The 67,395-nt window shown below is 54.2% G+C and overlaps 5 protein-coding genes across 12 annotated transcripts; 3 read left to right on the forward strand and 2 right to left on the reverse strand.

Annotated features, from left to right (window-relative positions):
- Positions 1–2,314: 2,314 nt before the first annotated feature.
- Positions 2,315–23,633, reverse strand: NDST1 (N-deacetylase and N-sulfotransferase 1). Of its 2 annotated transcripts, none has more exons than XM_017827934.1 (15): positions 23,594–23,633; positions 11,174–12,073; positions 10,165–10,647; positions 9,850–9,937; positions 9,465–9,619; positions 8,176–8,361; positions 7,737–7,865; positions 7,392–7,574; positions 6,942–7,038; positions 6,665–6,788; positions 6,338–6,512; positions 5,967–6,137; positions 4,992–5,101; positions 4,103–4,205; positions 2,315–3,993 (listed from the first exon to the last, which is right to left on the reverse strand). In XM_017827934.1, the coding sequence occupies exons 2-15, from the start codon at positions 11,681–11,683 to the stop codon at positions 3,874–3,876; spliced, it is 2,634 nt and encodes an 877-aa protein (XP_017683423.1). In that variant the 5' UTR covers positions 11,684–12,073; positions 23,594–23,633; the 3' UTR covers positions 2,315–3,873. The 2 variants fall into 2 exon arrangements, with proteins under 2 accessions (XP_017683423.1, XP_017683424.1); XM_017827935.1 differs by lacking the exon at positions 23,594–23,633 and adding an exon at positions 23,061–23,156.
- On the forward strand, positions 21,322–23,779 carry LOC108503668 (basic proline-rich protein-like). Its single transcript, XM_017827840.1, has 2 exons — positions 21,322–21,330; positions 23,174–23,779. Exons 1-2 carry the CDS (start codon positions 21,322–21,324, stop codon positions 23,777–23,779), a joined length of 615 nt encoding a protein of 204 aa, XP_017683329.1.
- Positions 23,780–28,152: 4,373 nt separating this feature from the next.
- On the forward strand, positions 28,153–31,078 carry RPS14 (ribosomal protein S14). The gene is made up of 5 exons (XM_017827936.1): positions 28,153–28,278; positions 29,412–29,562; positions 29,869–30,030; positions 30,206–30,282; positions 30,967–31,078. The coding sequence occupies exons 2-5, from the start codon at positions 29,414–29,416 to the stop codon at positions 31,032–31,034; spliced, it is 456 nt and encodes a 151-aa protein (XP_017683425.1). The 5' UTR covers positions 28,153–28,278; positions 29,412–29,413; the 3' UTR covers positions 31,035–31,078.
- A 3,878-nt stretch (positions 31,079–34,956) lies between these two features.
- Positions 34,957–39,252, forward strand: CD74 (CD74 molecule). Of its 5 annotated transcripts, none has more exons than XM_017827957.1 (9): positions 34,957–35,088; positions 36,331–36,506; positions 36,624–36,715; positions 36,804–36,857; positions 37,030–37,125; positions 37,363–37,453; positions 37,834–38,022; positions 38,360–38,452; positions 38,597–39,252. In XM_017827957.1, the coding sequence occupies exons 1-9, from the start codon at positions 35,018–35,020 to the stop codon at positions 38,602–38,604; spliced, it is 870 nt and encodes a 289-aa protein (XP_017683446.1). In that variant the 5' UTR covers positions 34,957–35,017; the 3' UTR covers positions 38,605–39,252. The 5 variants fall into 5 exon arrangements, with proteins under 5 accessions (XP_017683446.1, XP_017683447.1, XP_017683449.1 ...); XM_017827958.1 differs by having other exon boundaries at positions 38,600–39,252; XM_017827959.1 differs by lacking the exon at positions 34,957–35,088 and adding an exon at positions 35,820–36,027.
- A 259-nt stretch (positions 39,253–39,511) lies between these two features.
- On the reverse strand, positions 39,512–59,570 carry TCOF1 (treacle ribosome biogenesis factor 1). 3 transcript variants are annotated; one of them, XM_017827955.1, is made up of 18 exons: positions 59,461–59,570; positions 58,907–58,962; positions 56,123–56,265; positions 55,290–55,396; positions 54,676–55,027; positions 53,745–53,845; positions 53,087–53,311; positions 52,184–52,453; positions 48,115–48,289; positions 47,808–47,950; positions 45,792–45,965; positions 45,306–45,555; positions 44,986–45,074; positions 44,036–44,264; positions 42,395–42,961; positions 41,255–41,355; positions 40,722–40,758; positions 39,512–40,257 (listed from the first exon to the last, which is right to left on the reverse strand). In XM_017827955.1, exons 1-17 carry the CDS (start codon positions 59,563–59,565, stop codon positions 40,726–40,728), a joined length of 3,120 nt encoding a protein of 1,039 aa, XP_017683444.1. In that variant the 5' UTR covers positions 59,566–59,570; the 3' UTR covers positions 39,512–40,257; positions 40,722–40,725. The 3 variants fall into 3 exon arrangements, with proteins under 3 accessions (XP_017683444.1, XP_017683445.1, XP_017683443.1); XM_017827956.1 differs by having other exon boundaries at positions 39,517–40,758; positions 44,986–45,071; XM_017827954.1 differs by having other exon boundaries at positions 39,517–40,758.
- Between the last annotated feature and the right edge of the window lie 7,825 nt (positions 59,571–67,395).

Raw genomic sequence — 67,395 nt, forward strand, 5'->3', positions numbered from 1 at the left:
CTTATATATAAATGTCTTCGCATGTATAGGAGATATTCTATACATTTGTATCTTCGAAACAAGAGCTATAAATCTTTACAGGAAAATGTAGATCTCCTACAAAAACATTTCTATCAGCTTTGTAGGGTAGATGAACACTTAACAGAAATACACTGACCTTTTACAGACACCAGGAGTTAGCATTATTTTATCACAAAGTGTAAATATGTCACTTCAAGATCATGAGAGGCATTAGAAGAAATATGTTTTATGGCTCTTATTCAAGGACTTGCTGACTTGCACTGTCCAGGGGGGTGACAGTGCATCATCCCCCTCCAGAGACAAGTCCCACGACAAGGCTGCAGCAGTGTCAGGGCAGCAGAGCCAAGGGCATGTCCCAGCTGCTGTAGGGGTGATGCAAAGGGACAGGGCCCTCTGGCAGGGGCACAGCCGTGTTCACCTCCCAGCACACAGTACTGTTGGTGACACCGCATGCGGTCTCAGGAGGCCTTTGAATGCCCCAAATCTGACCTTCCACGAGGGTCCCATCATCCCAGCACAAGCCTGACCGCAGCCAGAGCCCCACCAGCAGCACCTGTGCCACTTCCCCATCCACAGGGGTCCCTGTGTGTCAACAGCCCCCCCCATGACAACATCCCCCAGGAGGAAGGCCCCATCTTGGAGCAAAGGGCTGTGGAGGAAGGCAAAGCCATCTCTGCATTCACGGTCCTGTCCTGGCATGAAATATTTGTGACATCTGGTCACATCCCTTCTGCCAGCCCAGCATTGCCTGACCCCATGCAAAGAGCAGCCCAGGCACTTCTGGGGTCCACATCCCTCCTGCAGCCATTTCCAGGAGGGATTCACCAGCACATCCCCAACAGCCAGGAGGATGCAGGACGTGTTGGAGCATGGATTTGGGATGTGTCTGGATGAGGATACAGGACATGTCAGGGCATGCTGCAGGATGAATCAAGGTGCAGAAAGCTGCCGTTGGGGATGGACCCAACGCTGCAGCAGCTCATGGGCTGGATAGTCAGCCGTCACCATAGCCACCATGGTCCTGTCTGCAGGCTGGGGCTGAGAGGGCTTGGAGCAGCCTTGGCTCAGCCCTGTGCCCTCCGGGACCCCAGGAGGCTGCTGACTCCCACCCACTGCCCCATATAGCCCCCGGGGGCTCAGAGCTGGGCAGGGGCTGCTGTGGGGCCTCCAGTCAGAGGCTGAAGGAAAAGGCTGTAGCGGGGAGAGCCCCCAGCAGCCCCTGGCCACAGTGGGGAGCAGTGCAGGGGCACAGAGGGTTTGAGCCTCTGTGGGCCCCTGCCCCTGGGGCCCTGCTGGCCACAGCTGCCCAGCCCCTGGCCCTTGCCCAGCCCAGCCCAGATTTTACCAACTTTGCACATTTTTGGCAGAAGCTAGAAAACATTACTGGTGCCAAGGCGGGCGACAGGCAAGGGGGATGGATCCTCCCCCATGGCTTTCCTGTAGCTGTGGGAGGGCAGAGACCTCATCATCCTATCAGGCACCCCACGACCATGGAATAGGGCTGAGCTGTGCTCCTGGCCCTGTTAATTAACAAGCAATTAACTCAGGGCTAAGCTGGGCAGCAGCTGGGCCCACCTGGGGCAGCCCAGGGACAAGATGGGGGTTTCCTTGCACATCAGCCGAGCTGGACAGGGACGATGGTGCTGGGGGCCAGCCCCAGGCACAGCCCCACTGCTCCCTCCTGGGCTTGGGGACACCAGGAAGGGAACCGAGGTGGGTGCGTGGCCTGGCCTTACTCCAGCATGGCCAGGAATTAACAGCCTCCTGGTCCGGGCAGGCAGCTCCACGGAGCCGGCAGCCCCCGGCTCTCCCCCTGCAGCCCCCTCCTCCATCCGGCGGCTCCGCACATCGTTTGTCACTCCGACAGGTTCAAACAAACCCGGCTGGGATTAATTAGGCTCTGTCTTCGTTTCCTCCAGCACTTCGCAGGGGCCGGGCAGCGGAAGGCGGTGGGGAGGGAGCAGACGGGCGGGCAGGCTCAGGCAGGCAGGGACTGGATAATGGGGCAGGGGGAAGAAGGTAAGCAGGGCTCCCCCAGCCCCCCAAACTCCTTCCCCAGTGCTAACGCAGTCGGAGCTGGATGCTGTCCCGGGAACAGGAGGCCGTGGGCGCTGTGCAGCATGGATGGATCCAGGACTAGACAGCTGCTGCCACCTCGTGCATGGAGGGCTGCTCCCACACACCCCCTTCTCAAAGTCCCCCAAAGATGGGCCCAAAGGCAGCCAGGACCCCCAGGGACAGGACTGGATCATGCCACTGAGGAGAGACACAGGCAACAACCAGCAAGTAAAACCAGAGCCCCCCCCTTTATTAGCAGTTGGTTCAACAGGACTTTACACCAGTGCCTGGGAGCCTCTCCCAGCGCAGCCCCACAGAGAGGCAGCAGGAGGTGCAGCCCCCCCACAGCCCCCTAAGGCTACAGGGGCTCCTGCTGAAACAACTGGCTGGGAACTCCACTGCCAGCGGGGCCCCTCTGTCACCCATGGTGCCCTGGCCCCGCTCAGGAGGCAAGGGCAGCATCCTGGGCACTGCACGCCCCTCTGTCAGGAACCGCTGCCATCCTGCATCCTGTGAAGCAGCTCCATCCAAGGGGAAATCTGGGCCCTTATCCCGGTAAACCCGTGATGGCTCAGTCTCGCCTGCCAGCGAATCCCAAGGCGTGGGAGAGCAGAGCGAGGCTGTAGCTCTGTACGGCACCACTGGTATAAAGACGTGTCTCCCACTGGGAGACTGTCCCGTTTCCCCACTGACCTTTGTCCATGTCACGTGTAACAACCAAAGAGACCACGTGAAACCCTCGGGGTTTAGGTACAAATTCTGGCACTGAAGAAAAACAACACCCCCCCTGCAAAACGGGAACCAAACGAACCCTTCCCCCCGCCCCCCTAAGCCCCAACATTATTAAAATACTTTTGTTTTTTAATATTCAAGAGGTTTGAAGTTCTCAGAATCCTTCTGATTGCTGTTATCCCGATGTTCTGTCCCCGGGCTCTCCTCCATGCTGGGGGATGCCGGGCACCACTCGGCTTTACCACAGGAAACACCACGTGTGTACAAGATTGCAGGGTGGGCTTGGGGGTCAGGAGCATACTGGGACCAGTATGCCCAGAGCAGCACACTGGACCCTTCTCCTGCTAGGCTGCACTCCCACCATGCTGCCCATGAAGGGGGAGCCAGAGGCTGAGGAGCTTGAAAATGAATAGAGATGACAAAAGAAATCGTGCCTGAGTCTTTGAAATAAAAATCCACTTGGTTTGCAGCATTTCCAAGTAGGTGTTGGGGGAATCCTGCAAACTCTTCTGTTTCCTGCCGTGGGGCTGACGGCAGGAGCAGGTCTGGGTTCCTCTCTGATTTGGGTCTCCACCAGCTCCATCGCTCTGCTCCAGCTCAGCAAAGTCACCACCAGTGCACCCAGAATGGCTGCTCTGCCCTCAAACCAAGAGGTGAGGGACAGTTCTGCTGCTGCCCTCAGGCTCAGAGCAGTTGGAGCCTGTTTTGGGCAGAGAAAAGGGGGAATTTGTGCCACTTCTTTATGTCAGAACAGGGCAGCAAGGGGCCAGAAATTAAAAAGGAAAAATAAAATGAAAGAAAACACAGGTGTGGGTCAGGCGGAGAGGTGACAGCACAGGGACTGCAGAGTCGGACTGCTGCTTGGGCAGATGTAGCCTCCTGGGGGTCTCCTCCAAGCTTCTGGTGCAGCCATACACTCCTGGGGGTCCCCTCCAAGCCTCTGGAGATGCTGTACACTCCTGGAGGTCCCCTCCAAGGCCACGGCTGGGTATTGCTGAGAAGGTCACGCCGGAGCAGGGGTCAGCCCTGCTCAGGTATTGCTGGGGGGGCAGCAGGCAGCAGCTACCTGGTGCTCTGCAGCTCCTCCCGCAGCCAGGTGGGCAATGTCTGCCCCATTTTGTACAGGAGCTTGGAGAGCTCTATGTTATGGTCCCTGTAATAGTCCCGCAGGAAGGCGCGCGACTGCAATGGGAGAACAAAGAGGAGGGTCAGGGGGACCAGCCCCAAGGCAACTTGCCTGGCCACAGCCCCCAGCCCCCAGCCTGGCTCAGGACACTTTCTGCATACTCACATCCGAATCCATCTCGGGGTACTTCCTCCCTTTGCTCTTTCCCAAGCATTTTGTTTTTCCTCCATCCAGAAGCTGACACCAGAATCCTTTCTTTGGGTCAAACCTGCAAAGTCAGAGCTCTGCCTCAGCCCTCTTGCTCTCCCCCCCCACACCTTCAGCAGGCAACCACCCTGCCCAGCAAGCCCTGCTGCTGCCCAGCCCTGCACAGGGCACTTCTCCACCTCTGGAATCCACAGCACAGCTGACATCACCCCCCCAGCACAACAGGTTCCCTCTGCAGCTATGCAATAAGCAGCCCACTAAGGCTCATTCACCACCACACCACCCTGCTGAGGGGGCATGGGGTCTACCTGGGTTTAATTACTATTTTCTGTGGCACCTTTGTCCTTGGATGCCCTCAAGTGCCCCATGGCACCTGGGTGAAGATTCAGAGTGGCCTCATAACTAAGTCCTGGCAGAGGTACACTATTATTTTCAGAGGTAAATTATTATTTTTCTAGGAGCTCTGGAGGCTCCTGCTTCCCACGGTAGGGTTTAACACCTGGAAGGCTCAGAGCAAGGTGACACTTGTGGAGTTGCCACATGGCCAGCAGCAAGAGCTGCTCTCATGCCTTCACAAGGAGGTGGGGTGCCAGGGCTCAACACCATCACCTGTGCCACAAATGCACTCCAGAAGCCCAGAGCTGCTCTTGGGCTGTCTAGAGTGACTCCACTGTGGTGTCTGTCTGAGCCTCAGGGGAAAGCCTGGCCTCATCAAAACCAGCAGCAGCTCTATGGAGAGCCCCAGGACTGGGGGCTGCTTTGGGACACTGCTGGGTGTCCCCAGGGTAACCCGCTGCATGGGAGCAATGTCAGGGTGGAGGAAGGAGAAGTTCGGGGAAGGACTCACGCAAGGGTCTTGTGGTAATCGATGAAGTTGGTCACGCCGAGGAATTTCTGGACCGTCTCCATCACTTTGGCGGGTTCTGTTCGGAGCAGCTTGCCATCCAGCACCAGGATCTGGAAGGAGCAAGGAAGGATAGTGAGGTGCCACTGGCTCCCAGCCTTGCTTTCCTAGGGCACCATACCCTCAGCCATCTCGGAGTCAAATCTGCCACCAGCCTGCACAGGGGCCCCTGCTGAATGCCAGCGTGCCCTGCTGTTCCCTTACACTGGATGGTGGAAAATGAAATGCAACTAAAAGTCAGGGCTAGGACCCATCCAGGACAACATTAGAGCTTTGGCTCAAGGCTGCCCAACCCACAGCCAGACAGGATTGCAACACAGCAATTATGCCAGCAGCAGGCAACTAACAGACTTTATAAGGTTAATCGACAGTGGAAAAATCATTCAGGGATTGATCCTGTACACCCCAGCAGGACTGCACTGTGCGGGTCACAGCAGGGTTGGCATCCAGCTCCTATTTTGCCTGCAGGCAGCTCAAACCATGGGCAGCTTCACCTGCTATTTTTGTCCTGTTCGATGCTGTGGTGACACCAGACAGGGCAGCCCTGGGAGAGTCTGTGGACAAGCGTGCAGGCAAGTGTTGGGTGACCCTGCAGAGCCACCCACAGCCCTCCAAGCTCCCTTTTAACCCTGCTGTGACAGGACATCTTTCAACCCTGCACAAGGACATCTTTGTGCGTTGTCCATCACCAGCCTCACACTGCAAGGGCTCCCTTTTGCACAGTATCTCCCCACTGCCCCTCCTTCCAAGTACTTTCACTCTTCCCTCCAAGGTTTTCAGGGTATAAGAAAAGCAGCTCCCATGGAAGCACCCCCACAGCGGGCCTTGGATCCAATCTCTTTTGCCCCCACATCCTTGCTTGGGTAAGGGGTCTCCCCAGGTGCTGCCACTGTAGGATTGGGGTGCTCCCATCCCTACCTGGTTGGCATGGTAGCTGTTCAGCCAGCGCTCGATGTGGGTGGCGTACCAGCCCGGCACCAGGCAGCGGTTCTGCAGGGTCCGGAGCTTCGGAGCAGCCTCGGGCCCAGCTGTGATCACCTCGTGGAAGGTGTATTTCAGGGCAATCGGGTCGTCGTGAGCTCGCTGGTGCTGTCAGGCAGGAGCAAGGTAGGTTTGTTCCTGGGGTAGCCCCAGTCCTGGGCTCCCCGTGAGGTGCAGTGGCTCCCAGACCCCCAGGACATGTCCTCATGCATCACATTCAGCCAACAGTGTGGCATCAACTGTCACCTCACATCCCTTGCCCACTGCCCCACGGGACTGCTCAATCCAGAGGAGAGGCAGAGGCTCACCTGATACCAGGAGTAGGCTCGATCTGCAGGGTTGATAAGGATGGTGATAACTTTGGCCTTGGACAGCAGGGCTGCAGCTCGCCGAGGAGCCACTTCAGAGTCAAAGTAGTTGGCACTTTTCTCAAAGTAAAAGTCAGAAGTGGTGTTGGAGGGGATGGGGAAGAACTCCATGTACCTGGGGGAGGCACAGTGTGAGGTAGGCACATGGTCACGAGATGTGCCCAGCACCCCCCTCACAGGTGACATCTCAGACAATCAGATGGGAAACCCCACACCACCACTGCTCCCATTCCTGCCCCACTCAGTCCCCACAGCACAGAGACCCACCAGTCAATGCCCTTGTGATAGTTGTGTCCATTGAAGAACTGTATCTCCTCAAAGGTCTCTGAGCTGGGATAGTTGCTGCTCAGGTCCGGGTGCATTCCCAGGAAGAGATAAAGGGCGGTTGTTCCTTCAGACAGACAGAAAGCAGGAGCTGACTTGGGCCAAACCTCCCTCCAAGCTCTGCTTCAGGGCAGGAGGGCAGAGAGAAGCTATTTGGGGGTGTGGGGAGTTCTGTCAAGCCTCTCGGAATGCTCATGGTACCAAAGGTGAAGGGAAGCACCTGTTTTTTGAGGCCCGATGATGAGAAGCTTTGGGAATCGGTCACAGGTCTTCTCTTTGGACCAAATGTCTTTGTGCCGTTTGTCTTCACAGGGATCCTGCAACACGGGGGGAAGGATCAGAGAGAGGGCAGCCTGGATGGGACTGCACACCTCTGCTCAGCCCCTCCAGCCTGAGCAGACACATGGGGAGGCCACACTGCTCAACAGGCAGGACAAAGACCAGGCTCATCTCCAGGTCTACAGGGCAAACTCCTTCCTGGCACTGCCCACAGAACCAAAGAGAGGGGAAAATCCACTGCTTACCCAGGGAATCAGAGGGAAATCCAGGTTGGAAACTACCTGAGGCAGTCATTTAGTCCAAGCTCCTGCTCAGAGTGCGGGTATATCACACTTCCCTCGCCCAGCACAACAAACAGGGCCACTCCACCTACTCAAGGCATAGGGGATACCTGCCACAGCGGGTCCTTCTCTTCAGAAAAGATCTGGAAGTATTTCTGTGCCAGCTGCACAGGTGGCAACGTCTGCAGCTTCAGGTTGGTCCAGGAGTTGAGGAAGCGGACCAGGTGCTTGAAGGTGTACAAACCAAGGCGGTCGTTGCCGTAGTTGGACAGATGGGTCATGAAGATGCTGATCTGAAGCAGAGAGGACAGAGCAGGGGTCTAGCAGAGCCTCACCCAGCAGCCATCCCACGCAAACAGTTCTGACCCTGGCTGAGGACACCGGGGACTTCTCCCATAGCAGCGCTGGGATAGCTCTGCAAGACACCTGTCCCTCTGTCCCCGGGCAGTACTCACAGGGTTGAGGAGCACAGTCAGGAACAGTTCACCCCCGTTGATGATTTTGTCCAGCTCACTGGAGCCACCAGGGTATTCATTGTAGAAGATCGTGTGTGTGAAGAGGCCGCAGGTTTGCCGGGGGAGTACCTGGGGCAGGAAAAACATATGGATGGCTTCCAGAGCTGGGTCCCTTTCTCTTCCCAACAAAATGGGAGTCCTTAATCCCTTGGAGGTCAGGACCAATTCCATTGCCCCTCACCAGCCTCAACTTGAACCCACACAACAGAAGGGAGATTGTGGACAAAGGGAAAAGCCAAAAAATGTCCTCACACGAGCCTCTCCCATGCAGGATGAGCAGAGGGCACAGCCCCCTCGAATTGAACCACCTGCTGAGGTTCTGGGTCTTGCTGGGGGGACAAGAAGAGAGAAGCACCAGAGACAAAGCCTGGCCACTCACCATGATGCCGTTGTGGATGAAGCCGCGGCGGTAGCGAGCAGGTTTCAGGTGTGGATACTCCTCCGTGCTCGTCACTTTGATTGACCAAACCTGCTTCCACGCTTCGTACAGCTGCACATGCACGGGGTACACCCCCGAGTGGTGCGGGGCCACGGCGTACCCCATGTCAGTGGGGATGCCATGCTCCTGCAGAGAAGGGAGTGGGGACTGCGTGACTGTGGACACCCCAAAATCACAACATCCCAAACTAATCTCTCTGCAAGGGACTGCCCATTCCCAGCTAGAAATTGTCTAAGTTGTGCTTCTGGAGAGCAACCAGGGAAGGGGTGTGCATCCTCTCCTAAGCCTGGCTGTCTCCATGAAAGGGAGCCCAGGAGCAGACATTCTGGGTGGACACCCACTCCTGCCTTCACTCAGATCCTCCTCATCCCTGTCTTCTGCTGTCACCCACAGAACAGCAGCAGCAAAGCTTTTCTGTGAAGAACAAGGAGATACAGCTATACAGGACTGTAAATTGGTTTATATCAGGAAATTTAAAACAGCCTGGAAATTCTGAGCTGGACAATTGCCTGTCCCAAGTAGGGGTGATCTGGTGTCTCTCTAAGCACATCTAATTATCAGGCAACGAATTCAAATTAGTCTGAAGATCCCTCTCTTAGGCCATAGGATGCAATCATTATTACTGAGTCTGGCTTTACTCGCTTGGATTCAAGACAGCTGTGGGTCAGTCACAGCACAATCTGGTGTCAGTGCTGGTTTCTGCAGGGCCACACAAAGGACAGCTGAAGAGGACAAACAACCCCTGAGCAAGCTGAAGGGCAGAGGCTGCCTTTCTAAACCAAACATGTCCCCAACAGCTCGGCCTGCAGAGGGAGTTTCCATCAGCTGAAGCCTCCCGGAACAGCCACCGCCCCAGGATCCTACATTATCACTCAGCACAACATCACATGGTGCCAGGCTGAGCATCCCCCTGAACTGGACCTCTGTACCCCCACGGTGCTGGGCCATGCGGGCACAGTTGCAATGCAGAGACAGGGTCTTCCCTTGAACAGGCACTGGGGCAGCTCACTGCCAAAGCAGCAAGTTGGCTGGTGCAGATAAATCCTTTTGCTCCAGGTACTATTGTGTAATTGGATTTACCCACCCAGCTGCAATGTGGGGGACATGACTTAATGTCACCAGGTCCCTTTATTCCAGTAAGCAGAGATCATCCCCTGGGAATCCTCTCTGCTCCCCTTCTCCTCTCCTCCCCCCACCACAAACATCCCCACCAGTGGCATCTTACTCACGACAGCGAATTTCTTGTTTAAGGTCATCTGCTCGGCGAGAACTGACTGGTTGTGGAAGAGGTGAGGCTGCATGTGGCTCCACATGTGGGGGAACCACCAGAACTCCTTCACATAGGACAGCAACAGGTCATCACCTTCATCCTCGGCATCAGTACCTGTGGACACGACACCTGCTGTCACCACGGAGCATGGAGAGCATGTGAGCAGCCAGGGCTGAGGAGGGGGAGGCTCTCTCAGTGACTTTTGGTGCAGGTGGTGGGAGAACAGGGTCAGATGCCTGAGGACCCTCCTGCAGCCCCAGCATCAGCCTCTTTGAGCACCAACCGGTGCCTCAACACCAGTGGTGCAGCGACCACAGGCAAAGTGATGCCCTCGCCCTCCTCACCTGTGTGGAAGAATTTCCCTGAGTATCCCAGGTTGAAGGTGAAGTTTGGGATGTGGGTGCGCAGCTCATTCTGTGTGTCAAACAGCGCCTGGGAGAAGGGGAGGGAAAGCAAGGTGTCCTCAGCATGTGGCCTCAGGGATGGCTCCCACACCAGGACGAGGACCCGTGTCCATGAGAGCTTTGCAGAGGGGCTCCCAGGAGAACGGGGGGATGCTCTGGGGACAGGAAAGCTCATCTCTGGCACATCCCTGAGCAAGCACAAGTGTCCAGCCCCATACACCCCTTGCCCACCCAGCCAGGACAGCACAGCCGCACCTTGACATCTTCCACTTTCATGCGCGTGCCCTCCTTGCCCACAAAGATGTCGTCGATGTCCACCAGGATGTAGCGGTCGAGGGGGAGGGAAAGCCTCTTGCCCGTCAGGAAGGAGACGGAGTCCACAAAGACCAACTTGTGCAGCCAGAAGTTGAGGTTGTTGCCAAACAGCACCCTCTGGATGCCGTCGTGGAGGCCCAGGTCCTGCATCACGGTGGTGTGCAGCGCGGCGTCCACGCTCATGTGCGGGATGGACTCGGCCGACTTGGTCTTGGCCAGGAGGACTGGCTCGTAGGTGGAGTGGTTGGACTGGAAGACGGTCCAGTCCTCCCCAGGGAGCACACCCTTCTCCACCTCGCTGGGGCGCGTGATGTAGAGCAGCGGCGACTTGGGGTTGATGCTGCAGTCCTTCAGTGCCAGGTTGGAGTGGAGGAAGAGGGGGAAGCCCTTCAGCTGGGCACTGAGCAGGCTGTTCTCGTTGGCCTGCATGAGGAAAATGGGGGCTAGAGGAAATGGGACGCTGGACACAAGGCAGGGGCTCACTGGGGACACCAACAGCCATAGCAACAGAGGAAGCGGCTCATCACCCCTGGACATCCAGGTGCTAGGTCCCCCTTTCCTCTCTGGAGCATGGGGTGCCCTTGTCCCTTTCACACACTCAATCCTGCTGCTGAGTGAAATATCTGCTCATGCTTTTGGCAGACCCCAGCAAGGGTCACTCCTGGGAAACAGGGATGCTAAAAGCAACTGGACTGATCCCAGAAGTGTGTTTTTACCCCCAAAACACCCAAAGGCCACACATCCCCTCCACAGAGAGAGGGCTAAGATAGTGCCACCTGCTAGAAGCCTATGCCCCACGCCAGGTTGCAGCCCAGCTCCACACCAACTCAGGCTGCCTAAAGAAAGCACAGAGAGGGCAAAGTCCCTGTGGGGCAGCAGGATCCCAGAGCCTCCCTGCTCACATCTGACCTGGCACTGGGGTCTTAGTTCACCCCCTGTACCCCCTTACCTTGAAGAAGCCGATGATGCCCACACCATACTCCACACAGTACTTGTCCAGCAGCTCCCGGTTCCAGGCATCCAGGTTGACATACTTGAGGACGTTCTCATAGATGATGAGCGCAAAGCGTCCCCGGTCCTTGTCAGTCAGTGTGGGCATGTCCCCCTTCCCCGGGGCAATCTCTGTCCTGTATTTGAAGCGACTCGACTCCAAAATGGCCACAATCTCCTGGCCCAGCTGGGAGTAGAGGCTCTCCACGAAGACCAGCACCAAGGGGTCTGTGCGGGAGGAGTCGACCACCTTGACGGTCTTCAGCGGCAGCAAGCGGGAAGGGGCGACCTTGGGCTCGTCACAGTCCGGCCCTGCCACGTCCCCAGAGGGCTCCAAGCCCCTTTTCCACCCATATAAATAATATGCAGAGATGAAAACACTGAGCAGGCAGAAGGCAAAGAGCAGGAGCAACACCACCTGCGGAGAGAGCTGCCAGATACCCCGCCGGGCCCTGGCCAGCACAGTCATCCTTGCATCTGCTGGGCAAGGTGGGGCCCCTCTCCCCTGCCTGTCCCCTCCCCTCACGAGCCCCGGGGAGGGGAGGAAGCAAGCAACCAACCAAAACAAAATTAGACAAAATAAAATTGAGTACTACTAATAAATTAAAATACTAGCAGGCCGCCTGTGCAGGCTCTCTCCCCTCCAGCAGTCGGGCGTCCCTCGCTGTCAGCTTCATGTCACCATGGCAGAGGCACCGAGAGTCCCCTTGCTGAGCCGAAATTCCTGTGGTGATGGCAGTGGTGGCAGCAGCAGCCCCATGGCCTCAGCAGGGCAAGGGGGTGGCGGGCGGCTTGGGCACGGAACGTGGTGGGAATGTGGCCATGGCAGCTCCCTGGTTCCCCGGCTCCACAAGGTGCCCTGCAAGACAGAGGTGGGATGAGAGGGCAGCAACAGGACCAACGCTGCTGCTGTTATTTCTACCAGCACAACAGCCCCGGCAGATCCCTCGGCGAGCTCGCTGGCGTGCCAGGGCTTGCCACAGGAACGCCGTGAGCTCCCGACGGCGCTGGGGATGGGGCGGGAGCGCAGCGCGCACGCGTGGCCTGGGATCCCAGCTGTGGGGTGAGCCTGGAGTGTAGCAGCATCACCAGGTGCTATGGAGGGGAGCCCTCAGCCCCTTGTGAGTCCCTGTCACCTCAAGCAGCTGGAGCAGCAGCCCCACTCCTGGTTACCCAGTGGGAGCCAGGCTGTGTCAAGGAGAATGTTGGGGGTGGTCTGAGCCTCCCATGGCCCACCCTGACTGGCAGGGAGGGACACAGGCTGTCGGCCAGATGGGCGGCTCAAAGCCAAGCCAGGAGCCACCAGACAAGGTCACTGAGAGGGGCACACAGGAACATCCACATGGAGCCAAAGAGACCTTGGGAATATTTTTCCCCTCCCTGTGAAAGGCGCATTTGAAAAAAGAGAAAGGATGGCACTGCTTGCTGGGAGGTGGAGCTGCCCAGGTGACACTGATGCAGCCGGTGTGTTTTAAGGAAAAAGAAGTGCTGGCATGGTGGCTCGCAGCTCTGCCCCAAACTCACCACCAGTGCTGGGGACAAGGGTACAAGTCCCTACTCCTCCCAGGGAGAGCTCCCTGTGCCCTGCCAGCACCACGGCTGAGCACCCTCCCAGCTGACACCAGCCAGGCTCCTAACAGGATTAAACATGGCCAGCTGAGCGGTACTGTGGATTACAGGCTGGGGCTTGGCAGGGTAATCCTGTCATCCCTGCCCTTCCCTGCAGCGAGTCCTGCTCCAGACACTGCTTCCCAACCCTGCCAGTATGGCACTGCTTCAGCCAGGCCCCTGCAGGTGCCACCAGCAGCCAGTCTCCATCCAGCCTCCGCCACCGTCTCCTCCATCACCACCACCACCCACCAGCAACCTCCCCTTGCTGTCTGTACCAGGCACAGCCAAGCACCTGGGTTTATTGATTTGTAATTTATCTTTGTGCACATGGATCGTCTCCAGGCAGGACCAAGAGACAATGGACCTTCACTCTCAGACCCCCAAGGTGTGCCCTGCCTGTCTCACCTCACTCCTTTCTCCCCTCCAGTGGGGCTGAACTTTCAGCATCCCCAGGCAAACAGCCTCAACAGGATTTTAGGGCAGAGCACTTCTCCAGGTCCAAAAGGAGAAGCACATGGGGATGTTGACTTTAGGGATGTGCCTGTGCAGAGGGAGGTACCTGCCTAGGGGTGGGAAGAGCTGGGACTGTGTTATCCAGCACCCTGACCATGCCATCCTGCTCCCTCTCCGTTTCTTTCATCTGCCAGGAGCAGTGGGTGCTAGCAGCATTCCCACAGTGATAGGTGGGCAAGTGACAACAGTGGGTTTGGTGCCAAGTGCCGGCGCTGGGGGGTGATGGACAGGACTGTGTGTCCATCCTTGCACCACCCTCCATGAGACAGGGACTAGGGCTCTGCACCTCCATCACCTGCCACTTCCAAGGGCGCTTCATTAGTCCATCCTCTTCTAAGAGCTTTTAATTATGGTACTTAATGACCAGGCTTTGGAGACAGGATCTCTGGGCAGACGCTGGCTGACTCTCCCCAGGCTGCCACGTCAAAGCCTGCCCGGGCAGGGGGCCAGCACTGGACCCCTGGAGCAGCCAGGGGTGAACCGGGACCAGTGCAGGCACGGTCCCGCCCCACACGCCCGCCAGCGCGGCAGAAAGCAGGCAGGAATCCTGCTCTGCCGGTTCACTGCTGGAGCAAACCCTCCATGGGGAGGATGCTGAGGGGTTTGGGGCGATGCCACGGGGTAGGGATGCTCCTGCTTTCCCCATATGAGTGGGTGCTGGCTGCACTGTGCCCAGCAAACCCCTCCAGTGGCGGGAAAGCTGACAGCTCTCTACCAGAGAAGGAAGCAGGTTTAGGTCCAAGAGTACAAAATAAGTCCTTGAGACCAAGAGCTTTTCTAAAACAAAAGGGAAACATGATAAAATAGAAAAAAAACCACAAGAGCTGGCAAGGTGACAGCCGGGGTCAAACTTCCTTTTAACCTGATTTTTAGAAGCTGCTCAGGTGCCTTTTAAACCCACAGTAGTTATTTAAAAGGCACCAGATGGAAATGTCAGCCGGAGTCCCACACACACACCTCAGGCCCCCAGAAACACTACACAGCGCTGGCAGGTTCCCATCACCCAGGTGAGTGCTCAGCCACAGCCACACGTCAAGGACCTTGGGAGAAAGAGCCCTGGAAAATGCTCTTTGCTGGTGGGTTTCTGAGCAATACCACAGCCCAGGCTCCACTGGAGAGGAGGCTCAGCAACGAGGCTTAGCCACAGTGCTCTTAATCCGGCTGCCCTGACAAACACAATCAGCGTCCAAGCGGCTTCCCAGCATGGCTGGGAGCCCGGAGCACCCTGTGGAGCTGGATCCGACCCCAGGACAGGCAAGGAGTGCAACCAGTGGGCAGGGAAGCCCTTTACTATCAGCACTTTCAAATCTAAGAGAGCTGCAGGAAGAAGAGGAAAATGGTTGAAAAGTTTTCTAAATGCACCCCCCCTCAGTGCAGTTGGGGGCTGTGGTTTCCACCTGCCACAGACACTCCTTGGGGAAACACTGAACCCCAGAAAGCCAGAGGGGCACTCAGGAGATGAGAGGGGATGAAACCATCTCCATTAGCAGCTTGCAGTGCTCTTCCTTTAACCTCCGGTGAGATTTTGCAGGGATGTAATGGGAGGATTAAATATAAGCAAGGAAGTGCAAGGAGATCCGGAGGAGAGGGAAGGGTCAGTCATCCCAGCAGACAACCACAGCAGGGTTTGATTTATTGGGGGGTGGAATAGGTCAGGCTGCAGGTGCAAGCAGTGAAGATCAGGCAGTTCACAAGTCTAGACTGTCAGATAAATCAACTGTCCCAATCCCACAGCCCAGGGATGGGAGGTGAGCTCAAAACTACGAGTGTGACACAGCAAGAAATTGCTCACACACTTCTCTTGCACCGCTTTGGAAAGGGCTGCAAGGGGGGATCAGGCACCACCTTCAGGGAGAAGACACCCCAAGACTTTGTGCAAGAACCCCAACCCGACTCCAGCAGCTCACAAACCTCCAACATTCAACCCGCAGAGATGAAGCCACATCCTAAACACCACATCCAGATGGGTCATCCTGCTCCTCTCCTGCTGGTACCCTCTGGGTGGGCACCCCTGCTCCTCACTCCTCATGGTCGCAGGGAGAGACCCACCACTGCTGGGTGATCACCAGGTCACCACCATGCCAGCTCCACTTCTCCATGTAAGCCAGCCCTGGGGGTTAAGCACGAATGGAGGAGGATTTAGAGGCAGGATGCTAAATTGCATTGCACAGCTCAGTGATTTGCAATCACTCCTGCTCGCTCCAACACTTCCCTTCCCATATACAACCACTACAGGGAATGTGGCCGGCTCGGCCCCACCGACACATCTGTTTCATCTCCCACCTGGACACTGGAAGGCAAAAGGCTACTGGAAGGTCTAAATTTGGCCAGGTCGGGACCCAGGCCCCCAGCAGGGCAACAGCACTCATTCCACCCTGCCTCCTGTTCACTAAATAGTGGCTTGGAGCCCTGGGAATCAGCACTACCTGTAAAAGATGCACAAAAGGCAGCCAAATTATTAATAATAGGTTTAAGTTCCCTNATCTGTTTCATCTCCCACCTGGACACTGGAAGGCAAAAGGCTACTGGAAGGTCTAAATTTGGCCAGGTCGGGACCCAGGCCCCCAGCAGGGCAACCACACTCTTGCCAGCATTCCCAGTGATCACTAAATAGTGGCTTGGAGCCCTGGGAATCAGCACTACCTGTAAAAGATGCACAAAAGGCAGCCAAATTATTAATAATAGGTTTAAGTTCCCTCTAGAGGGAATCCCCTTCACTCGCTGGTAATATTTAGAGGGCTACAGATCTAAAACCACTGAGCTAAGCACGTCCTTAGAGAGGAGATTAATGCCATCACATTATTCAAGAGACAACTGCAAGCTCAAGACAGGGGAGCTTGCTTTGAAAATGAAAGAGTAACTGGCGTGAAAAAATGGCCTTTAAACACCCACCTCTGCACTGCTGCCTGGATCAGTTCTGAATGGCAGCAATGCCAGCTGCCACTGGAAGTATCTGCAGAGAGCTGAGAGCACTGGCAAGGGAAAAGAGCTATCATAGGGTGCAAAGGACCACAGCCTGTCCCTGTCCCCATCACCTCCCTCCCCAGCCAGGGCCAGACCCACTAGCCAAAACAAGACACAATCAGGAGGACATGATCTCCTTTACTGTGGTGCGTGATGATGATCCCATCAAGATGCTCCTGGAGCTGGGACTGATGCCCTGCACCAGAGCAGCCCTGTGAAGCCACAGCAACCCAGGGAGAGGAAACCTGGCATAAAAACTTCAGCCACTGCAAAATCAAGGGATTTTTCCTGGTGAACCCCATGTCCTGACAGCCTGGGTCATGAGCCTTTAGGATGGGCCCAAGAGACCTGGACAGAGGGGTGAGCTGTAGGGATGTCCAGCCACCTCCTGCCAGGTGGCAAACCCAGGATGTCCGGGCAGGGGAGTGGGATGTGGAGCAGACAGAGAGAGGAAAACATGCAAAAGGACACAGAGGAACAGAAAGGAGCTCGTCCTGGTCACCTACTTGCCAAGGCTGCCCCACGGTTTTGTAATGCCAGATAAGGAGCGTCTTAATGGTAGATTACACAGGCTGCTTAAGCGCTTTGCAAACAGTACTTACAACCTGCCAGGGAGAAAAATATCCTGCTGATGGGAGAGGGACAGTCCCAGCACTGCTTTCCTAAGGACACCTGCCTTCCCCCAGTGCCCAAAAGGTGCAAAATTAAAGGACAATGGCAGTCTGGCAGCTGACCCTGGCACAGGAAGGGTCAGGCAGCCATCAATGCTGCTCCCATCCAAAACCCACCCAAACTTGGCTTCTCTCCTCTATGCACAGGCTGGATAGGAACAAACACAAGGAAATATCAGGCAAACTCATCCGTGATTTATAAGGTCTGGAGCATTTCCATCCCAGGAGGACTTCGGCAGGAAAATCCCCCTTTTTCTCAGCTCTTTTTGTAAGATCTGAACTATAAAGCCCAGATAGAAATGAGCAGTTGGAGCATCCACCTGGACTGCTTCTGCTGAATCAAGCTTCCCCTCGATGCCTCACTCCCCTCTGGAAATAAACCTCTGGCTCTGTCTGCCCACCACCTGCCTGCTCCTGTGGGAAAGAAACCAATATGAGTGATGAGCCCAGTGAAAGTGGTCAAGGATTTTCACTCTAAAAAAAGTTATTTTTAGCCAAAGTGCCCAGCTCTGGAAGAGGCAGTTTTTTACCCAGAGAGCCCTGTTAGCACCTCAGTTTTACTGCAAAAGATAAAAGTAATGTTTTTCTTGAGTTTTCTTCAAAAAAAGGATCATTGAGAATGGTTCTTTCCCTGCAGAGGGATGGAAAGGCAAAGTCCGGTGTGTGGTAACTCACTGCAAGTATTTGGTGAATTTTGAGGGGAGAAAATTAAATTCAATGAATTAATTTTTTTCCATGGCAGAGCGGCTGGCAAACCCAACTGGCAGGGCTTTTAAGACTAGTTCTAGCAAACCTCAAATCTTAATCCCATGTGCCCAGGTCCTGCCCATGCCAAATCTCATCTCCCAGCCCCTTCCCCAGCTCCAAGGTGCTGCAGCCCCTACCAATGGGGCTGTATAGAGGAATCCCCCTGCAGAGGTCACCCCATTTCTGATCCTGAGGCACCAGCGGCTCCCACCACCTTTGTCCTCAGCATCCCGATCTGGAAGAGCACCTCTCCATCTCCCAACACCCACCATGAAACCAGCCTCCTCCATAAACTAGGCCAGCAATTAGCAGCAGTCATTAGCTTTCCTACACCCCAGGGATGCTGGGCTGGGCAGCCAACCCCCGGCAATTATGATCCCTGACACCATCCCAACCAAACACCCCAACATCCCAAAGCCAGGTTATGGTTCAGGTTGTGCCACTGCAACCCCCCAAAAAAAGCTGGAGCCCTTTGCAGGTGACTCTTCTCAGGGGTATTTTTTGCCCTTGAATCCTTGGGAACAGCCTCGGAGAGGAGCTGGGGGAATTCTCCCAAACCTTAATTGAAAGAGGCACTTAATGAGGAGAGTTTCTTTTGTCTGTTAATTGAAACAGGTTCTTAGCTACAAAACTCTCCATGAATTTTAAGTGGGTTCACAGAGGGGGAAAATCCACTCAATGAATTGGGTTTTCCTGCTTCGCCATGTCAGTTCCTGTGGCTCTCCAAGCACTCAGGAGCCTTTCTGGATAATCAGGGCCTAAATCCCGAGTATTTTAAAAAGAAAAAGGGCAAAGGGAAAATAATCCCACATGACTTTTTATATTTCATGGAGCAGCAGTCTGTGCTCTACCCACAAGGTCACAAGAGGACTCCTACCAAAAAAGCATGGACTGAAAGCCCCTTAATGCCACCTTTTGCAGCCTCTGACATTTTGCTTGGCTAGACTTTCCCTGCAGAGGTGTTGATCCTGCTGTGAGTGTGAGGGTGACCCTGGATCATAGAGAGCTGCAGGGCAGCAGTGATTCCCTCAGCTCAGCCAAGGCAGCGCTGTGAGACTCAAAGGACAGGCCAGCTGCTTCTTTTTTTTGACAGCTTCCCACTACGGGGATCCTAAAGTTGGTAGGAGAGCAGATCCATCGCACCACAGAAGAACTGCCAGCTGTTCTGGGGAACACAGGCTGCCCTGCAAGTGCCAGCCCAGCCCCAAAACAGCCCTTTTGCAAAGCAGCATCCATAAAACCACAGCATGAACCAGCTTACGGAGAGCAACTGACCCAGCCAGTGCCTGCACTCTGGAGAAATCCCTGCAAGGATGGAGCTGGCCCTTTCTCCCAGGGACTCCATGGGATGCTCCTGCCAGACCACATCCATCCTGCATGATGCCTCGATGCTTTGCTGAGCTGCAGATGACCTCCACTTCCCTGCAGTCTGCCAGGACAGATGCTGCCAGGAGCCCAAAGCACCCCCAGGGCCGGGTGCTTGCGGCCAGTATTGAACTAGAAGTCGGAGCAGTCCCTGCCGTGAGCGTGGGTGTGCTCCTGTGATGGCTCCTGGGGTGGCAGGTCCTTTGGGAAGGGCTGAGCAGCACACACTGATGCACAGGCGGGATGCTTCCAGGGCCAGCACTCTCCAAGGTCATGGCCAGGCCAGGCTAGAGGTCAGATCTTTTATTAGACCAATGGACACAGTTGGAAAAACCGACACATTTTGGCTGCACAGACATTCCTTGGACATCTGTTTTTTCCTAAAGGTATTAGTTAGGCTAATAAAAGACATTACCCCTGCACACAAACTTTGTCACCCTTAAAACGCACCAGAGGTTGCAAGGCTCAGCAGCCCATGGGGAGCAGGAACAGGCACAGAACACAGGAGGCACTTGCTAGAGCTGTTTTGTTTTCACCCCCTAAAAGAGCACTGGCAAAGCCCATGCCTGCCCCCGGCAAGCACAGCACTGGGGCTGGCACCCAAGCTGCTTCTTGCCTCCCCTATTTCCAGATCCGTGTCTGAGGTTGCAGGAACAAAGAGGCATGTCCCAGGGAAGCCTGTTGCTTTAGTTTACCTTCTCCCCAGCTACAGCATCAGCCCTGTCTTTTCCTTCTCCTCCGCAGGGGCTCCAAGCCAAGCAAATGCTCAAGGAACCAACTTTTGATGGCCCACCTGCACCTCCCCATGCTTGTGCTTTCAGCTTGTGAGAGCTGATAAACTACTGGCACCATCTGCTCCTTCACATGACCCTGGACAGCAGGGCCAGGGGACCACACTGCTCCTGGCCTGGGGACATTCCCCATTCAGGTGGGCTCCCATGTTCCCACCAAGCCATCAGGCAAAGCATCCCCATTCCAGGTACCCACACAGACTCCTTCCCTCCTGGCCTCAATCCCACTATCCAACATAAATCCACGAGGCCAGCAATGCACCAGCACAGTAAGGGATGGATCAAGGCTGATAGAGGAGACTGAAAATGGCCTGAGCCCTGTGTCCAGGCACTGATAGCAGTTTGCAGCCATATCTTTAACACTTTTTTAACACATCCCCTTTTTTTAAGGGCTCCAAGCCCTGAGGCTACAGGGCTGTATAAGGCTGTGAAGATATAGACAGTGTTGGGAAGGAAGGGGATACTGGGTGAGGTGCTGACAAGTAGCTAGAAAACACTTGAGTTTTGCTGGGGCCAAGGCATAGGAGGCAGAGCCAAGAGAGCAGCAGGGTACCCCAGGGAGCAGGGACAACTTGGGGGCTGTCATCCTTCTACACCATACCTAGAGCCATGGAATGAGATACACATCTCCCTGTGTGGTGCAGGGAGCAGAGCAGGACATCCCTCACTGTACATCCAACCCTTAACATGCCCAAGCCCAGAGAGACAGAAAACACTTCTTCTTCCCTGCTTTACATCAGTGATGAGACCTTCCAAGATACTTTGGGTTCCCTGGCAGAAGGGGGACAACAGGGCAGAGCTCCGGGGAGACAGTCTTGGTCTCTCCAAGACAACCTCCATCTTTGGACCAGACAAGTAGCAGAGTTGAACTCCAGACATGCCCACCATGAATACCAGGGCAATTCCTCCCGAGACACCCCACATTTAGGGATCTCTTGACCTTCCTAAACCCCTCCAGGAAGGCTCGTGCCACCTGATGGTTGTGCTGAGGATCCTGTCCCCTTCCTGGGACAGAGGGCTACAGCAAGGTCCTGCTGTTTTTGGAGAGGACATGGGAACCGAGGCACTCCCAACCGCAACCCCCTCACTGCTGGCCAACAGTCACAAGTGGAATTTACAGCTTGATATTGATTTGTCTTCTGCAAGCTCTGCCATTGCAGTCGGTGGCTTTTGCAGGAAAACAACATGAATCATAACCTACAGGCCGCCATCTCCCTGCATCCGCACGGTGTGACTCATCCAGCCCTTCCAGGGGTCTTGGCACTGCTCCTCCACACCTGGGGATGGGCACAGAGAGGAGTGCGGGGGCACCATCTCCCACTGGCACCTGGGGACTGAGTTGTCACAGCCCCCCAGGTCTCCAAGAAAGCAGCATCACACTTTCCCTCCACCTGGGTCCTCCTGCCCCCATCTCAGGCTCCAGCACCACCAGCACACACGTGGTGATGGCAGAGGTAAGAACAAGCCAAGCAATGCCACCGCCAGGGTCAAAAACACAAAAGGAAGCCAAGGGCAGTCCTGAGGTACTGAAGTTGAAAGGGTTGGAAACATCAGTGAGAGAGACTGGTAACACCTGTCCTCCGAGGCCATGAAGCAGGCACAAGACACAGGAGCTTAATATCTCGCTTCTCTCTTTGTCTAGAGTCCTAACCTCATTTTAGCAGGCTCTACCCCAATACCCAAAAGTAAAACCACAACTCATTAAGGTACATCCCGAAGGCAGAATTCCATAAAAATCCTTTTAAGCAAAACCCTCCATGACCCTGCCCCAGAGCATGAACAGCCAAGAGAGCAGCTTCATCTCCGGTGCCCACCCAGAAACCTCCAAGACAGGATGCTCAGTGGGATCACAACCCTCTGTGCCCAGCCCAGCACCCAGAGATGCCCCCAAAATCAAACCTGTTTATAAAAGCCTGCAGAAGGAGAGGAGCAGGCGGTGCTGGTGACACTCTGCAGCAGGGACACGCTCGCCTGTGCCATATTTCACCATGACACGCTACTGAAGAAAATATTAATCATTCCCTCTTCATTCCAGCCTGGTTTTTGACTGAGGCGTCTTTTTCCTTCTGTTTAAATTACCACCAACAGCGCATTAAACATGACATGTTCTACAGTACTGACAATACCGCACAGAGAGGGGGAAAAACGCAAAACAACCTGTACTGAAAAGTCTGTTTGGCTGGGATGGGTTTTCCATCCCCACCCAAACACAGCCACACCAGACCCACCAGCTTCCCAAAGGCACGAGAAGCGGGAAAGGCTTTGTGTGAGTGAGCTTTCCCATCAGCATCTGTGTCCCGTGGCAGCGACACCAGGTTGGAAGGGAGGAACTTGGGGACTGCAGCTGCTGGGGTGACATGGTACGTACCAGGGGCTGGGTGAGGTGAACCTCATGGGAGGCTTGGGAAGGTCCTGTCTTCCCCTACGCACACAAGGATGCCCCAGACAGATGGGCATTGGAAAACGTGAGCTTTGCCTTCACCATCCTTGCCCAAAAGAATCACCACGGGTGAAGGGAAGATGCTTGACAATCCCACCAGAGACCAGCTATGTTGGGGTTTATTTTCCTGCTGTATCAAGTCCCGCACGTTTTTTCTATTGTTTAATTTCCTTCTTCTCCACCCACGGCAAGTTCACTCAGAAGCGAGGAACTTATTTCCTATTGAATTCATCCTGGTTGTTTTATTTGGAATAGGACAACTTCCCTCAGCCATGGTCGCTGTGTGCAGCTGAGGGGAGAAGGCACAGGGCCGCTCACCTCCCCATCTGCACCAGCCCCAGGGAAAAAACACTCTTAAGATCAGAGTAACAAAGATGCTGCTTTGCTGCAGGAAGAGGTGCTGTTCCAAGGCTGCCGGTGACAAAGGGGCACTGCAAGGCACTTGCTTCCCAACACTGTGAGCACCAGTAGCGGGAAGATGACCATTTCATGGTGTGCTGTGGCAACTGCTGGTTGAGACCACAGGAAGGGAGAGCCCCAGTGCTGGGACAAATTTGCAGTGCTGGGAGGGAGCTCAAGTCTTGATAGGAAGCCAAGCCTTCCAGGTGATTCCAAAGGTTGCCCAAGCTGGTGTGTCTCTGTACCACTGGGTATCAGGGGCTGCCCCCGTAAGCGGTGGAGGCAAACCCAAAATACTTGGGGAGATAACACACACAGCTACGCGTGAGAGGCCCAGGAGCTCACCGGTGGCTGGGAAAAAGCCAGGACCTCTTCCAGAGGTGGTGGTGAGGTGCTTCACAAGGGACGCCAACCAGAGTGGCCAAGCCGTGCCACACGCAAGGTGTGAACCTCCACAGCGGCTCTGGGCCGCGCTGGTCCTGCACGGCTTTAGCCAACACCGCTCGCACCCCTGCGGAGCGGGGACGCCCCAGGCCTCGCCTGCTCCCGGCCGGTGCCCGGGCAGTGGCGGGGCGGGGGCACCCCCGGCCCCCGCGCGGCCTCCTCCGAGCCCCCCGTGCGGCGAGTGCCCCCTCGGCCCGGCGGGCCCGCGGGGCGGCTCGGGGCGCTGGGCTCCCCGCCGGACCCCCCGCTCCGCCCGGGCCGGCTCCTCCCGAGAGCACCGGGGGGAGCCGCGGTTCCCGGCGGGGCGGGAGGAGCCGCCGGGCCCGGTCCCCGGCGCAGCCCGGCCGGGGCGGTGCGGAGCCCGGCCCGCGCTGCCTCCCGCTCGCCCGCCCGTCCGCCCTTTGTCTGCGCCGCCCGCCCCGCTCGGGCCGTACCTGCCGCCGCCGGGCCCGCTCCGTCAGGCCGCCGCCTCCACCGCCGCCCGCTCCGCCGGGCTCCGCCGGCCCGGCCCCGCTCGGCGCGTCCCGCCCGCCGCCCGGGCAGGCACCGCCCCCGCCGCCCCCCGCCAGCACCGCCCCGGGGGCCGCGAGGGGCTCCCGCCGCGCCAGGGGCAGGGCTGACTGCGGGGATCGGGGCTACCCCTGCCCCGGTGCCCCCCCTGGCCAGCTCCTCGCCCCGTCCAGACCCCGGGGTGACCGTGAGCCCGGCGATAATCCCCCGGCGGGAGGGCTCTGATCGCCGGGCTCCGAGCGCCTGCGATGATCCATGTGCCCGGCGATGCTCCCGCCAGGCTCCCGCGGTTCCCCGGGATGAGCGCGATGGGGTGTGCGAAGAGTACGGCACAGGGAGTGTGATAGAACTGGGGTGTCAGGCTCACGGCTCCTACATAGAGCCCTTTCATCCTTCCCCCAGTGTATGCACACCCTTTTGTGTCAGAGTTTAGAAGCCAGCCAAGCCTGAGGTTGTCCCCATCCTCCTCTCCAGGCGCAGAACCCAGGTTCAGAGTGCTGGTACACCACATTGTTTTAGCTTTTCTGCCCCGGCTCCAAGACAAGCTCAAGGGCCACATCTAAGTCATGGGCTGGCTGCCTCCAACCTGCATGCACATACACACAAAATTCCCTTCATTCCTCAGAGAGGGGAAAAATGAGCTTAACGTGGCTCAGCTGCTCCACTCCTGCCCCTGCCCTGCCCTTGGAGGCTGCTGAGGACACCAACAGCTTGCAGGGACATGCTCCAGTCCAGGGGAAGGGAGCCCACGTTAACCACCAGAACGAGCCGCCCAGGTCCATCTTACTGCCCATGTCAGAAGGGATGTGGTACATTAGGACGACACTGTCAGGTTTCATGTCCAGTCCATGGGGACAAGTTTCATGTCCAGCTCACAGGGATAGGATGTGGCAGGTCTGCTGGGTTTGGTTTAGGCAGCATGTTCTGGGAGAGCTTCCGACTGAACCCAGTCGAGGAAGCAATTTCAATCAAATGAAACAGACAGATAAACAAACAAAAAGAAAAGAGGAAAGGAAATCGTAGGGAAAGAGACACAAAGAATGGGAGACAATTAAGGCTGCAAATTTTCTATCGGGCTCTGAGGCGTTTATTGAAGTCAAAGATTTCTTTATCCTTAAACATTTCACTTCCCTCACAAGCCTTTTCTCTGAAGATCCCTGAATAACTTGCCAATGCCAAAGTTACTTGAAAGCTCAGAAAACAAAAAGGGACAAACAGCAAGTTTTTAAACTGCAAACTGCTGTAAAAGGTATTAAAGGGATTACAGTTTTTTTCAGCCTTAAATGATTTGCAAACTCAGCCTGAAAAAAGTATCTCCCCCGGGAACAGCATTCCGAGGCCATGCTAACCTCTGCCAGAGGAGATTCATGCACAAATCATTGAGCAAAAAGCCAGCAATGAGTAATCAAAGGCACGCACCAAACTCCAAGAACAATCTGCAGAATCCACAATCTCCAGTGGTAAAGTTTTCCACTGAATAATTTCTTCTGTGAAAAAGGAATTCGTTGAATTCTTGGTCTGACATTTGCTAATCCTTTTTTTTTTTTTTTTAAAGAATGACTGACTCGCGGGAAACAGAAGGCTGCTCAGAAAGGCACTGGGGTTTATTAATACCAGCTCTGCCATTTTACATGAATATCAGGTAGCTTTTTTTTTTCCTGTCTTCTGTTTGCAAACACAAAGGAAACCAGTTCCTTTCCTGTATGCTTTAACTCACAGGCTCTTCTTCAGCACATCTGTCAGAAAGCAGTTCAGCGGCTTTCCTCCACATTGTCTCCAATTTATTAATCAACACTTTCAGCTCCCTACTGAGTTACAGCCAAATTATGGTCCTTGAAGTCCATGGCAGCACTTCCACTGACTTCATTAGGACCAGAAACTGACTCTTGAAGTCTCTGCCAATTCCTTAAGTGCTTTAACTTCAGTGTTGGACATTTCTGTTTTAATCTTCTTAAGCCTGTTTCTGACACATCATTTACATGTGTGCACGCACAAACTGCCTTTCTGAAACTAAAAACTGCCTTAAAAGCAAACGGAAAAGTTTTATTCTTTACCTGTGAATGGGTGTACTCAGGACCCTGAATGTGTCTTTGCCAGGGCTGTTAGAGGACAGATGCCATTTTGAGGGGCCTGTTAGAGAGTCCCAACCACAGACCCTGCTCCATACCAGGGAGACAGCTGGGGTTCATCCTGCTGTGGGAAGAGTTTTGGCCTATTCCAGCTCCAGTCTCTGTTTCAAGGCCACCACTGGTCCGGTGGCTTGTGAGAACAAGTCGCAGCCATGGAAACTGTGATATTTGAGCACCAAAAATTCCTGCTTGCGGGAAGCCTGGAGCTGAGACCTTCACAGGTCAGGCCATTTACTTCCCACTGACCCCTCTCAGCCTGAACTAGTTTACTCCAAGGCCAAAGCCCCGCAGGAGGAGAGGTTGGGAGCTGCGTTCCCATTTCCCTGGCCTTTTGGTTTAGTCACTGGCTGAGTTATGAAATCTGCCTGCAGCATAACCCTGTCTGTGGGTTTCCCATGGGCTGGAGAGGCTATTACCGAGGAGCAGTTGGAATGTTAATTACCCATTAAGGAACTAAATCTGGGGGATTTCTCAAAGCAAATAGACATAATCTCTGGTACTGACCCCACCCTGGCCTGAGCATCCTTCCCTTCCCGGCAGGCTGGAGGATGCAATCCTTGCAGCCTCTGCCCAGTGCCTCCCTTTTTGCTCATCTCAGCCTGGGAAGACTCTCAGTGCTGTCCTCGGCAGTAGGACAGCCTGGCTGGAGCTGGCATTCAAGCCCCAGGAACATTTTGCAGGGTAGGCAGTTCTCTTGAGGATACACCAGGACTAGTGCAAGGCAAAGTGAAAGGGAAGAATGTGTCCTGGGGAGTGGGGAAAGCCCCATCCTGCCCAGAGGGACCAGGAGCAGCCTGTTTCCCAGCAGCTTTGGGGCTGAGGGCTCTGTGGAATTTCGAACCAATGGGTAAGTTTTTAACAGCTCATCCGGTTATTCCAGCCTGTTACCCCATAAATGGAGGCCTGTCTGTTTCCTTGCCTCTGGTTTGCATCTGTTCCAGGGCAACATCCACAGGCTGGTACAAGCCTCGCCAAGGATCATCACAGCCAGCCCTGCACACGTGGCTCCATGGGGATAAACCCACCCTGCCTGGCTGCCACGTACCCCTGACTGTCCCCAGGCTCCTCCTCAGAGGGGTCACCCGCAGCCACACATGGCCTGATGCAGGCTGACCTCTGCAATACCCCCTGCTGCTGACTCCTTCCTTCCCCTTTCCTCCAAATCAGGCCACGGCTGCTGTCACTGGAGCCCCCGGCTGGAATTACAGCAGTGCTGCCAATGTATATTTTAAAAACCTCTCCTTCAGTATTTAAACTGGAAGATCCCTGATGCAGTGGCAAACGGGTAACAAAGACAGGAGTGAGTGAGGGTGGCCCACTAGGTCAAGACGGGCATCCCTGAGCACAGGGGGTTTTCCCAGGGAAGAAACCTGGTACGTGGAAGTGCAGAGAGCCTTATGGACCAAACCTCCTCTCCCTGGTGGCAGCGCCAGAGGTTTGCAATCTGCCTCTTTTCCAAAGGTCTCTGATGTTCCCCGTCCTTACTCTCCTGAGTGTTTTCTAAATTATTTGGAACCAGAAAATATTTGCTTGCAGGATCACCTTTATGTGAAAATGTACAAATTTTGCTGTAGAGCTGGAACAAACCTCCCTGATCACAGCTCTGGTCCCTGTGCCATCGCTCAGAGCTGCACAGCCTGTGCTGCTCCCATCAGCTGCTGGAGCTTCCCATGGAGAATCACTAGACTGAAACCTCTCCCATTATCTCCTTGATGAAAAATACTCCAGACTTACACATACTGAACCACCACACACATTCCCTTGTGGGTGAATTCCCAAGCACATCCTTTTAGCCAGGGCTCCTGCCTGAGCTCGGGGGAGGGACAAACAGCTGCCTGGAGACCCCCACAACACCTCGCTGTGCTCAGTCCCCACAGCGGAGCAAGGAGGAAAGGCCTGTGCCCCAACATGGCTGAGTGCCGGCTGTGGCTGTGTAGCCAAGGGGAAAGGCCCTGCGTGCTGGAATTACGGCCATCTTCATCCGGTTGTTTTTTACACTGGTTCGTTTCCAAAGCTCTCCCGGGGCAGGTCTGCCAGGAACCCAACCACCCAACCGCGCCCGCCTCCATCTTGGGGAGGGGCAGAGGGACAGGAGGTGGCAGCGCCATCTTGGGAAGGTCGAGCCGAAGGGGAGAGGTAGTGGGGCAGCCGCCATCTTGGGGAGGTCAGTGGGGGAGGCAGAGGAGGGTGGTGACGGCTCCATCTTGGGAAGGTCGGGGCGACCGCCATCTTGGGGAGGTCGGCCCTGGTTGTCCTCGGGAGCGCCGGTCACGGTGTGGCGGCGGCGTCCGGCGTGGCGGGATCGGGACCGGGATCGAGATCGGGATCGGGATGAGGACGGGGATCGGGATCAGGGCACAGCCTTGTGCTTGCCGTCGGGGACACGCCGCGTCCCTCCATCCCTTCCGGGTGAGGCGGTGCCCCCCGCCCCCTGACCCCGCCGCTTCCTTTCCGTGGCGGCCGCCGGAGCAGACGGGCAGGTGAGTGCGGGGCTGTCCCGCATCCGCCGCCATCCGCCTGCCCGCGCCTCGCCGCGGGCCCCGGGCTCTGCGCCCGCCCTCACGGGCCCGGGGCTGCGTGGGGCAGCGCTCCCGGCGCGGGGCGGGCGCGCCCGGCCGAGCGGGGCCACGGGCCGCAGGCGAGCCCAGGGCGGGCGGAGCGGAGCTGCCGGCGGGAGGTGCAGGGCGGCACGGCCCTGAGCGGCCGGGGATGTGCCCCCGAGCGCGGGAGAGCGGCGGGGTCGTCGCCCGGGGGTCGATCCTGGCGGTACAGCGTCTGCTGTGTCGGCCTCACTGGGCTGGGGACGGCGCTGTCCGTGGGGCCTGCGGATGTGTCGGGAAGGGGATGTGGCGCTGTCGGGGCGGCCGCGCAGGCACTGGTGTAAATTAATGTTGTCTGCGGAGAGGGGACCAGCGAAGGTGAACGCAGGTTCTCTTGGAGTTGGTTTCCTGAGCGAAGTGGTTGAACATCTCACTTGTGCAGGGCGCCGGCTGTAACAAGTATTTGGCAGGAGAGGGCAATAGGGAACCGTCTTCCTGTGCTCGGGACAGAGGCACGGGATCCATGGCCGCCAAAACAAACAGCCGAGTGCCGGGTCTGCTGTCTCCTGTCGCTGAGTGTCGTCTTCAGAGGCAGAAGATCTACCTGGGCTAGTCCCAGGGATGTGGTTAGGAGAGCAGTAACATGGAAGAACCCAAGCTAGTACTTAAAAGGTGTGCAGAGTTGGATCTTAGTGACCAAATGAGGTCTTTAATAGTTGTTTGGCTTGGTATTTTTTTTCCATAAAGTCACATGAACAAGGGAAAGTGCTTGGCACTGCTGGTTACCAAGGAAAGGGCCTCCTTCGTGTGCAGCTGTGGTGGGGCCTGGGGACAAGCGCAGCAGGAGAGACCCCACTAAGCAGCTGTGGGTGGTGACCTGTGTGCCAGCATGCAGCAAAGCTGGGAATCCCGGGGTTTGTAAGAAATCCACTTGTACCCCCAAATTGCCGCTTCCGTTTTGCCAACGGTAACTCATTTTTCTTGCTTGGTTGAGACAGTAGGAATTTCATAAAATCCTTTAGCAATGCTGAGAAACCTAGCATCGCTCATACTTCACTTTGGTTGTTGTTCAGAAATGGCACCTCGTAAGGGCAAGGAGAAGAAGGAGGAGCAGGTCATCAGCTTGGGACCGCAAGTGGCTGAAGGAGAGAATGTGTTCGGTGTCTGCCACATCTTTGCTTCCTTCAATGACACTTTTGTCCACGTGACTGATCTCTCTGGCAAGTGAGTATTGAACACCCATCACCTCGCTGTGGTACATGGCTCCTTCAGGTGCGAAAACAGAAAGTAGGCTTGGCAAGAAGTTCCACCAAAGTCCTGGAGCTTCTGCTGAGCCCAGTGGGGTGGTGCATGTACACGAACCTGGTGGCTTGGTGAGCTCTTCTGATCAATGTTGTACTCAGGGTACTGGGTGGCAGTTTATTGATCTGGTAACGTTGACAATAACAGGTTCTCTCCCTACCCAGAAGCTGTTTTGGGGGGATGAACAAGGAATGGCTTTCTCCTGAGTGTCGTCTTTTCCTTCTGTAGGGAAACCATCTGCCGTGTGACCGGTGGGATGAAGGTGAAGGCGGACAGAGATGAGTCCTCTCCCTATGCAGCCATGCTGGCAGCCCAGGATGTTGCCCAGAGGTGCAAAGAGCTGGGCATCACCGCCCTGCACATCAAACTACGTGCAACTGGGGGAAACAGGTACTTCACAGGGACGCTGGTGGTCACTGTGGTGGCTGATGGTGAAGGGTTTGGGTCTGGGACAGGAGGAGGATGGTTTGGGATGGGGAAGGTGGGATTTTTAATATTGCTAGTTGTTTGTAAACTCTGTTCAGCTTCTGAGTTATTTAAGGGGTTGTTGGTTCTGACTCTCCAGGACCAAGACTCCTGGACCTGGTGCTCAGTCAGCCCTGAGAGCTCTGGCCCGCTCTGGGATGAAGATTGGCCGCATTGGTGAGTGAGGGAGAACAGGATTAATTAGTGAAAGGAGCTTTGTAGGCAATGTGTGCTGCTTGGTCTGATGGTTTAACTTTGGGATGTTCTTTGTGGCCGCTTAAGTGGCACCAAAGGAAGGATTTAATTTAAGCAAATCCCTAAACTGATGATTCCTCAAGAGGTGGTGAGAGCACAACTCAGAACTCAGGTTTCTGTGTACAGGGCAAACCTCAGCTCACAGCAGGGTACCACTGTTCCTTGGATGTCACAGTGCTTGTCCCATAGCGCTTCAGTCACCTAAAAATACCTTGGTGGTCTCAGCTTGAGATGGTGACTCAGTTATAGTGGAGTTCTCCAGCTGTTGGAGGAGAGTCCTGAACTTTGTGGGGGAGTCACAAGAAGCTGCGGTGGTGGCTGTGCTGAAAATTCATCAAGCATCCTCTTTCTTTGGAAACCCTGTGGCTGCTTGGTTTAAGTGGGACGGGAGATGGGAATTTTTGCTTCCTATACATTAAAAGCTCTGGGTACCCAGCTTGTGGGAAGTTCCCAAGTTCCACTCTACGGAGCATACCTTCTGCCCGTGTGTGGCCCCTGCACTGCCAAGGTGCAGCCATGAGGCTGGGGTTGGTGGCTGCACCCCATTGGTTTCTGGGGGTACCTCTGGAAGGTAACAGTGTGTTTTGGGTTTTCTTCCCCCTGCAGAGGATGTCACCCCCATCCCCTCCGACAGCACTCGCAGGAAGGGTGGTCGCCGTGGACGTCGTCTGTAAACAGCGCTGCACCTTCTGTTTATTAAAGCTCTCTTAAACCTCTGCTCAGCTGTGTTTTCTTACTGGGGTGTGCTGGACTTCCGTGTAATGCCATCCATGGATGGCTTGGGCTCTGGAGCTGGGCCTCTGGGTTGGGGGGGATGTTGGGGGTGAACTAGGCTGGCTGATCCAAAGCCATGGTGGGTCTTGGGCTTCACAGCAGAAGCTGCTTGGATACTTGTGCTTTCAAACTGAGTCATGATCTCTTGGAAGTGTCCTTGCCACGGGGAAAAAAGGCTGGGCTGGGAGTGAGAAACTACTGCTGTGTTTTCTGCAAAATGCTGCTTAATTCATCACTTCCCCTTTCTGTGGAAAAAAAGTCCCCTGCCTGTGCAGATGTTCCTAAGCCAGCATTTCCTTTGGCACAGCCATAGTGCTTTATTTGTTGTTTTTTATGTGGCCATGGAAAATTTTAGAATAAACTTCCCCTACTGTCCTAAAAGTGCACTGTTTGCCACTCAAATAGCTGTTTTCCTGTATTTAAAGTTTTCTTTGAACTCTGTGTTGAGAACTTGCTGAAAACACAAAACCAGCAGCAGCTCAGCCAACATGGAGCTGAACAGAGGAGGGGACAGGTCGGGAGTGCAGGGAATGGGACTGTGTGTGTGTGACCAAGAGCTCCAGTCAGTGGTTTTTTAATAAACTCTTGAACACAGTGAAAACTATTGCTGTGTGTTGCTCTGTCCCAGGGGATATTGGTGTGGCTACTTCCCGGGGCACGTTTGGGGAGAACTCTACAGCAATAACAAATCCAAGGCAGGACCTCTGTGGCAGCACAAACTGAGTTCATCTCAGGGCCGCCCAGCTCCAGGCCATTTCAGCCCTGCTGGTTTTAAGGGCAGTTTAGAAGTGGGAAGGTGTCTGCTCCACATAAAGGTGGATTTGCTCTATTAACCCTTAATCCTTGGAAACTGTGTGCACAGGGATGGCTGAGCCACTGTACACCCAACCCACCCTATGCCATTTGGTGCCCTGGACATGATGTGCCATGAGCAGGCTGCTCACTGGGCTTGCTGCTCAATTAATGGCAAAAATACCTTTGATTTCTTGGCAGACCTGACGTCTTTGAAATGGCTTCCTGCGTTGGTGTGTAACCACCGGAGGGGAAATGCTGAATGAGGAAGAGAAACCGGAGATCCAGCACAGAGTGGCTGCCTGGCACGTCACCTTTCTGGAGGAAAAGACCCTCTTGTCAGAGTGGCACGGATGGCTCTCATGGCTCTGGCAGTCCCTACCCTGACCCAGGTGGTTGTCTCGGGTGATTCAGCGAGGAACTGCATCACCTGCAAGCCCCCTGTAGCAGGGTGATGGCTCCTGGGCTGCATGGGGGTGAGATGTGTGTGCCTGCCCACCCTGTGTCTCCCCAGCAGGGATGGTCATCCTGCCGAGGACATCCTGCTCAGGAGCTGTGCTCCCCTCCCACACACAGTCTGTGGCCACTGGCGAGCCCTGTGGCTCAACCCTTCCCCTCCAGTTTGCCCAGTGCCAAACCTGAGCTGTTGGGGGTGTAGCCTTAGGGGCAGTGGAAAATGTGGGTCTGTTCCCCAGACCTTATTCTGTGCAGGGTCTGGGGGCTGAGAGCTGTGAGACGAGGCCCAGCTGGTGATGAATGGCTTCCTGTGAATGCACCTGGGTTATTCCAACTGCCCGCCTCAAATAATTGCTCTGTCAGCCTGGTCATTGGCAGGTCTGAGCCCAAGCCTGAGACCACTCCTCTCTCCAGATGGCTTTTTTTCCCCCAAAAAAGACAACTGGTTCCTCAGCTTCCTGTAATGGTGCTTGTTGAGTTTTTGATGGGCAACAGCAAACACAAAGCCTTGGGGTAACAGGGTGGTGAGGAGCCAGTGCCAGGCTTGCACAACAGAGGAATGAGGAGGGTCAGACAGGATAGGAGCTGCTCTCTGAAAGGGTCTGCATCTTCCCTGGAAAAATCAATTTACAAACTGGAAACACCGGATGCCACAGCCACAGGCAGAAAGTGTGTGGGGGGGTGTGAAGTACTGAAGAGTTGATGGGGAGTGTCTGTGTGTGTAGTGAGGGCTGGCTTTGTGCTGACTGTGCCCATCTGGGCTGGGGCTTGGGGGGTTCAGCCTGCCAGGGGGAACAAGGCCCTCCCCCACCCCCAGGTTATCACCCATGTCTGTGGTTTGCAGAGCCAGGCCCAGCTCCATGGAGTCGCTGGGGTTTCACTTGCAAAGTTCCTGTTCAAACTCTCTCTGGTTCCCCTTTGGGCTGAGGCTGGTCACGGAATGCGCCTGGAGCATGGCCTCAAGGCAGGAGTTGTGGCCCAAACGAGGAGCTGAGTGAGGTCTGGAGCCTAGAGGAAAAACCTGTGTGTCTCCCAGAACCCCCAGTGCCCACAAGGAGAGAGATAAAAAATTTATGGAAAGCTTTTATGTTCTATTTCCTTTTTTTTAGCCTTCTTTTCCTTCTTCCTTTTTAGCCTCCTTTTCTTTCCTCTTTTTTTTCCCGTTTCTCTCCATTTTCTCTCCCTTTTTATTTTCTTTTCAAACACCTCTGATGGTTTCTAAGTACAGCTTTATCACTGGTAGCCTGGGGTGAGGCTGATGGACACTCCTGTGTTGGTGCTCCATGCACCCTGGGTGCCCAGGGCTTTCCCAGCTGGGTCACAGGAGCCTCTGTGTGGGACACCAGGCTCCGGGCACCTAAGCCCTTCTACAGTGGGGCTGCAATGTCCCATGTGGGAAGCCAGAGCATTGTCCCACCAATGCCTCCTCCAGGAAGAGCAACTGCCAGGAAACCCTGCCCCGCTGCCTGGAAATGCTCCATGACAATCCCTTTCCCTGCTATCCAGGCACAGCCAGGGCTGGCTCTGTGTCCCTCCAGCCAGGTGGCTCAGGACTAATGCAGGAGAAGGAGTGGCTGAACCAGCCCCAGCAGGTTTGCCAGGTAACCGGTGGTGTCTGGCTTTTAGTGCCTCACGTGCAGTTTCACTTTTGGCTGAGCCTTGGGCACGGTGGAGCTGGATCCTGACGCTGGAGCCGGCTCTGTGCTGGGCACAGTGTGACCCTGGCTCAATGTGGGCACTGGGGGTGTGTTACCCCTGGCACTGCCCTGGGACCCTGAATAAAATCACCAAACTCAGCATTATGCTGCTTCTGCCCATGTAGCACTTCCAGGGCTGTTGGGAGGGCTGGGAATCCCCGATGCTCCACTCCCACTGGTGCTTTGGGGTCGCTCACCTTGAGGGGCTGCTCCTCCTCTCTTAGCTTTGGGGGTTCAGCCTCTGGAAGCTGCTGCAGGCAAAGCAAGGAGGGCCGGAAAGCACTTAGTCCTTGAATTGTTCCCCCTCACCCTGAGAAGTGCTGGCCAAGGACCCCCAGCCAGGGGGGTCTGAAGTGACCCTCAGCCCGGGGTTTGAGCTGAAGTGCAGTTTTTCCCCAGCAGCAAAGATCAGTGAGGAGGGGTGTACCTTGACAGTGTGCCCCCACACGGGGGTTCTGCTCTTAGTCTTGGGTGTGGGGTCTCTCCCCATGGTGTCCCACGCCTGGTAACCCACCTCTGGACCCCACTTCCTTCTTCACACAGTCTCTCACCTCCCCCATCCCAACAGCACATCCCGTTTCTCACCCCCTGCCCTCCCCCCCCCCATACCACCTCCTGCCCCCCCAGGGGTACCAGAGCCCCCAGACCCATGTCACTGGTGTCACCAGGCTGGGCACTGTGACCTGCCCGTGGCGTAGGGGGGGCAGCGATGCCCCCACTGAGTAGCCGCGGTGCTCACCACCGAGTCCAGCATAAACTCTGTACTGGAGACCTGTGGAGCAGAGCTCTGCCTGGCAACAAGTGATGCAAGTGCCAGCAGCCAATAGGATTTTTTTTTTTGCTCCCCCCCCCGGGTGTCAGGGCAGGGTGGGGACTGGAGGGTATTTCCAGGGACAGAGCTGGGGGTGCTCATTTCCATCGGGGAGCCCACCGGAGCCATGGCAGAGGAGCAGCGGGACCTCATCTCTGACCGCGGCAGCGCCGTGCTCAGCGTTGGGAACACCCAGAGGTGCCACTGCTGGGGGGCAAGGGGTGGGGGGCACAGAGAGGGCAAAGTGGGCACAAGTGGGGACGTGGGACAGGGGGGGCATTGCGTGGGTGCGGGATGGAAGGGGATACAGTTGGGCCAAGGGGGTACAGTGACTGCGGGGCAGAGGGTGGGGGGCACAGGGTGGCTACGGGGCACTGTGGAGCCAAGGGGGCTGTGGAAGGGGCCAGAACAGGCTGTGAGGCAGGAAGGGACACGAGGAGAATATGGAATGGGTGGGGCACAGTGTGGCTGTGGGACAGGGGGGATATGGAGTGGCTATGGGACAGGGGGGATATGGAGTGGCTATGGGATGGAGCGGGAATTGGGTGGCTATGGGATGGGGGGGCATTGGATGGCTATGGGGCTGAAGGGGGTCACTTTATCTCTGGGGCAGTTGGGGACAAGTCATGGCGATGGGGCGGACAGGCTCAGCGTGGCTGTGGGGCACAGAGCCATGGCTTGAACCTATAGGAGAAGCAGCACGGCTATGGGACAGGCTGTGGGACAGGCAGGCTGATGACGTGGCTATGGGGCAGGCGCGGGCCCTGGACCCAACTGGCTCTGCGGGGCCGCCATCCCATTGCCACCGCCTGTCCCAACTAGTCCCCATGTCCCAAGCCCCGCGGGGGCAGCCCCCGCCAAAGCTTCCAGCCAATCGAATCCCGGGAGCTGTGACATCACCAGTCTCCGGGCAGACACCCCCGCAGCGCTGTCCCGTTCGGGACATGTCCCTCGGCCGGGCAGTGCTCGCTCCCTGTCGGGCAGCGGAGCCAGGGGGTGGCCTCTGGAGCACCGCTGCACCCCTATAGTGCCACATCCACCCGGCGGGGCAGCATCTGGCACAAAATTTTAAAAATTAACTGCTGTCCGGCATTCCATGGGCCGTGTCCTCTGCCTCAGGAATAAGCGAAGATTCAGGTGGCTTCATAATCCCGCAAAAGGCGATGCCCAGAGTGATATCGTGCCCCAAAGTCCCCTGGCAGTCCCCTGTCCGCACCTAAATGTGCCCACGTACCCCCCGGTACCCGTCCCGTGCCCCCTCCCCCCCCCAGTGAGTTTCAGTTCCTGGTGTGACCTTCACACTGAGTTTTCACTTCTGCACCCTGCAATGGGGGAATTTGCATTTGTCTGGCTGCAAACCCCCCCGGGAAGGGCGTGTTTGGGGCGGGGACAGGGTGATGTCAGAGGATCATCTCCTGAGCTCCCTGTCCGTGCCCGCAGGTCGGTGTTGGGGCGCAGAGCCGGCCTCTCCGTGCTCTCCATCCTGGTGGCCCTGCTGATCGCTGGCCAGGCTGTCACCATCTACTTCGTGTACCAGCAGAGCGGGCAGATCAGCAAGCTGACCAAGACCTCCCAGACCCTGCAGCTGGAGGCTCTGCAGAGGAAGCTGCCTGCCAGTCAGTAGCCCCGTGGGCACCAGTGTGGTGGTGGTGGGGTGTCCAGGGAGAGGGAACAGATTCCCTCTGGCCCACCCAGCCCTGTTGGTGCCTCTCACGGTGCTCTTTCCTCGGCAGGTGCCAAGCCAGTGAACAAGATGAAGATGGCCATGGTGAACACCCCGCTGGTCATGAGGGTCCTGCCTGCTGGCCCCCTTGCAGACCTTCCAGTAAGAGAGTTTCACCACTGCTTGGCACTGCTTGCTCCCCTCAGGGCTTGCTGCTGTGCTCACACTGCTCCTTTGCTTTTTCTCTCAGGCCACGGCCCCTGCTAGCAACAAAACCGAGGACCTGGTGAAGCACCTGCTGCTGGTAAGGTCCCCTGCACCCCCTCCTGCCCCACAGCTGCCCCCCTGCACTGGTTTGGGGTCTCTTGGGGTGCTGGTGGGAGCTCCTGACCTCCTGCAGCATCTGTCTGGATGATATCAGCGCACTCCCACCTGATTTTTCTTTGCCCTGTCTCACCGTGGTCATTGCTTTGCAGCAAGCAGACCCCGGGAAGATGTTCCCAGAGCTGAAGGACAACTTTCTGGACAACGTGAAGAGACTGAGAAACACCATGGCTCACACAGACCTGAAGGTCAGTGCTTGCTGCCATCCTACTCTTCCCCATTCAGGAGTCCCCTGCTTGGGGGAGGGACTGGAATGTCCCCACCTGGAAAAACAAAGGCCTGCTTGAGCCAGGCTTGGGCCACTCCCACCCCAGGGAAGGGGATGGTGCTCACCACCTTCCTTGGCCAAGCTGGAGCTCATGGCACAGCTCCCCTGGGGTGAACTCCCCCCATGCCCATTAATGTGCTGGTCCCCCTCGTTGCAGTCCATGGAATCCTGGATGTACAACTGGCTGCTGTTTGAGATGGCCAAGAACCCCAAGTCAGAGGAGAACAAGGCAATCCCGGCAACTAAAGGTATTGGGGATGGGGCTGCTGAGCTGGGGAGGGTCAGGGAGGTGTTGGCATGGGGCATCCCACAGGGAGCCAAGCCCTCGCTCCGGTCATGGTCCTGTTCATTCCGTGGGGAGCCTCTGCTTTGTGGCCTATAGGACATCACAGAGCATCTCTGTCTGCTGCATGCAGGGCACTTGGGGTGAGCAAAGGGCTGAACAGCTGGAGCACCACCCCAAATCCTCCACCCCTGCCTAGCCCAAGAGCTTGAGAAAGGTCACGGGGCTGGGGCTTGTTCACCTTTAAATTAAACTGCTTCTGGGTAGAATCTCCTGCTGAGGCTGCTGAGGGGGAGAAGGGCCTGAGAGGCTGATGGGGTCTCCCCTCTGTTTCTGTTGCCCTAGTGCAAACTAAATGCCAGGCCGAGGCCAATTTTGGGGGTGTCCATCCAGGCCGGTTCCACCCACAGTGCGATGAGAACGGTGACTACCTGCCCAAGCAGTGCCATTTCTCCACTGGCTTCTGCTGGTGCTGCTACAAAAATGGCACCAAGATTGAGGGCACTGCTACTCGGGGAAAGCTGGACTGCTCTGGTAGGTTGCCAGGGAGGGGAAGGAGAGGAACGAACAGTATGCAAGGACTGCTTGGGATTAGGGAGGAGGAGAGCTAGGAGAGGAGAGGCATACATGCTGTAGGGAGCATCCCTCTGGTGCCAGCACGTTAAGACTAGAGGGGACCCTTAAAACCACAGCCACCCCAGGTCTCTGCAGGTGGAGCCAAGGTATGCAGACAGGGTTTTCCATGAGCCCCCCTTGCCCCTAGCCCACAGCTCAGCAGTGGGTGCAGCCTCTCCCCCACTGCCCTCTGTGGGATGGGGCGTGATGGGGCAGCCCTGGGGTCCAGCACCCATATCCTGCCCTCCCTTTGCAGGGGCTGCTGCTCCTACCAGTGCCGCTGCCACCCCGGATCCGGACGAGATGATCTTCTCCGGGGTGGACACGCTCAAGCTGAATGTGGAAAAACGTGAGTGTCCAAGTGCAGTCCAGGACCAGGAAGGGGAGCTCCTGGGGGAGCACCAAAGCACTGCCGGGGAGGTTGTGATGGAGACAGGGGTTTTGGTTGGTCCTTGAGCTGTCCTGCTGACTACCTCCTCTTTTTGCCCCACAGCAGAGTAGAAGATGCCAGCAGTTGCCTCCAGCATCCCAGCTCCTGTCTGGTTTTTTCCCCCGTTTCTTTTCTGCGCTTACATTGCTCACCTTTCCCCCGATGTAGAACAGCAGCCGGGGCTGAGCTGCCACGACTCAGTGCTAGAGACAAAGTGTCCCCTCAGAGGGTGGGTAAAGCAGGCTGGAAAATGATTTCAACCATGTCAGATCCATAAATCCTGTTTCCTTTGGCTCATCGACATCCCACAGCACCTAGGCAGTGGCAGAGCTCACCCCTGCTGAAGAATTAATGCTTCCTTGCACTAAATGAACATTAAAAGCAGCAAAACAATATCCACCAGCTTCTTAACTGATCCCTGTAGGCTGGAGCCCTGTTAGATTACTGGAGTAGAGCGTTTTTATTGTGGGGTGTTCAGATTTGTAGACAGAGATCTTCGCCTACAGCCGCAGCAGTGGGTAACCGTGGGCAGAGGGGCTTCTAATCTTCCTGAATATATCTGATTGTTCCTTTATAAATGAGCTCAAAAGCTAATTATTTCAAATAAACTTTTGAATAAGAAAGCCCTATAAGCAACTCTAGCAGGGCTGTGCTTGCAGTTTGCAGCTGTTGTAGGTTAAAAATAAATGCATCTTAATAAAAAAAGGGATAAAGAAAAATCTCTGCAAACACTTGGACACCTGTGTCCTCACCCAGGACTGTATGTGTTTCTTTCCCGATTGCTGGCCCCTCCCTTGTTTGATTTCCCATGCACCCTGGGGCCCCCCTGGCCCCCATCATGGCCCAGGAGGCTGAAGTCTCCTTTCAGTGAGTCACAGTGGTGGGGGGAGAGAAGAGGAGCAGCCCCCTGTGCCAGGAGCCATCTCCCTCCTGGAGCCAGGAGGCTCCAGGAGCTCCACCCTCACCCACAGAGCACAAGGGGATCTGGTCCGTTTTTCCTCACCTCCTAGATCCCAGTCTGTCCCCAGGGAGCAGGAAGAAAGCAATTATTTTTTCCCCCAAGGGTTGAAATAGTGCCCATGAACCCAGGCAGACATTAGGCTCTGCTCTCTTACCCACAACATCCTCCACAGCCAGGTGGTCTTGGTCACCTCCATTCCTTTGAAAGCAGCAGAAGCAAAATCTTATATTGTTGGGGTTTATTTTGTACTCCATAAAAAAAACAAGACAAAAACTGACTCTGCCTTGGCTGAGAACAACTGCTGGACACAGCTGTTCAGTGCAACTCCACGGACATGATAATCACTACTGTCAGTGTTAGAATAAAAAGGAAACCCGAGCTCTCTTCTGTAGTAGCAAAAGGATTGACACCACAAGTCACAGAAGGAGGAGGGGAAAAAAAGGTAAAGGTTTCTCTTAAAAATATAGCTCTGTGGTAAGAGAAAGGGACGGCTGGGTGTCAACAAGGAGAAAAGCAGCTTGTGCTCTGCTCTGGTCAAACTGCCTTCTCCAGTTCTGTTCCACGGGGAGGGACAATAAACACATCTCTGGGCCCCAGCAGGGCAGGAGGAGGCAGAAAATTACACTGCTCTGCTCTAAAAGTCACAGTTAAAAGAAATTATAAATTATATTTTAAAAAAAGTTGGAATTCTCCTGATGAGCTTCCTTTTCCTTTCTTCTGTTTGATCTTCACCCATAAATCCTTAATCACAGGAATGCGGTACCTTTGGGGAGAGGAGTTAAAAGCGTTAGGGATGGGGAGGAGGAGAACAGCCTCACAGCTGAGCAGAGCACGGGCAGAGGCATCTGGTCCACTTCAGGTGGCTACAACATCACCATCTAATCCACATCACTCTTCCAAGCTCCCTGTGGTCAGCAGGGACAGACAGACACTGCCAGAGGCCGCTCATCTCTGCTGGTGACAGAGGTCAGCAACATCCAAGCTGGATATCCAGTTCTCAGCAGCTAAAGAGTTGAGGTCAGACACATCCAGAGAAGCCAGCACACGGCTGCATGACATTCCTCACACTGCTCCACTCCCTGGCCCTCTAATCTAAGGCCAGGCTGGCTCAGTGACCACTTAGAGGGCACACTGTCTTCCCAAAACTGGCCCAGGAGTTCTGAATTTGGCCAAGGTTACCGCCGCTCTGAGGTACCAATGGATAGTCCCCATCTACAGGCCATGTACCTTCTCACAGTCCTTCAGGCTCAGCTGTTTTCTTCTTCTAAAAAGAAAACAGGGAGAAATAAATAATTATCATCAGCACCGCAAACATGAAGGACCCAGCAAAGCCACAGAGGCTTCCTGGATATGTCCCTGTGGAGGTGGTAGCCACCACAAGGAACATCCTGTAGTCTCCCTTTGAGCCCTTGGAATGGGATGCAGTACAAGATGAACAGAGAGCTGAAGAGCAGCACTTACTCCTTGGACAGGCTCTCTCTGCCACCAAAAGGGCCCCTGGGTTTGACCCCTCCAGGGACAGGGATCTCTCCTGGGGCAGTGATACAAGAACAAGCCCTTCTTCGAGCCACCCTAATCCCAAACAAAGATTTCTCAAGATTGGCCACAGTGAACTGCAGGCTCCTTTGTACTGCCAGCAAGGCCAGGACATGGCTCTGTTCCTTCTCCAGCCTGGCACGCTGCCAGGATGGGATGAGCACCACAGCCATGGCTCAGAACAGCTCTGCCCACGGTAACCCAGCCCAGGGTCTGGCACATACCTTCTTCTTCTTCTTGTGAACCTCAGCAGAGCCATCTGCTACAGGCTCCCCTTCAAAAGACACCTTTTTGCTTTTCTTCTTTTCTTTTCCAGTCTTCTTTTCTGGGAGATGGAAAGAAAAGCCAACTAAGAGAGGGATTCTGGTATTGTCAGCCTCTGAGAGGGAGCACAGACTGGCAGGAGAACCCCCAGTAAGTTTTTGATCACATCCAAACTTGAGCAAGCTTTCCAGAGCAGGAACTGGATGAGGCCGGAAGCCTGCTACAGGCAGCTGTACCCAGGGATGTTTCCCTAATACCTCTGAGCCAGAGCAATTTGATCCCACCATCTGTCTACACATGTGGGTGGAATTACATAGGATTCCCTTCTTTCCATATCCTGCTGCCCACCCGCTCCAAGGAACCGCTTCAGGGCTGGAGGAGCTGGGCACATGCCAGAAATGAGAGCAAGGGGAGCTGCTAACACAGGATGGGCACGAGGTTCAGCTCAGCACAAATGCTCCAAGAGGCTTCAGCTCACCCATGTGCAACTGCCCACATGAGGGCCAATGGACAAGTCTGTCTGCTCCAAAAATAAGGGCTGCATTTCAGCAGAATAGAAACTCCAGCAGATCTGGCCCAGCCAATCCATCTCCTTTTCTTTTTTTTTTAAAAGCCTACAAGATCCAGCACAGAACCAGCTCTGGTTTGCAAACGCAGGCTGCACTGCAAAGAAAAAAAATGGCCTTTGGATTAGGGCAGCAGGCAGAGCACTACAGAATGGCAAATTGTAGAAAGGTAACAAGTGACAGGATAAGAGGAAATAACCCCAAGTTGAGCTAGGGGAGGTTTGGATTGAGTATATGAAAAAATTTCTTCACTGAAAGGGTTGTCAAACACTGGAACAGGCTGTTTGGAGATATTTAAAAGATGTGTAGATATGGCACTTGGTGACATGGTTTGGGAGTGGGCCTGGGTTAATAGTTGGACTTGATGATCTTAGAGGTCTTTCCAACCCAAATGACTCTGATTTAAGAGGGAAGCAGCCAAGCAGGAAGCCAATGGGGAAGTGGGTGCTACTTACAAGGCCCTGCACTGGAGGCTGAACATGCATCAGCTGCAAGAACCTACTGCCAACTAGGCCCCAAGTGTAGCATGCTTACTTTTAGCTGTTTTTTTCTTTTCCTTGCTGCCTGCTGTCTTCTCCGGGTCACCATCTTCTTTCTTTTTTTTCTTTTTGGGTACTTCTTCATTAGCCTGACCTTTCCGTTTCTTCTCCTTGGGCTGCCCCACAGCCCCATCCTCTCCCCCCAGTTTCCGCTTCTGAGACGTTTTCTGCTTCTTGTTCTCTTTGTCTTTGCTCTTAGACGGTTTCACAGCCTTGTCTGCCGTGGAGGATGGTTTCTTCTTTTCCTTCTTTTCTTTTTTCTCCTTTTTCTTCTTCTTCTTCGCTTCCAATCCTTCCACTGCCTGCACTGCAGGGACTTTGGCAGCAGTGGTGACCTCAGTTTCGCTCCCTGAGCTTGGCTCCCCTGACTGTGGGACGGAGAGCGGGGCATGTGATGGTCCTGGGGTCACTTGCACCTCTTTTGCACCAACATCATTCTCTTTCGCTGCCAGGGCTTTCTTGAGTGAAGGTTTGCGGCTGGCATGACCTGGCTCTGTTTTTCCTGCCACCTTCTCTTTGTTGGAGGCTTCTGTGGCTTCCTGCCCTGAAGGGGGGTTGTTTTCTGCAGAAACAGTGACAAGAGAGAGAAGACAACTCAGGGAGCACTCATTACACAGACCACAGTCACAGGAGGATGGAAATATGCATTTGAAGAGGAGCATCCAGTACTCCTCACAAGAAAGCTAAACCTGCTGGCTACCTATAGCAAAGTCAAAGAAAGATGCCTCAGCCTGAGATCAATTATCTGGAGAGGGAAGGGGGTGACAACACTCACAACAGCTTTGGCTGTTTGACAAGATGGGTGAGCACAGACAGATCAGTCCTTCCCCAGGACACCATTCCCAGTAAGTCAGGGACTTACCAAGGTGGTGGGGGTATCCACACCACCACATTTAACCATCATCCATGGCAAACCCCAGTGCACCTGGGCCTTCTCGAGCCCATATATAGCCCTGACCTCCTCAACACTCTTCTGCATGATGTAATTATGTGCTCAAGGGGCCAACAGACCTGTTTGAGCCTCTAGAGCAGGCCAGAGCTCACAGCCAGGCCACAGTTCACACCACAGCAGAAGCAGCTTCCAGCTCCAATTTCTGCAATTTGCCAACAAACCAGGGAAATGGTGGGACTTTCCCTTTCTCCACAGGTCTTTCCACTTGCTTCCCCTGCTCTGCACTCCAGATATGCTACAGACCCCACACAGCACTGGGCATACAGCCCAATGGGAGGCTTAAATAACAGCACTGTGTAGCAGATGTTCTTCAGCCAGTGTTTGAATCTTCCACAGAAGCCATCACTACCTCAGCACACCAATGCAGTGTGCCTCAGCTCCAGGGAGAGCCCTCCCTGCTCCTGTTAATTACTGTGGATAAAGCAGAGCTCAGAGGAGACAAAGGCACTGAGCACTGAGCCTCACAAGCATCCAGCATGAGCAGGGTGTTCAGGGAGAGGCCTGTGCCATGGCCAGGGAAGCCAGCAGACGGCAGCAGCACTCCATGCTGCTGGGCTCCGTGATGGAGACAACACTGGGAACACGGCCCGTCCCACTGACACCCTCGCCAGTGTCACCCTCCTGTGCCAGCACGGCTTTGCTCCAGGGACAAGCAAATTCCCAACCCTGCCAAAGGAGACCCACCTGCTTTGTGGTTTGCAGCCACCTGGTTGTCATCTGTGTCGGAGTCACTGCTGTCAGTGCTTGAGCTGTCGGCTGGGGCTGCTTTCAGAGGGGCCTTGGCGGGAGAGTTTGCAGCAGTCACAGCTGCCTTCCCCGGCCCCACTTCACCTACAGGCTGGGAAGGAACCGTCTTTGGGGCCTGGGGTGCTGCTGGGGCCTTGGAGAAGCCCAGATAGCCTGTGAGGAGGGACTGAAACAGCACAGACACACTGAAGAGTCACAGCAGGGCAGCCTCCCACACACCAGACACACAGAGCTGTCTCTGCTGCTATTGTCCTCATACTCCAAGTGAAGGGCCCACCTTTGGCCACTGGTGGAGCCAGCTCTGAAGAGCTCAGGGCTACCAGGAGAGGGGCCAGCCCTGACAGACACCAGCTGAGCTGACAGCCATGAGAGCTGGCGGCCAGAGGTTCTCTTCTTTGTTCTCGCCCAGCAAGGCAGGCTTGGGGGAGGCTCCTGGCCATGAGTGTGCGCCCACGCACAGCTAATGCACTGCAGATGTGCTGCACGCCCTGCACGTTACTTACAAAGGGAATTTAATGGCTTGGACACGGGTTAAGTTACAAATAAAAGTGGGGGAAAAAAATTCCTGCTGCTATTGGCACTGTGCACCAGTTCTCCTGGTTTAACCCTTGCAAGGTACCATCTCCTCCCGTCTCTTCTCCCAGCAAAGGCACCATGAACCCTGGACCCAAGGCTGGCTACCTGGGGAAGCATTCCAGGTCCAAGAGACTCCCTCTTCCCCCACCAAAAGTCTTGCTCACACCACTCCACTGGAGGGCCCCCAGTTCTCTGCTGGAAAATCCACCCAGCACCCTGTCTGCTACGACTGAGGACTGAGTCCTCTCTCAATCCTACTTAGGAGCCTGCTGCAAGACATGAGAGGATCCTAGCCTGCTCAGGTCCCATACCTGTGATGCTGCCTCCTCCTCCTCCTCACTGGACTCTGAGGAGGAGCTGTGGGCTGGCTGGGTCACTCCTGGTTTCTGCAGCGAGCCTGCTGGAAGAGCAGAGTTCATCCCATTAAAACCACCACTGCTGTCTGGAGCTGAGCTCACCTACCCAGCACAGGTGCTGCCACCAAAAGGCCCTTCTACCTCCAAAGAAAGAGGAGTGCTCTGCCAAGCTGGACAGAAGGAACCACTCTCCAACCACTACACACCTCCTACAGGGTAGCAAAGCACTGTCTCCACCCTGACAGCACTTAAAGCATCTTCTGGAGAGAACTGACCAGTTCTGGGGGGCTCCTTGGGCGCCTCCTCCTCGTCACTGTCAGAGGAACTGCTGCTGTCTGTGGTGTCCTCTGCCTGGGTGGGCAGTGTGGTCTGGCTCAGCTGGGCATTCTGCACTGGCTGCAGGCCTGGCTTCTTCACCTTGCCAGTGGAACTTTCTGGGAGCAAAGCAGCCTGAGGGGCGGCAGTGTTGGCTGGAGGAGCTTTTCCCACAGGAACCGTTTGCTTTAAGCTGGAAGCAGCAGGGGCCTAGGGAGAGGAAAATGAGATAGATCTGAAAGGAGGAATAACTAACTGCTCATGTCCATGAACTATAAGCAGCAGCCCAGAGCAGATGGGCTTGGACCACCTCGTCCCTTCTTCAGGTGACACTACTGCAGTTCGTGTCAGGGTTAGCCCAAGAATCTCTCAGGCAGGACACAGAGACCCCAGCAGACCCATCTTCTCCCTCTCCTCAGAGAAGCTCCCACCTCCTCCATCATTACCTTTCCTGTCAGCACATTGTGCTCCAAGGAATCCATGCTGGAGCTCTCAGACACTCTGCTTGCTGGAGGGACAGCAGGAGTTTTTACCTTCTTCCCTGCGGGCAGGGTGGCATTGGCTTTTGCAGCCACCGTGCTCAAAACCGCAGTCACTTTGACATTCTGCTGGGGTAGACTCTAAAACAGATGAGAAAGAAAATCACGACAGAGCACAACCTGGAAGGAAAAGATAAAGAAGTATACACCAATCCAGCACTAACTCATGAGCCTTTCCATCATTTTCAGCACCAAGGCCTTTTGTTTATTTTTTCCTTCTCTCCTTTACAGACCAGCTCTGCCTCCCATGAGCCTCTGAGGCCTCTGGCACAGCCATGAGCAGCAGTAAGGGTCAGCACCCCGGGAGTGCCAAAGCATTAGCTCAGTGCCCCAAAGGCACCCACCAGGAGGGCAAACGAAATGTGTTGTGCTTGCAGGCTGTGAATCCCTACCCACTGCAGCACCAGCAAGACTGCAGTTGCAAACCTTTGCATAGCCACCACTTGGACTCCAAGATGTCTTCTACATTCTAAAAATCACACACTAAGAGTTAATTGGTAAGAAGGATAAACAAAGACACCAATCACAGAGAAAATGTGCCTCCAGGTCCACAAGCCAGCAACAGATTACGGAGTAAATTAACAAGACGCAATTTTGTTGCCTCACATTTAAAACCTCCCATCAAACTTAATGTAAGAGGAGTTAAAAATAGAAGAGCCAGGGGCATGGAAATCAGGCACTGACGACAGGGCCAAGACACAAATGCCAGCAGAGGAGGGAGCAGGAGCCACGAAGGAGCATTTGGCCTCCTTGTTTGTGTTACCAAAAAGGCTACGTGAGCAGCTCTGCCTCTCCAGATCTCTGACAAGCTGGGCCTTTGTGGGCTGACATTTCCCTCACAAAACATCTGGCCTTCAGAAAGGAAAAGGCAACGCTCTGCCATGCAGAGCCACCAATCCAGTGTGAGCTCTCAGCCCTCTCACACAAAGCTCAAGTTACAGCAGCTGCATTATTTTATACAATCTTAGTACTATAAGCATGCTTTACTCAAGGACTGCTCAGGCTGGCTGCCTGTCCATCAGCTGGCGGGAGACAGCCTTTCCATAGCCACAGCATCAGGCCAACATGGGGAAGGGTTTCCTGAGTGTACATAACGTCCCTCTCCCAGCAAAGGCACTGGCAGAAGATGGGTATGTGTGGGATATGAAGTGTGCTTGGCCACTAAGCTGGGCTCAGAGCACCAGCCAAGCCACCACCACATAGGAACGGTAGCCACGTTCCTCAGTCAGTGTTTTTTCATGCAGCTTCTTGGGCTCAAACTGCAGCAGAAGCGCAGAGACACCCAAGAGAGCTTCCCACCAAGGCAGCTCTGTCCCCAGGGAGCTCAGCCACAGCCTTGCAGGACTGGCATGAAGACATGAAAAGACTCCAATGGCAGCACTGGGATCAGCTCCATGACACTCAGCGTGCTCTCAGCACAGATATGGAGTCACCTCCCTTCTCCAAGGCAGGGTCTGGCTCCTCTAGCTGAAAGGCAGCAGGACCACTGTGCTACCCTTCAAGACAGATCCTTCCATCCTCCCAAGGCTTGCAGAAGAGGAGTCCAGAGAGCTCCAAGCTTTCGGGAGGAATCAGGCAATGGGTTGCCTTGGAGCTACACAGCTGATGGAAAGACGCTGCCTGGAAGGATTTGGCTGCTTTTTCAGTCTTACTTCCTAGAGTAGAGCAGAGGCAACAGAGTCCCAGAGGAGGTCTGGGTTCATGTGTCTACTTGTGTTCCTGTCAAAGCATTCACACTCCCCACTGCTCTCACACACTGTAAGATTGCTGTGGCCAAGATGGGCACCCAGATCCACAGACACTGCCAAGAAAACCTGATCCAGCCAAGGGGGGGCTCCCCTGAACCACATATCACCTGCACAACTACCACCTTCCAAATCCTGAGACCTCCTGAGCTGCAGAACTAGCAGTCTACACACTCACCTGAGAAGGGGGGACTATTTCGTTCTCTGAATCTGACTCCTCGCTGGAATCATCGCTGCTTTCCGCAGCTGGAGGGGTTGTGGCTGGTGTCGAAGCCAGTGCCTTCTTCACATTTGTTGGCTGGAGCACAGAATTGGTTTTCACTGCAGGAAAACCATAAGAGATTGTCATTGTGAGAAAGAGTTGCTCTCTGTGGCTATCCAGAGCAGGAGCTATCACAACAGGCCGCACTGTTCCATGTGCAAGGGAGAGGAGGAAACCCACGAGGATGCAGGTGAGGGATCCTGGTTACTACAAGGAGACTCACCAGCTTGTGGAGGCTGCCTCTGTGCTGCAGGGGACTCCTCTTCACTGTCAGAGGAGTCACTGCTCCCACTTTCTGAGACCTGGCTTTTCAAGGTGCTTCCCACTGCTTTTTCAGGCGGCCCAGCTTTAGCAGTCTGGCTCAGGTTGGGAACAGGCCCGGGCTGTTCTGTTAACCTCTTAACAAAACAGAAACACAGGCCCAGAAATGCCGTGTTAGTACAGGTGTTGTTTAGGAGTTTAAGTGCAGTTTCAGCTCAAGTTGGGTTTTGTTTTACCCTAACACAGCTGTTACCAACACTCCATCCTTGGCACGTTAGGAGTGGAAAAGGCTTCAGTTACTGCCTGGACTGAGCTGCTGTACACACATACTTCTGCATTTAGCAATTTGCTTCTGACAGGAAACCCGAGAGTGTTTCACTCACGAGCATGCAGGCTGACAGTGCTCGTAAGCACACAACAGCAATTCCTTCTTCAGGCAGAGACACTGGCTGGACAGGAGCCTGAGGAGAAAGCACTGCAACCCCAAGCCTTTCACTCCAAGGAAGAGTTTTATTTAAGTATGACCTACCCACAGCTCAGGGAATCTACTGAGCTGGGAAGCCTTGTGCCCTAACACTTGCAAGATTCAGAGACAGTAACAGAGCAGCTACATCCTAGAGGTGCTGGAGGGCTCAGTGTTAACACAGGGCTGTCACAAGGGTTTGGGGACACAGAGGGCAGGCAGAGATAGACTGGGATTCACCTTGGAAACTGATGTGCCAATAGGTCTCAGAAATCCTCAGACAACAAAAAACCTCTGACACTCACTTTCTACAGCACCTGTCGACACTGATGTCCCAGGACAGGCCACAAGCCACTTCCCAAAGCAACTGCTGTGTCAGCACTAGGAAGCCACAGTCATCTCAGTCTCAGACACACAACTGCCAGGTGAGACTCTCTCTCTTCCTGGCCCCTCTCCCAGTTTGTGCTGAGGGCTGCAGACCCCCGTCCTGCACATTGAATGCTAATGCTGACAGAGGGACAGGCAGCACTTGTGCACAGATCTGGGAATTTCACCCCCCACAGATACTTCCCAGGCTCACAGTGCTCTGCACCCACTCCATTTACTCCACTCATGGCTCATCTCTGGGCTGCTCTGCCAAAGAGTACATCGTGTTTGCCAGGGCAGGCAGACCCTGTCCCCCTGGCATGTGATGGCAGCCTGCTTTGGCACTCAACGAGAGAGTCCTGCCCAGCTGCATCGCCCCTGCCACCCCCCTGCCATGCTGCCAACACAGTGATATACCCCAGCAGCAGAGAGCACCAGCCTAGCAGGCCCCCCAAAAGACCAATCCTACCATGCCTCCTGGCACAGCCCTGCCACAGCCTGCCACTGGGGCAGTGTTTATCATCTCCAAGCCAAACACTAAACAGACAACAGCATCTGCATGTTTATCCCATTACAGAACAGCTCTCTGAACAAGCCAAGTACATTTTGACTCTGCTTAGAGAAACAGAAACCTCCACGAGTGCTTGGGGAGGGGGGACTGCAAACCTCAATTCTCCGTTTTGTTTTGATACCAGTGAGTCACAATCTCCAGGAGAGAGGCCAGATTTGCAAAGATGAAGAGAGAGAACTACTTGAAGCACACAGAAGAATTCACACACATTACTCTGAGCGTGCTAGCTCCTCTCCCTGCTGTCCCAAGCACTGCTGTGCAAGGGAAGAGCTTACCAAGATCAGAGCCCACTCACTCAGTTTTAAGCCCTTCATAGCAACAGGACTGGTTTCTCCCCCTGTGCGGATGCACAGCACAGGGCTGCTTGATTTCCTAACTTAGCAAGGGAGTGGGAACAAGCTGCCATGCAGGAGCATCCTAACACAGAAAGAACACAACAGCATCCACAGAGAAATCACCGTAAGGTTTGCACAGCCTCAGGACTCCTCAGATCTTCCTGGAAGGAGGCCAAGGTCCCTCCATCCCCATCAGATGGATGACAGCTGCAGGTGGGATCAGACTGGCAGCACGGCCGAGTTACACCCAGGGAGCAGGTAACACAGGCAGAGAGTTTCTGACAGCTTGGGAGTCACAGGTACTGAAGTAACTCGGAGAGGAGGAAAATAACTCAAGAGGAAATCATTTTTCCTGCTCCCTCTCCAGCCCCCAAAGCAGGAGCTGCCTGCGGCTCCGTGAGTGTGATGACTCAGCTCCCGCACAACCCATCTGCCACTCGCTGGGTCCATTTGCATCATGCAGCACTGCATGACAACAGGGGGAACAACACTGAGCCACGTGCGCCCAGCACGTTGTACAACCACATTCCATCGCTGCCTGTGCACCGCGGAAGCACCGCGGGATCGGATCGGGACTGGGACCAGTATCTCGGCTGTGTCATGGCCCAGCAAAGGTACAGCTGTCAAATGCTCGGGAGGGGCAACAGGGTTCAAAGAGACTCTCTGACTTTTGGAGATCTGGCCTCTCCCCACAGGGCCTGCGGTCCAGGATAAAAAGTTGCGGGTGCAGCTCCTGCTAGCGCAGCCCACACGGGTTTTCCCGGGATGCTCAAGGAAGACACGGGTTCCCAACACGTGGGTTCACGTGCATCTCACACCTACTCCTTGTAAACAGAAGCAAAAACCTGTCCATAGAGGGTTCAAGTGCCACCTTTGGCTCAAAACGTCCAGGAGAAGAGGCAGAGCAGAATTAGCTGTTCCGAAAGCAAAGCAGCTCACAGCATCTTTAGGGTCAGACTGTCCCCCATCACCATCCTTCCCCCCCAAAAATATGCAAAACACCTTGTCAACTTCTTTAACTAAATATTCCTGAGTCTTCAGGGGTAAACATACCAATTAAGCAGTTCAATTTAGGCATGATGTTCATTTTAATTGTGCTAATCCACCCCCACAGGGAAGGATGAAGCAGCTTCCAACGCTCTGTATCTGTTTGGATCTTGCACAGAAGCCAGAGGAAGTTGCAGGATACAGTAAGTCAGTGGTTAGCATATGCCCAAGTAGCAGATGGTGAGGATGAGCTAAGAAGAGTTTGACTGGGAGGACAGGACTGTGGACACAGCTAAGCCCAACGGTTTGTCTCCAGGCTTCACTCGTGGTCTCTGCCTGTAGGTTACTAACATGGGAAGAAACAGCCTGTTTGGCAAAAATAGAGCTCCCTCGATGACAAGCTCTTCCTTGCTGTGTCAGTTTGCAAGAGGGAAGATGCTGAAGTGGTTAAATCAGCAGGTAAAACTTGCTGCTGACAGCTTCACAGAATCAACACTGGGGGAAACAAACCTACCCCATCACATCCTTCACCTACAACCCTGCTAAAACGGACGAGTCTTGATGGATTTGCAGCAGGACCCTGTGGCACAGCTATCAAAATAGCTGCTCCTGTCACCCAGAGCTGAATCCTCACATACAATCAATCACGCAGGAAGAGAGCAGCAAGAGCTAACTGTTAGAGATGCGTCCCCCTCCACCCACCTTAGCAGACCAAGGCTATGAAGACAAAAATGCAGAGCCTTGCTGGCTCCTGCCTGTCAATACTGAAAGGATGTGTTGACAAAGAGCCTCCTTGCACGGACACGTGAGGCTCTGCCCCCGGCTTCTCTTCCTCCCTTGCAGACAATACGTGCCATCTCCAAAAGGCTGCTTTCAGGGCACTTTCTGAAGGGCCCTGCAGCTCAGACTCAAGGCAGAAGGTCTCAATACAACATGTGGGATTTAATTCCCTTTGAGTTTAGCCACCTGGGTCCAATCTGTGCTCATGGTTAAAGAACTCAAACCAAACCCTCACAGGAGAGCCAAGACCAAGCTACCCGTGACCCTGCACACAAGGCCCACTCCAGAGGGGCAATGCACGAGTGAAGAGAACAACTGGTATCAAACAGGGTACCCCCCACCCTCCTCTGGTATGGCTGAGTGAGCAGAGTTAGGCTGTACTTGTTGCTTCCAAGCAGGAAGATCTTCCTCTCTGAGGGAGATGCAACATACTTCTGGTGATTCAAGAGATCAGTATTAGCATTTAAGGGATAAACATCTGTCTTGCATACCCCATCCCTTGGCACTGGGCTGAATGAGGATCACCTACCTTCTGGCTGATGGGCACAGGGAGATCCTCCTCTTCACTGCTTGAAGAGTCAGAGCTTTCCACTGGCTTTACACTTTCAGCAGGCTTTGTGGGAGCAGCAGTCCTTCCCAGCAGGGTTTTAGCCTGCTTTGGCACTGCTGTTTTTGGTGCTGGCTTCCCTTGTGACACTGGAAGTGTTTTTGCTGGAGATGCTTTGACGGAAAGTGATGCTGCTGGTGTAGGTTTCACTGGGGATGGGACGGTCTGGGAGGATTTTGGAGGTGACTTTGTCTGGACAAGACATGAACAGAGTGAAATAAGGCAAATTCTCCAGCAGCATAATTCATTTGCTTAGACTGTAATCAAGGGAAGAGATTTCAGAGCCCTCTGGGAAAGACAAACCCTGAAGGAAGTTTAGTGACTGGCAGGACACAAGGAATTCTTTCATCTAGCCGTGTGGGGATAGTCTCCCAAGATGAGAAAGCAAGACCAGATATTCTTCATCAGCCTGCTGCTACTAATAGTCCCCTCCAGTGAGGTACAAGGCAGCACTTTGCACTCTCCACAGCTGGGAAGCTGGACTGCACTACAGCTTGACAAATTAGACACTATTTATTGCTATTTAAACCTGAGGAGCAAATTCCACCACGACAATTTGCCTCTTCAGATGGTAAAGGAATTACTGGGAGGCTTTTTTATTTAAAAGTACTGACGGATTTTTTTGTTTTGTTTTAAGAAAGGCACAGTGGGGTGATTAAAGCTCAGAGCCAAGACACTGAGGTGCTTTTGAACACCCCACGCCTTTTCCTCCCACCCCCAACAAGACTTTGATACACACTACGTGCATTTACAACATTTTCTTTTCACTGCAGTTCCCAGCCCTGAGAGGTGTGCAAGGAGAGAGAGAGTTTCAGACAGACGCACTTGGGTTACTGAAGGAAGTTCTTCATCTTCACTGTCTGATGAGCTGCTGCTCTCTGATGTGTCAATGGGCTGCCCAGCCCCTGGAACCGTTGTGGATGTAGGTTTGGTCTGGCTTGGTGCCAGCGCTGTTTGCTTCACTGCATTCTTCTTGTGAGACACCGGAGAAGCAGGTGCACTTTTCACAGGTGCTGCATTAAACTGCGCTGCTTTCACAGCTGGTTTTGCCTGGTAACAAAAGGGAACAGGAGAATCAGGTAACACCTCAGAAGAAAATGGCTGCATGGAATGTTTTAAAGCAAGCTGCCTTGCTAACTTTGACCAGGACAGGCTCGTTCAGACCCTTGGGTTGTGGAGTATCTGAAAAAAAGCCAATTTCCCCACAGACTCCCTGACTACAGCCGCGAAACTGCACACCAATCACCTCCTACAGATCAAAGGATCTCCCTCAGCTTCAGGCACTAGTAGAAACTGGGATGGAATGATTGATGCCAGTAGGGGTTAACGGGGCTCTAAGCCACATAGCATGTTCTCTGGCTTTGGGGATCTCACACACCCAAGGTAAAGGGTGTTGTCAGAATACAGCATTGCAGCATTTCCTCTCATCTCCAAAAGAAGGGAAGTGACTTCTTAGGGACAAAGAATGTGTTGGAGTGGTTACCTGGACGGCTGGAGTTGCCAGCTGCTCCTCTTCCTCAGAGGATGTGTCCTCACTTGATTCCTCACTGCTGCTCTCGGCAGCCCCAGCCGCCTGCTTCGGCTCTGGAACACAAGCGAGGAGATGTCACAGCTGCTGCCTGCTCTGAGCCCCCAGAGAGCGATGCTAATGTGGCTTTTGAAGTCAGGGAAAGAAAACAAGCCGCAGAGAGGGCTAAGGGATTTGCAGGGAAGAGGACCCAGCCCTGCTGAAAGCATCAGTGGCCTGCTGGGAGCAGCTTTTCCAGACAAACACTGGCCCACAAACACCATTCCAAGAGTGCAGGCAGAGATGGGAAATGCTTCCTGGCCACCCTCTGACCCTACGGGGAGCTGCCCAGCCACACGCAGGGGCACCCAGCCTGGCTGGGCCTCCTCTGGAAAAGAGCCAAGAGAAGAATCATTTTCAGAGCTTCAACAGTCTGTGCCTCACCCCCCTCCTCCAACACACACATACACACACACACACACTTCAAAGCACTTAAAGATTTCCCTAAAGACTTCAAAACTCCAAACTAATCATTTGCAATTGGGAATAAAGAGAAAACGCTGCAGTGCCTTTCAAAAAAGCTGAAAGTATCTGTAACATCAGTACTGCATCTCTTGCGGACACACTATGCTGTTACCCCCAACCCTGTAATGCTGGGTGCTGCCAGACAGACATTTTAGCACAGGATCTGCTGCTTGAAATGGGAGCAAGCACGCTGGATTCATCCCACGGAGCTCCAGAGCTGGCTGCTTTGCAGTGTTCTAGCAGCCTCCCCAAGGAACAAGCATCACTCTGAGCTTTCCAGCAAGGGAGCTGAAAGGAACATGCTGAAGGCACGTCTCAGACCCGATTCACAGCAGAGCTGGAGCAACACACACACATTTACAACACCCTGCAGGCTCCTTACCCGCTTTGGGGGCTGGGGCCTTCGCAGTCGGTGTCTCCTGTTCCTCCTCACTCTCGGATGAGGAGCTGCTGCTGCTGCTGGAACTTTCCGGTGCTTTGCTCACTACTGGTGCTTTGCTTTGCCCTACTTTGGCCACGGCTGCTGTGGCATGTTTGGGCTTCCCAGGAGCAGGTAGTTTCTGGGCCTTGGCTGGAGCTGGAGCTGCAGTCAGAGCATTGGGCTGCTGCTTGTTGTTGGAGAGCACAGTTCTGTCGGGAGCAGGGAGTGCCGCTGCTCTGCCCGCTGGGGCAGTGGGCTTGGGAGGAGAATGCAGGGAGTTGGCAGCTTTGCCAACCACCACAGCTGGTGTCACCTACAGGAAACATGAAAATTAGAAGCCTACACACAGATGAGGGGCTAAATTGGAGACAATGTACCTTCAACAGCAATCCGGCAACCAGGCAAGCGCTTTAAGGAAGGATTTGGGAGACAGATATCTGAGAGAAGGCTTATGGCAGCACAGGAGGGTCATTTTAATAAGAATTCCAACCCAGCTCACAATTCTACACATGCTAAGGAGTCTGGGACAGTCCTGGCCTCAGAGTACCATCTCAAAGCCATGAGAATTGCCTTACCGCCACTGCACCTTTCCCAGCTGGCGCCTCCTCTTCTGACGAGGACTCATCCTCTTCACTGCTTTCTACAGTTGCTGCTGAGTTTGTGGCCAGAGAAAGGCTGGCTGCTGCACAGGAGAGAGCCACAGAACAGCTCTGTGAGTGTGTTTCTCACAACAATGTGGCCTCTGGTTTGCAGGAAGGTCCCAGCAGCAGGGCAGGGTCCCATCTCCACACTTGCCCCAACACCACCATCACTGCTGTCCCTGTGACAGACAAGTGCTTTGCTCCTCCAACCCATCCTTCTCCCCAGCACCAAGACAAGGAACCTGCCAAGATCTGCAGGTTTTCAAAGGCTGGTCAACAGCAGATGAACTGAGCCAAAATACATCAGACACATGGGTTTTTGTTAGACTCTGCAAGCCAACGCCACCCACATCAGCTGCACCAGGGATCTATCCCCACTTCAGACAGGGGCACTGGGTTTCCAGACCAACTAAGTCCTTCCCTCACCCATGTAACAGGCCCATCCTGCTGACCCCACACACACCTGGGACCAACTAGTGCTCCACAGTGGGCAGTGAGAGGTTCCCAAGGTTTCATCCAAGCAACAACACCCATCCCTTCCCAATGAATCATAACAGCTTTTTTTCTAGCTTCAGCAGACATCTGTGCTCCTCAGAAACTCCACATGAGAAGAGAAGAGGATGCTAAATTAGTTGTCCTATTTTTCTATGAGCACAAGGGAATAGCCATCACTTTACAAGCATCTTCTCTAGCCAAGCAAGTTGGGTTGCTCCTACACAAGCCTCCAGTCCTACTCTGTCAACTCCAGGGAGATGAAAGGCTCCTACCATTTGCAGCTTTTGCCTTTTCTTTCTCATCCTCTTCTTTCTCTGAGCTCTCAGAGCTGCTCACGGGATCAGGAACTCTGATCTTTTCTGGGATGGCTGCCTCGTCATCACTCAACTTTCTTCTCCTCGAATTTGGGGGAGTTCTAGGGAAGAGAAATGGTGTCAAAATGCGTAAAATACATCTTGAACAAACTGGAATACAATTACTCATTTACTGTCAGGTGAGGCTCCAGGACAGGTAGGGTAATTCCTCTACGGCTCCTAAAGGGATGGGAAAAATAATTCTCTAACCTGCAAGGGGCATCTCTAGTCTTCAGGGAACTCCCAAGAGCAACATATCCCTGCAATACTCAGGAGATACTGAACCTAGACCTTTTTTTTCCGTGCCCTAAGCAGACTCTTTCTCACTTTAGCAGAGAAGTAAAAAAATATATGGTCAGGATGGTGTTCAACACAGAGCTAAGGCATCCTACACAACAAATTCCATCTCCGGGAGGCAGCTATAGCCACAGAGTAGTAAGTGCAGCCTCAGGGTTAGGGCAGTGATCCCCAAACAGGTCTTGGTATTCCACAAGACCAGAAGAAATGAATCTGAAGGCTGTAAAAGCCATTTGAACTTGGGCTCCCGGGTCAAAAGGGCAAGAAAGTCAGGCTGCAGAGAGGTTTAAGAAAGAAAGTAGCTGGACCTACAGAAGATATGTTGGGAAAAGGGGAGGAAGAGGCCACAGATAAGCATTAAACACTTAAGCTGTTCAATTGGGTTAAAACATTAAGCTGGAGAAAGATTCCTCCAGGCTCTAAATCCTACCTGACCAGAACAGATGATGTGGGCTAAAGTTACCCATGCTTTCATTTGAAAATTAAAGAGAACACATTTGCTTTATTACAAGGATAACACTGGGCACAGGGTGTGATTCACACAGGCAATACTTCTAAGCCCTGAGACACACAATTATCAGAGGCAAATATCCTCACTTCTGTGCCAGTTTAGCTCACTTTATTTGTTCATCTGTTTTAAAAACAAGATTAGTCCAACAATTTGGCGAGTAAAGATTGTGCTTGTCACCAGAGCGTTCCAGCAGCACAGCTGTAACAGCAAGTTTTGTGCAAGCAGGCTAAGCCAAAGGCATGTTTACTATTCCAAAGTCCTGGTAACTACTCCAATAATCCTTTCAATAAAACAACACGCAGCCCACACAGGCAGCTCTGATCCTGCAACACCTTCCTGACAGCACAACACAGGCTGCTGTCAGTGATCAGGAGCTCAGGGATTCTGTGTGAGGGGAAGATGTAGTGTCTGCTAGCACTGTCCCTGCAGCTTTCCAGAGCATCTGAGGGCTGCAGGACTCTGGCTGCTCCTAGGACTGAGCTGGTCCAGCTTCCTCCTGTCCCCAGGCACCTTTCCACCCATTCACTCCCTGCATCCTCTAAGAGTAAATGCAGTTCTGGAGGGAGGCCACTCCTGTAACTGCAAGTCTCAGCTTTCAGGCTCACTCTGGAAGAGTTTCTGCTGGACAGCACCAAGGACACCTTGGTGAGATAGGCAGGAGCCACAGGGTAATTTAAGGAAGGACATTTTAGGGCCAAAACCCTATGGAGTGACAAGATGTAATAACTGCAGCTCAGTCACAGGAGCACTCCAGGACACCTTCTGGATAAAGAGAACTAATGGTCAACACAACCCTCCTTCTGACTCCAAACCAGGCATAGCTCAGGCAGATCAGGAATAATAGACATCTTTGTGGGGCAGGACGACACCAGAAGGGTGACACTGAAGAAAAAGGAATTAAACCTGATGCAAGTCCCCTGTTGCCCTCAGGTTTAACAGCAGCAGTGTCTGGGAGTGTTTGCTGCAGCAGGCAGGGTAAGGTCACCATTATCACCCACAAGAGCAACAAACTGTTTTAGAGGCAGGAACTGCAAATCTCTCTGTGCTGCTACACCCTCACCTAGACCCAGCTTTTCTCCTGCCCAAGTGTGGAGCACAAGAGCAGGGACCAAGGCTGCAGCAAGGCATGAGGTGTTCCAGCAAAAACACACCTTTGAGGGAAACACTTCCCAAGGCTGCTGGTACGGCCGCGCTGAGGAGCATCCTCACTCCAGCACTCCCAGCTCCAGGAATTCCCTGGATAACCCAGTGCTGAGGCTGCCAAAGGCCTCCCTGCAGCCCTGCACTCCGACATCCAACCAAAGCAAACCCTGGGTAGATGCCACTGTCACTGCACCCCACGGATGGGAAGGCCCCACACAGCAGACCTTCCCGTGGGGAATATGTAAGCACTGGGAACACATCAGGGCTTGAAAGGACAGGCTGAAACCAAAAGATGTCATCTGAGCCAGATCATCTGTGATCTATGCCAAGGTTTAAGTCCCTGCAAGAGTTTTGGCATTTCAACATCTGCTCAACGTCTCTGTTCCTGGGTCAATGCACCTGCAAAGCACGTGGCTTTAAAAAGAAAGTGAAACAGAACCAGGGAACAGATTTCTGACAGTAAAGCACGACTGTGAGCCTCATAACATTCTAGTATTAACCAGCACTAACAGTATCAGCTGCTCAAAACTAAAGTAACAACTTATCTCTAAGCTCAGGAAATTTTAAAACCACAGTAATCTTGAACATCTGAAATGAATTGCTGTGAAACCACAGGTTAGGAGAAAAGTCTGCTGAGCACAGTTATCATTGGAAATACTCTGACAACTGGGAATTCTAGCAAATAAAGATCACACATGCCATGTTAGCACAGCCTGGAATCTACCTGATACTCATTTCGTCCTTTGACTTACTTTTCCCAGTGAGTAAAGATGTCCTCGAGAGAGGTCGAGAGGGAAGGGAGTAACTTCTGTGAAAGCAGAAGGAACACCAGTCAGGCATCAGCCTCGTCTCGAGATGCGACCACCAGACAGAGACCGCAGGGGCCCGTCCAGGAATCCGCGGGCAAACGGGACCATGCCATCCCCACACACACGCTGCCGGTGAATCCCGCAGGGCAGCGTGTCCCCCCTGCGGGTCTCCCCGGCAGCAGCACGTGTCCCCCTGCGGGTCTCCCCGGCAGCAGCACGTGTCCCGGTACGGGACAGCGCTACCCGGCGGGCTGCCAGCCTCCTCCGTTCCCCCGGGCGGCTCGGGGCCGGGACACCACGTGGGCTCAGCGGGCCGGCGTGCAGCCGCGGAGCCACGAGCGCAGGGCCCCATGGCCCGCACCGGTGTCGCACCCGGTGGTCGCTGAGGGCCCCAAGGGGGTCCGGGCCCTGCCGAGGCCCGCGCGCTCCGCGGGATCATTCCCCCCGCCGCGGCCTTGCTGCCTCCCCCGAGGCCCGGGCGCGTCCGCCCCCGTTACCTGCCCGGTCTGCGCCTGCAGTTCGCGGGCGGCCCGCGCGAAGCCGCCGCGCAGCAGGTGCTGGTGGATGAGGGCGAGCAGCTCCCGCCCGCCACCGGCGGCCATGGCACTCCGCGTGCCGCGCCGCCGCGCGTCACTTCCGCCTCCGCCGCGACGCACCATGGGAAATGTAGTCCCGGAGGGGGGCGTCGGGGGCACCATTAGGGGGGATCTGGTGCTGGCGGGGGGTGCAGGGGGTCGCTCCGTGGGGGTCTCTTGCACCGCCCCCGGCAGGGGATGGAGGGCGATGCAGGGCGGCTGGGAGTCACCTCATGGAGGCCCCGCACATCGCCCTGGTGGGAGGTGGAGAAGGGAAGGGCGAGGAGGGGGTGTCGCTCCATGGGGGTCTCACACACCGCCCCGGCAGGAGATGGGGGAGGATGGAAAGGGGGGTTCGCCCGGCCGGAGCTGGGCCCCTCACACCCCCTCGGCAGGAGATGGGGGCGCTCTGGGAGCGAAGGGGGCGGGGGTGGTTAGGGTACCACCACCGTGTGTAATTCTGTGCGTTTTGGAACAGATTTTCCTGCAGGATTCATCCACGGCGCTCCGGAGCTGAATCCTCGGGGCTGATTTAATGCTGAGTGGACATTAAGCTGCTGAGAGGAGCCGCTGGCGTTTTAGGGGCTAAAACAAGCAAAGGGCGAGAGGGAAGAAGCTGCTCCTGATGCAGAGCAGCTGTTGGAGAGGGGCCTGTGACAGAGGGGCTGCCCCGCGGCCACCCCCCACCCCGCGCTGATACTTTCCAGGAAAAAATCTGGCTCCCATCACTTTGGCAGAGGTTTATTTTTGGAAGGTTTAATAGTGTCCATGGTGTGCCTGTCGCTCATTCAAAATACAGACCCTTTATTCGTGTTCATAGGCAGGATTAAATATAAAACTGGCATGGCTCCAGCTGGCTCTTGCACCAAACGTCTCTGACACCAGCATCGTCCAAAGCTGTAAAGCTACGGTCCAGGTGGCAGTTTTACAGCTCCTGTAAATGAATCCCAGACCTGGCCAGTCCTTTCTGGGACTGACCTCCCCCTGCACAAGTGGTCATGGCATGAACATGGCCATGAAACACGCAGCAACAGTGTGGCTGCCCCAGGATGGAGTCCCGGCTCAGCTACTGCTGCTCCGAGGTGAACTGAGGTAACCAGGTCTCAGCTGGTGGCCTGGTTTGGGGCCCTGGTTCTCCTTGCTGGAAAGGAAGAGCCAAATGGAAGCATTCTTGGGTAGAGAGCACAGAAGGGTGTCTCTTGGGGAGGCTGTGGAAGGGGCTGAGTGGACAGAGGCAGCCTGGGGACATTGACTTCGTGGCCTCTGAAAGTGTGGTTGGGTGGAGATTGAGCCCCCAGGGGTTCACAAAGGGCTCTGTCTGCTGCAGGTACGTGGATGAACAGATATAGACCTGCTTTGACATGGCCTGGAATGGCTTTATACCTCCAGGAATTGCTCAACTCGCTTTGTTTATATAAAACCCTCCCCCAAATCTGAACACCAACACAGCTCCCACCAGCAGCCTGGTGATTACAGGAGCTGATGCTCGGGGCTCAGGCAGGAAGGAGTGGTCCCTCCTGGTCAGCAAAGCTCTCCAAACAAATGTCAAACTATTAATGGTGCAGGGAATTGCAAAAACACCGTTTGGAGAGGTCTAGGTGGAGGGTGGATGGGACATTTAATGCTGAGAGGAGGACAGGTGACCAAGTCATCAGGTGCCAGCAGAGAGACAAAGGAGAGGAATACATCCTGACAACCCTCAGGGGTGGGACAATGTAGGCAGACACTCAGCTCAGGTACAGGCAGGAGAGGAGAGTACAGCCCTGCAGGGCATGATGGCAGTGTGCTGGTCTGGGGTTCGAGGTGTTGTGCCAGCCCAGCTTTTCCAGAGCTCTCCAGTCTCTGTGCCAAGGGATGATGCTTCACAGGGTGTCTGGGGAAACTGGCTGCGTTAGTTTCCCCCAGCATTCAGGTGCCAGGAGTCCAATAAACCCCTGCTCTGCTGCATTTTCAGGCCTCCTCCTCTCCCATGGCTTGGGACTCACATGTACTAGAAAGCATAAAGGGTTTGGCTTTGACCAACTTCATGGAAGGGAAAAAGACAAAGGAGCACAGATGGCAGGAAACACTTTCAGGAGAGATTGCTCTGGAGGAAGGCAAATAGAGGATGTTAAAGCCCTGAGCGCTTATGCACAAATGGTTTGAAAAATTGAGTCCATTTCCCCGCCCCCCCAAGTGTTTCTTCACAGGTCTGCCACAGTTCAGGGTCACCTGAGTCCAAAGATTCATACCCTCAAACCACGAATACCCTCAGCAAACCACATCTCAGGGCCTGGGAATAACACGACCCACTTGAATGAAGAAATCTGAAAAAAATAATATGTACGCTGCACCACAATTACAGGTAGAGAAGGTATTTGAGGCGGTTAGTAAACATGTCAAAAAATAAATACAGCTATTCAGTCAGCAAACAGCTGCATGATTATAACCAGGAAAATATATGCCAGCCCAAAGCCAGCTGAGACCCAACAACATGCACTTATTAAGGAGTGGTTTTTGTGTGTGCATGTGTGCATTTTTTGGAGGGAGGTTGAAAACATTTTGCCCATTCTTTATTTTAGGAAGGTGAAATATCCCTGGTGGATTTCAAAAGCCAACTTCTTGGGTATGAGTTGTCCATGCCAAGACACTGAGTCACGGAGAGATCGGAGGAAGCTGTTGGAAATCCAGACAGGGGATAAAACAGCTGTAATTGAGAAGCCAGCTCAGCTCTGTCTCTAATAACCACAGAGCCCTGTCCCTGTCCTCAGCCTTCAAGCTGAAGGCTTTGCTCACTGCCACTTTCACATGCTCTCTGGTTATTGCTTGGGGTCAAACTTGTCCACACCTATTCCATTCTGAATGACTGCTTATGTCTGGGCCAAGCCCAGGTTCAGGGAGTGTGCCTGCAGGCTGGAGAGCCCAACGGGAGCTGACAGCCTCCAGGCACGTCTGCTGGACCCCTGGGCTTGCAGGAACACGCTGCTCTCCAAGCTTCGATTTAATGTTTTTATCCACACGTAAGTTTCTGGCATGTCCTGTGTTGTAGCAGTCTGGGACACATCTCCCATCGTTATCCAGCCTTTTTGTTTGGTGTATGTGGAGTTGCTTATGCCTATTTAGGAGTTGCAGAGTGAAGGGACTTCGTGATTTGTAGGGCAGGGAGCAGGGACAGGAGGAAAGGCACTCTGGCTGCTCCTCAGCTGCTGCAGCTCCTTGCCTGACCCATTTCATGGCTGCTGATTCCAGCCAGAGCACGAGCTGCCGGCACGTTGATCCTTCTGCCTCGGCACCAGAGCAGGTTGGGATGGGTGGCCAGGGACATGACCCTTGCAACCCCCAACAGGTAACTCTGATGTGTCTCATGACTCAGAGTGTTGGCTGAAAGTGCTTAGGATAATCTTCATGGCCGAGTTCAGAAACTGAGCTGAATTTCCCTGCTCTGAGTGCCCTGTCAAAAGAGCTTTGAGCCCTCTCCCTCCTGGAAAAACCCTCGGGGGTGCCACTGGGCTGAGCAGAGGAGGGAGTATGGAGGAGGTGGGGATGGGACGGGACAAGGTGCAAGAGATAGATGGAGAAGAAAGGTGTTAACATGGACACAGGAGAAAGGGGAGCAGTGAAGGAATAGAGAAAGGGGTTCTCTTTTCCCAGGGAAGATGAGTCAGGGAAGGGAGGTAGGAAGTAAAGGAAAATCTGAGAAGGGATGGAGAAGCAGAGGAAATGACCAAATTAGCCTGAGGGGATTTGCTCACTGGGGGCCCTGCCTGGACAACTCTGGGTGTGGAGGGGGTTTTCCAGGTGCTGCTCTCCCCGGCTTTGAGTCACGGTTGTTACCAGCATGTCTCACCACCATCTGGGTAATGTCCTGGGCAGTAGCCAGGCCTGGAGGCAAAATTGTACATGGCCACAGTCACTGTCCTCTGCCCAGTCGGTGGGCTCAGCCTTTGCAAGGACAAGGAGCTGCTTTGGGAACAGTCTGACTCAGGAATCCTGTTTTATTCTCCCCCCTTTGTTTTGCTGTTCTCTTCCCCCCTCCTCCTTTTTCTTTGTCTGCTAATGCACAGCAGATGGGAGGAAATGCCATTTTAAATGCCACAGCATCCTGATGAAATGTGATGGGTTATGGCAATCTCGGATGAATCATGGCATTGTTTTGTGTACACTGCCCTGCTGCCTCACTGGGGCAGCTCTCTCAGTGTTTAGCAAATACACCGAGGATTGTTCAGGCATCCCCAGCAGCCTGGTGACAGGTGCCCTCCCAGACCTGGATGTCCAAGTCACATTCATAAATTAACCAGCCGCATTTGTGGAGGCCAAACCGAGGCTGTGGCACTTGGAGACCAGCATTTAGTTTTGAAACATCTGCTCCACGTTGCCTTTGGGGCTTGGAGGTTATAAATGACACTCAAATCCCATGCTATGTTCATAGGATTTTTGCACACAGTGGAAGAACAAGATTGGGAGAGCCCAACAAGGTGCAGCACAGCCCTCCCTGGCACCTCCAGCTTAGCTGCCGGTCCCCTTGGAAAGCCAAGCTGTGTCACCACATCTGCCTCTTCCTTTGCCCCACAGCTGGGATGGATCCACAGAGCCAAAGCTGAGGGGATTTCTGTGATGTGGCCACTTGCTGTTGGGGCTTTGCTTGGGGTGGTCAGATCATTTCCCCTAAGCTATGAGGCAGGTATCAAATAATATTGACTCACTCTCCAGCAGCTTGCTGCCAGATGAGAAGGAGCAGCTCAGAAGTGAAAAAAAATATTGAAAAAATACATATACGCATATCCTAAAAGCTCCATCACTGAAACTCAGAGCAACCCAGCCCTTTTGGTTTCAAACTAATTAACTGGGGGGAAAAAGTCACCTCTAAGCCTGCAAAATATAAAGCAGTTTTTAAATTTCGGTAGCTGAAAGAACAGATTTGAGAACTCCAACGAGCAGAAGACGTGACATTAAAATTTGGTTGCAATATGCTTAACAATCTCGATTGGAAGTGTCTCTCTGGCTGTGTCTCACTGCCTGTGTGTCTGCTGGCGTGGCAGTTATTCAGTGCTGGCACTGAACATCGAGTAGCATTAAGCCATTTAATTTCTCATTTTTTTGGTAGCAGATCTAATATCCATCGATGCAGAGAGCAGAAGGGCTGTTATTATTAATCAACCCCCAGCCCAGCCCTGTTTTCCCCCAAGGCTCTTGCTCTCGTTTGTAAACCTATCCCTGTTAAAAGGCCTGGCAGCCTCACGTGCAGCCCGGCCAACACCAACAGCCACAACAGCTCTGCTGTGTTGATTCAGGACTCAACAGCTCTACCTGGAAAGAGAGGGAAGGGGCTATGTTTGCCTTCACGAAGTCAGAGATCTGGGGTATTATTTTTCTCTCATCAGACATCCTTTGCTGCTTTAACTGAAGTCAAAAGGCATGCGGCAGGAAAAGGAGGGGAAGGAGAGAGTGGGGAGAGGCAGAGGCTGCTCGTGCTGGGGTCATGCTGTGACTTGTGCCCTTCCAGCATCCTGAGCTTTCTCAGCTCCATTCTGAGCACAGAAAAACTCTTGCTCTTGATTAAGTGGCCCAATATGATCTTGAAAACGGAGGAATAATGTTTTTCTGCAATGAGTACCTCGTTTGTGTGGCTGTATCCTATAACTTCACCCTGGGAGAGTCAGGTCCTGCTCGTGCTCCCACCAGACCAGAAGCATTTGTCCCCCAGCCCCAGGGTCTCTGTCCCACAGTCTCTGACCATAATCACTGCCTGTGGCCAGCCAGTTTGCTCTGAATTCCCCCCATGTAGGGTCTGGGCGGCTGGAAAAGAGAGGAAAGCTTGCCAGGGCAGGATGGCTGGGCAGGGTGGTCACCCACGGGAGGACATGCCATGAGGAGCATCACTGTGCCAGCAGCACGTCCCACTGCCCACCCTGCCAGCACCATCCTGGTGTGGGCACAGCCATTTGCTGGCAGTGGGGATGCAGCAATGTGAAAACAGGGGGGAAAAAAACAGAATAAAATAAGTAAGAATTCAGGCCTCTCTTTCAGAGGGTTTCTGCTTTGTACATTAGCGTCCCTTCCCGGTCCCCTCATGCCTGAGCGTGGCTTCTGGGCACAAGAGACCTCCATTAATGGGCTCTTGATGTGTGTTTATTTCGTTTAGCACATCCTGAGTGCCGTGGTGAGAGCTTCAGAGACGTTCATTACGCTGATTGCTTTCCCTGCTTATGAAGATGGAAAAAGCCACAGTGGTTAAGGGAGTGGAATGGACAGATGCCAGATGCATTAGTGCTCTGGGAAGTCCCAGAGGGCCCCCTCCTTAGGTGTCTTGCCTCAGAAGGAGAAGGGTTGTGAAGAAGACGACTTCCCAAGACCTGCACCCATTGAGTCACGTCTGGCAAGGCTCAGTCTAAAGGCAGGGGAGACTTTTGTGAGCACATCTGGCATAAGCCTTGTTCTCTGCCAGACAAGGAGATGGACAGGACGGAAAGCTTGTCTCCTGGCACCCAAACCTGCCTCCTCTTGGGCTTCCCAGGTGGACTGTGGAGCACTCTGCCTTTGCTTATGTGGGATTCAGCCCCACACTGGCTCCAAACACATTCTCCAGATTGATATAATTTACTTTGATGTACCAGAAAAAACTCAAGTTTAATGCATGAGCAACATGTACTCGTGCTTGTGTAGAAGTAACACGGTAGAGGACCAGGTTTGGACTTGCATCAATGTGGACAGCTGAGATGGGCTTCTGTGACAACATCAGTCCCTGTTCTCCCTGCCTTGCTGAGGGGACAGCATGGCCAGAGATGCCTGTTTATCTGTGCATGACAACAGTACACAGGAATTACAAACAGATTCTTGCCTTATCTTGCTCGAGGGTTGTTGCAGTACAAGGATTTATTTTGGCTTTTCTGCCAAAAAAATGTATGCAGAGATTCCACCAAGGCACATACATATGTTCTCTTGGAAACAGGAGAAAACCATTATCCGAAAAAGCCCTGCACTGTTAATAATCTCTGGGGCTTTATCCAAGTTTCATTAGGAATCTGGACATACTTGAAATGGCTTTCAGATAAAGCTGAATGAATCTCTCTCTATCTTAGAGGCTGGTGCGGCTTAATTTCCTAGCTGAGATTTGGGTGGGTTGAGAATTAGGCAGGAGATTTCCAGCCACCTAAACAGGAAAGGAGGGAGTGCTTTAAAGCAACCCAATCTGAATGACTTGCAGGCACTTTCCATGGCATGCTGGGAGCGTGGGGTGAGCAGGGATGTCTTGGTTGAGGGAAGCTCTTCCTTGAACCAGATGGGCAAGAAATTGCCCTGGAGGCATGTGACTCATAGGGCAGGAGAGCCAGGAAAGCTGATCCTCTGGGGGTGGACAGCCTCCCCAAATCCCTGGGAGCAAAAGGCCAAAGCAGGGATGCTGGAGTAAGGAGGATGCTGAAGGAACTTCCCTGCGTTCCCTGGATCAGGGGTCCTGGATGTGGCCACCTCAAAGCCACAGCAAACCTGCCAGCCCTTGTAAGCCACAAGAGGGTGACAAAGTCCCATCCTGTGCTGTGGTGGCCCTGGACAAACCCAAAGGTGTCCCTGGCTGGCAGAGGACAGCAATCCCCTTTGGAAGGCAACCAAAGGCTCTTGGAAAGTCCTTGATGAAGTCCTGGATGGGAGACAGTGCTGGCTGGAAAAGGGATGCTAGTGCTGAGGAGCTGAGGAGTTTTTATTTCCACCTAGCTTTAGCTAGTATCAGTGCTGGCACCAGCAAACCATTCCTGTTGCCAAAAGAGGGGGGAACTCCCCAAAATCGCTGCAGCAGACAGGGAGAGGAACCTTGCCATTGCTCCCTGTTGGTGGTCTAATGTGAAACCCACACTTTAGAGTAATTTTGGAAACTTGGAGAGC

This window comes from Lepidothrix coronata, unplaced genomic scaffold, assembly GCF_001604755.1.
Source record: "Lepidothrix coronata isolate B3197 unplaced genomic scaffold, Lepidothrix_coronata-1.0 Scaffold144, whole genome shotgun sequence".
Lineage (NCBI taxonomy): Eukaryota > Metazoa > Chordata > Aves > Passeriformes > Pipridae > Lepidothrix > Lepidothrix coronata.

Coding starts and splice junctions, on each gene's coding strand:
- TCOF1 (XM_017827955.1), bottom strand. CDS start 59,565: ATGGCCGCCGGTGGCGGGCGGGAGCTGCTCGCCCTCATCCACCAGCAC. Junction 45,556..45,791: donor ACAATGTGCTGACAGGAAAG/GTAATGATGGAG, acceptor TCCTCTCCCTAG/GCCCCTGCTGCTTCCAGCTT. Junction 41,356..42,394: donor AAAGAAAAAAACAGCTAAAA/GTAAGCATGCTA, acceptor TCCATCTCCCAG/AAAAGAAGACTGGAAAAGAA.
- CD74 (XM_017827957.1), top strand. CDS start 35,018: ATGGCAGAGGAGCAGCGGGACCTCATCTCTGACCGCGGCAGCGCCGTG. Junction 36,507..36,623: donor GCAGAGGAAGCTGCCTGCCA/GTCAGTAGCCCC, acceptor TTTCCTCGGCAG/GTGCCAAGCCAGTGAACAAG. Junction 37,454..37,833: donor GGCAATCCCGGCAACTAAAG/GTATTGGGGATG, acceptor CTGTTGCCCTAG/TGCAAACTAAATGCCAGGCC.
- NDST1 (XM_017827934.1), bottom strand. CDS start 11,683: ATGACTGTGCTGGCCAGGGCCCGGCGGGGTATCTGGCAGCTCTCTCCG. Junction 7,575..7,736: donor TGACTGTGCTCCTCAACCCT/GTGAGTACTGCC, acceptor TCTCTGCTTCAG/ATCAGCATCTTCATGACCCA. Junction 4,206..4,991: donor GATTACCACAAGACCCTTGC/GTGAGTCCTTCC, acceptor CTGACTTTGCAG/GTTTGACCCAAAGAAAGGAT.
- RPS14 (XM_017827936.1), top strand. CDS start 29,414: ATGGCACCTCGTAAGGGCAAGGAGAAGAAGGAGGAGCAGGTCATCAGC. Junction 30,031..30,205: donor CGTGCAACTGGGGGAAACAG/GTACTTCACAGG, acceptor CTGACTCTCCAG/GACCAAGACTCCTGGACCTG. Junction 30,283..30,966: donor GATGAAGATTGGCCGCATTG/GTGAGTGAGGGA, acceptor TTCCCCCTGCAG/AGGATGTCACCCCCATCCCC.